The sequence below is a fragment of the Mugil cephalus genome, chromosome 19, assembly GCF_022458985.1.
Source record: "Mugil cephalus isolate CIBA_MC_2020 chromosome 19, CIBA_Mcephalus_1.1, whole genome shotgun sequence".
Taxonomy (NCBI): Eukaryota; Metazoa; Chordata; class Actinopteri; order Mugiliformes; family Mugilidae; genus Mugil; species Mugil cephalus.
The window spans coordinates 8,452,904-8,524,992 of NC_061788.1; the positions used below are offsets into that span (position 1 = coordinate 8,452,904).

General features: G+C 43.2%; 1 protein-coding gene across 3 annotated transcripts; it reads right to left on the minus strand.

Moving 5' to 3' along the window:
* Positions 1-11,645: 11,645 nt before the first annotated feature.
* On the minus strand, positions 11,646-59,320 carry ctif (CBP80/20-dependent translation initiation factor). 3 transcript variants are annotated; one of them, XM_047569711.1, is made up of 14 exons: positions 59,150-59,320; positions 48,878-49,118; positions 48,533-48,604; positions 46,661-46,783; positions 46,219-46,292; positions 44,195-44,299; positions 44,025-44,103; positions 31,337-31,413; positions 27,598-27,678; positions 23,147-23,726; positions 21,604-21,903; positions 18,570-18,725; positions 13,896-13,949; positions 11,646-12,597 (listed from the first exon to the last, which is right to left on the minus strand). In XM_047569711.1, the coding sequence occupies exons 2-14, from the start codon at positions 49,052-49,054 to the stop codon at positions 12,376-12,378; spliced, it is 2,100 nt and encodes a 699-aa protein (XP_047425667.1). In that variant the 5' UTR covers positions 49,055-49,118; positions 59,150-59,320; the 3' UTR covers positions 11,646-12,375. The 3 variants fall into 3 exon arrangements, with proteins under 3 accessions (XP_047425667.1, XP_047425668.1, XP_047425669.1); XM_047569712.1 differs by lacking the exon at positions 59,150-59,320 and adding an exon at positions 49,236-50,153; XM_047569713.1 differs by lacking the exon at positions 27,598-27,678.
* Between the last annotated feature and the right edge of the window lie 12,769 nt (positions 59,321-72,089).

Sequence of the window (72,089 nt, forward strand, 5' to 3'; positions counted from 1 at the left end):
TTCTTCAAGTGTCTGACACTCTGCTGGAGGCAGGAAACCTCAGTCTGTTAAAAGATATCCCACTTCCACTGCTGAGTAACTCAGTGCAACCACTCTTTGAGCATTTCTTTAATGTGTCTCTCTGAAAAAAAATGAAATATCTTTCTAGATGTTGAAGCCTCAAGGTTATAATAGTTTGTCTATTTAGCATAGAACATCATTATAAATGCTTAGAAATGCTTCCTGTGCATCCTTACCTCAGTGTCAGTTCACTCCTGACATGATATCCATCTTTCTTTCTTAATTTTAAACCGAAGCTTTAAAACCCCACTGCATATTTTATGGGGTGAGGTGTTGTTTGGGAAACAACCGACTTGTACAACTTGTACTGTTACAAGTGTCCTTCTGTCTCTCACTGCTCGTCACTGCTTGTGACAGGTTAGTCTGAAAATGAAACAATTACATGTAAGTTTATAGCTGCGTTTCAATTACACTTTTTCGTAAAATAAAAACGATATTTCTGAAATTTCAACAATTGTGCTTTGTATGTGGTTCCATTAAAAGGTGTTTTGCAAGTGAGCTGTAACTGAATTCTTGCGAGATTTCACTTTAAGAAAGATGGACTAAAAAAATTAACTGGTCACATGACCCCCAGCGTCAACTCCAGTGACATTTTACATCGATACGTCTGAAAACCACCTCATGAGAGCGTAAGTTTTTTTCTAGCGATATTTAAGAGGTTTATTAAAATGTAGCCATTTCCTTTACCATTTTTCTTATTGCAATATTTAGGTTTTGAGCATTTCTAAGAATAATAGACATGCAGTAACTGGGAAAATACAAGAAAACACATCTCTTTCATTGTTGGTTCCACTTTCAGATAAAAGGCTTTAGATGAATTAACCTGCTGGAATGGAAGCAGACAAAAATAATGAAGACGCTCTAAATAATTTAAATTCTGGCCAGTTGTTTTGTGTTTATTAATTCACTTTTAACTGTTCGTTTGTTGGCAAACTTCAAAGCCTGGCTATGGCAAGTAAAACCAAAAGTGTTACAGTGAACTGATACACTTGCAACAATACTTTTTAATTAGGTGAACTAACAGAGCTCGAGTCTCAGTGTAATTATGCTGTCTATTCTCTTTCTGCTTGCCACAGCACATTCATTAACAGCCTCTGTGTTGCTGGATATTAGTACCATGCTTTACAAAGTCTCAGGCCGATAGTATAAATCAATCAGATCTTAAATGAGTGTGCAGGTCAGGCAGTGTGCCGGGGTTCATCTCTGAGTTTCCTCTATAAACTCAAATACAAACTCACTTAGATTAGGAGACGGACCCTCTGAGCACACACGTCAAACTCAAGGCCCACGGACCAGATGTAGCCAATAACTCATTAGAGTTGTCATGATTGCCTCTCCGACTTAGATTATTATTATTACAGAGTTAAATTCATATTTCAGTATGAATGATTTCAGATAATACATCTCACAAGACAAATTGTGTCTCATTTTAAATAAATATCCATTCAGTTTGAATGTTAATTAATTTTGGCCCCTCTCTGCTCTAGAGGCTGAATTATTGATACAGTGAAAGTGTTGAAAACCTTCATCACACCAGCATTCAAAACACAACAGATGAACCAATACCAGTGCAAAAGGCATTACAGATTTTGGTGCCATTGAATTTTTAATTGGCGCCCCCTTAGCTCTATTGCTGTGCTGATGCTACACGTGACATCACGTTAGTTTTTCACCTGCATGGATGGAAGTGAACCTTCAAAATGCCTAAGAAGAAACGGTCAAACTTTTGGCTGGACTTCAACAAAGATGCAGACTGTGCAACTCACGCGCCATCATGTTGAAAACAGCACCATCACACATTTAAGCACACCGAATCTGCTCTTTTCCTCGGACGCATAGCAGCTCACGGATCTCACGGTCTTGCCAGTGTGCTGCAATGATCGATAAAAAAGTGTGCCATGTTGCTGTACACAAACACAGCCGCGCAGTTCGCATCAAGATTTTCTGAACATGACGTTGGGCTAATTCACCTATGGGCTTCCATTAACGATTGTGTGACAACACATTTGATTTGTTTGATTGAAAAAATGGAGAAAAGACCTCTGCCTATCAGAAATTGGTTTCTTATGGGAGTAGACCAAAACTTTGCTCTGTTTTTGAGCTGCTCACAGCCCTGGAGCTTCTACAATTACAGTTGGACAGGCTGTCCAGTGACAAAATCCGAATGTGACAGGCAGGTACATCAACGTCATCGTGTAAATGATGCTATGGTCCTCGAGGCCCTGTAGTGGTCAAGGTTTGAGTCTAGTCTTTGTCTTTTGCTCTCTCGTTCCATTACTTTCAGTTTCTCTCCACTCGATGATTATCTAATTAAGGCACAAAAAGCCCCCCTCCCCCTCAGTAAAAAATATATTTTTAAATCTTTTACAGTGTTAAGTAAATGAAAACTCAGAGAAAGAAAAGGAGGTAAGCATCATAACTCATTAGCTCACGAGCTGTCCCAGCTCAGGCTATTTTCAGCCTATATTTTTTATAAATCTGATCAACTTATATGGAGGTTGACATTAATTTTGACAATTAAAATCCAGAGAACGCACATATGACAAACATTTATTCCCATGGGGGCTTAGTGTATCCTCATAGATGTGTGTAGGCTGTGTGTGGGCTGTGCGAATGAGCTGAATAAAGGCCGTTTAGTCAGTTCTAACACGGAAAAGGGGATGTATTTAAAAAGACTGTGATTCAACTTTCACTAACTTGATCACTCGCCCTCAAAAAAAGAAGAAATGAAGTACAACCCCGTGAAACGGAGCATCATTTAGAAACAGCTGGACCTTGTGGGTGTGTGACACTCACCAGCCAAATTCACTCTGACTCACACATCACAAATGTTTGCACACTGCCAATACTGAAAGACTTTGGCCCCTAACAGTTATATTTAGTGGAGTAACATGTCCGCTGCCTGACCTTTTGAATCATCCACAGCCTTTATTAGACACATCAGGTTTACTGACTTTTTTAACTCCTGAATTGTCAGTGACCACATTCACAACTCCCAGTATGATGCAAACTAGATATTAAGAAAGAACAGCTTGGCTGTAGCAAGACAGTTTCAAGAAGTGTTACCTGCAGAAGTTATCGTCTCGTATGTGGACAGGCTATAAATAACAACTTTTGAGTGTGCTCGAGATTCTCAAGAACCATTTGGGAACTTGGCAAAAGAATAAAAGCCAGGGTAGGGCTGTTGTTTTAGTGAATTTGCTGAACTGTTTTGGACCTCCGTCAGGTTATTGGTGTAGACGTGGTTGGACTGAGTAAAGGTGTACTCAGCTGTTGGGGAGCTTCTTTTGGAAGTAATGGCTAAACTCAAGAAGTAGCTCATGGGGGATTTATGGGGTGCTCTTGGGTTGATAACATGTGGCATATTTTAATTTGTGGTCAAACAGCTTCAAGGTTTGAACTGATTTTGACAAAGATGGTCCCTTAAAGAGGATATGAAACACCAAAGGAGGTTATGATAAATTAAAGAAGGTCTCTCATACTGAAAAAGGTTATTTAAGTTTTAACACTGATGGTGAAAGAAATTTCAAAATCTTGCCATTTAGGTTTCATTGTTCAACATGTAGACTGAAAATGATCTGGAAAGAAGAGCAGATTACAAAATGAATTAAGAGAGGCACATTTTGCATTGTTCCTGGATGTTCAGACAAGTTTTCTAAAGTTAAAGTCTGGGAGAAACCTGTTAATTTCCATCATTTACCACTAACATAACCTCTGACGCTGGCTGGCTGCACTCAAAGGAAGAAACTTGAACTGGAATTTGCATTTTGCACCGTTGGAACTTCAGCAGGTTCTAAGTAGAGCTTCAAAATGCAAAAAGAAGAAATGGGAGCAACAGACCAAAAATTTTGAGCGGATCAAAAGTCTAAGAATGGGTTAGGGTTAAAGAAGGGTGGAGCTACTCGTTACGCTACGGTCTTAAACTTTTGATCATCTGACCAGTCACCATGAAGTCTTGCTGATCCTCTCCATCTTGTCAATAGCTTGTTAAACGCGTAGGCCACTGGGTTAGCTGACAGAAAAATCACCCTTTCTGCCTCGTCCTCTGAAATAATTTCTCCTAAACTGTTTCTTCTTCAACAGGGATATCCGATGATCTAGCCAGTAACGTAAATGCATTTAAAAAGCTGATTTTCTTTTTAAAAAAACGGCAGATTTTTACAATGTTTTATTTTGGTATCATTCGGTATTAAAATATGCACACATATACTATGTTGGTGCATGTACCATTAGTTCCATGTCCTCTTTAAGGCCTGGACTCAAAGAAATACCATCAAGGAAGGCCAACCGTGGCCCCATTCAGACCCGGCATTATTATTATCAGTAGTCGACTAATGGATAAATTGATTGACAGAAAACTAAGAGGCAATTTTAGGGAAAGGTTGAGTGATTCTATAGTATAAGAATTTTCCTTTTTTCCAGGCCTTATAGAATATTAAATTAAATATTACGAGGGTTTGGAGTGTGGGTTGTACAAAGGTCACTTTAGACTCAAGAATATATTGATTGATTGATGATGCTATAAAATTCAACACAACACCTTGTCATTCGAATCAGTGAGAAAGTGTGTCCAAACTTTTGACTGCTGGTGTAAGTATACGTAGGATACTTGTGTGAATGAGGCTTATTCTGTTTCTTCCTCATTTTTTTCTGTTAAGGGCCTTTTAGGGGAGTTTTCTTCATGTGAATCAAAGGTTTAACCACAGAGAGTGTTGTGTACAGTGTAAAGTCCCTTAAGGCAAATTTGTGATTTTTTTTTTTTTTTTTGACTTACCCTGGGTTTGTGTGTAATCAGTACCAGAAGAGGCTGAGGGTGAGTGTGCGTGTCCACAGACAGAGCGGTACCTTGTACGAGAGTTCATGTGATCCCCTGGCCGTGCGCTGAGCTCTTTTATGTGCATGTTTACACACACGGTACACTAGGAACACGCCTCGCACAGCATGCCACCTCACAAATCAAAGGACTGCTGGCACGCAGGGGAGTAGGTCTGTAAAAGTGGAGAAGGCCAACAGCTGCAGCCTTTTTGATGAAGACACAGTCAGGTTGGAATGTCAGTCCTGGGCTTCGATAAACCGTCCGCAGACCTTCACAGACGTCTTTAGTGTTTTTTTTTTTTATTATTATTATTTTTATTTTTTTATTCCTTTTTGTCCAAGAAGAAATGTACTTTTCATGTTCGCTCTCCGCGAAAAGAACTTTCCCACTATCTGTCATAGAAGTTTGGGTTGCCTAGCAACAGGGTCGTGCTTGTCGCTGCAGGTTGCCACATTGACGGTCTCTAGGCGGGAGCCTGGCAACAAAGACATCAGGTGTTACTTCCCACTGCTCGTCTGCGGACACTTCCATCGACCTCCAGTGGCTGCAGTGTGTGTGTGTTTGTGTGTGCGTGCGTGTGTGTGTGTACAGTATGTGTGCGTTCACTTCTGCTCCAGTGAACAGCAGAGGCTCTGCGGATGCTACCCGTGTCCCTTTACCATCTCTAATTATCGTGTGTGTGTGTGTGTGTGTGTTTCTGCTTGAGTGAACGGTCACCGAGTGCAGCTCACAGCGGAAGCTTCGCTCACGCCGGCTTGTCATCCGCAAAGAAAGACACACTTCTGGGTGGCTGGTCTGGTCAGGCTAGGAAATGACACGCACGCACACACACAGATGCCACCGCTAATAAATTACAGCATTTAGCTGAGGTGGACCTTGTAAGCGAGATAAAGACGGAGCGCGGAGTTACCTAATGATTCCCCTCCGTGTGTTTGCTCTGCTTCATTTCTTCCCTGTGAATCTCTTCCTTGTTCAGCTGAGGTGTTGAAAGTTTGCTCCAGTTTTCAAAACGCCCCCCCCCCCCCCCGCCCCCCTCCACCTCCGCCTCACCTTCGCTCTCTCCTCCTTCCACCGTACGAAGGTCCGTCTGTTGACATTGGCGGCGTGTGCTGCTGCTGCTGCTGCTGCTGCTGGCAGCGACTCAGTGAGAATAGCCTACTGCAGCACACTTCTCAGCCAGGCCGCTGCAAGGGCACACATGCTCCTGGACGACGGAGACGTCATGCCTCCTCCTCAGCCTAGAAACAAGCTGTTTTAAGACCGGTAAACGCTGTGCATTGAAGTGTGCAGTGCTTAACGGTGTGTTATTGTTGTGCTCGCTTTGAGGTCACATGGAACATTCGCATAGAGAAATCACTAAATTGCACTTCGTGTTTCACTTCACTGTGACTTCATAATGAAATTGCAAAGGGGTATGTTTTTTTCATACGCATTGTTATGGTGGGGTTTTGAGGTTGTTGGGTCTTTTGTGCCACCTCCAGACATTCGTAGATCCCAGAGGATAAACGTCTTGGGTTACCTTGAGGTTTGCAGGTTGACTTTACGAGTCCAACTTCTTTCACGACTGTTTGTTATAATTGAATACCTGCGAGCGTGGAGTTTGTGTGTAAGCTGCCGGCTCATTATCATGCTGCTTATGTTGGTTTATGATACAGCTGAATGGACTTTTTCACTCAGCCTACTTACCCGCAATATAATGAGCACACTGTGTACCTACTGAGCTTTTCTAGTATTAATACTTTGAATGCTGGCTCTATCCGTCCTTTTTATCCTTTCTCAGCCTACCGTGCATCCGGCACCACCTAGTCTCATGCACTTTTGTTTGTGTCATGTTTAAATGCTGCCTGTATACGTCTCCTCTCTTGTTTCCGTCTGTCTGCTCGGCCGGGCCTGAAGCAGACGGAGGCCTCCACACACACGAGCTGCTCAAGGTCTCTTCCTGGTAAGGTTCAAGCTCTGGGTTCTGCAAAGCATCAATTATTAATCATTTTTTAGGCCAAATGAATGCACCGGCTCAGTGCGCGAAGGCGGAATTGAGTTGCGGACGCCACGGAGACCGGTTATTTGGTCGATTCGCTTCACCTTCACCAAAAAGTACGAGTGAACTGAAACAGTTCATTCAGGAAGTGAGCAGGTCATGACATCATTTCCTTCACCGCCTGTCCAGGAAGCAGCAAAACGGCTTTTCAGTTTCCGTTCTGGTTTGCTTTTCTTAGAAATTCTACATTTCTTTATAACACACACATACGTAACATTTAGTATGTGTTGAAGTCTATGCGTGTCACAGCTGACTGTCCCTGCTTCCCCTTATTCTAAAGAGAAGATCATTCAGACCAAATGTGGCAAATGTTTATTCAGCCGCAGCCATAAGATGATGACGGATAAATGTTTCCCTACATTAGACGAAAGAGTCTCAGAATCCACATATAGTTGGGATATAATCAGTTTTTTAGGAGGGAGGAGAATAAACTAAAGCTCTGGAGCTGCTGCTGCTACTGAGATGGAAAGGTCAAGAGGGCGAGCTAAAACCACTTCGTAGCCCACAGTTATTGATTTCTCCCACAGCAAAGCGTACTGTACAAAAAAAAAAAAAAAAACATCTGGGGATGCTTCTGTGTGTTTTAACTCCACTTTGTTTTACACAATATCTGGCCTCTGCACCCCTCGGCCTAAACAGAACATTTTTTTTTTTTTTGCCGGTGCCTTCCTCCGGGTTGGCTTGGTGTGCTCATCATAAGATTCACAACGCTTGTGAACAGACGGGGAGGGCACACAGAAAAAAAATAGAGGTCTTAAAAAAAAAATAAAAAAAACAAACACATGCGTGCGCCATCAGACAACTAAAGAATACGAGACACTTGAACACAAGATCCGCTGGCGCTTGTGTTGTTTAAGTTTGTGGGAGAGTGCGTCTGAGCGCTTATCTCAACGCGAGTGTCCTCCCTCCTCGTCTTTGGTTCGTCATCAAGGCCGGCAGAGATGCAGCCTGCTTTTGTCTGGCTCGAACAATGGACGATACTGGCGTGAGTCACCCCACGCGCACACACGCACACGCACACACACACACAGATCCATTCATCCATCAGTGCCAGCAGAGAACGCAGGCAAAGCTGGAGTCATGATATGGCGCCCAGAGGCCTGCCTGATTAGATTTACTCCTGCAGTCCATATGAGGGCTGCTACTAATGATTGCTTACATAATGGATTAATCTGCCAATTAAGTTCTCAATGAAGTGGTTTGATTGTTTAGTCTATGAAATGTCAAAAGGGATATCCACAGTAAAACACGTGAATATATTAGAAAAAATATCTGGTTCTTTGATGAAAAGTAAAAAAAAAAAACATCTGACTCTTAAGATTTTTGGCGAGAATAAAGAAAACAGAAGCTGGTAGCGGTTACTCCATTATCAAAATACTTGTTTGTGCCTGTTGTTTGGATCGATATCTCCATTAATTGGTTCCAGCCTATCAAGCCCGGCTTTTTTTTTTTTTTTTTTTTTTATTTTTAAAAACCTTCCTCCTGAAAGCAGCATAAATTGAGCGTTTTGGCCTGCAGCCCTTTTCTTTCACTCATCAGTTTATAAGTCTCTTAATTTGTCTCCCGTTGTGTCACTCTCGCTCCGAGACAAATGACCGTATTGTTGTAATGTGATCTGATTGTGAATTGTAGACAGTAGCTTAGCAGCGTAGCCTCAAACATTATCCCTTAAGGCTAACGCGCCTGTCTGTTTTCACTGCACCCGGCTAAATTAAATTTGATGCTAATTGTCAGCCGGGGCTGGCTCTGTCTTTCTTCCACTGTGCAATTATTCCTCAATAGGCTCCCATATGATGTGAAGATTCAGCTGTAGCTATATATATATACATATATATATGTATATCTATATACGTGCACGTTTCCTCCCTTCCCACATTTACTGTCACCATTTCTCACCCTTTCCTCTGCTGTAAATCTTCCCTTTTGTAGACGTTTCTGGATCAGTAAGTCCATAACTGCATATCTTCCTCATTGTCCCCATCCATATTGTGTTAAAGGAGCTTACGCGTGTTGTGATTCTGAATGAAAACCACTCTCGTGAATCAAGGGCACGACGGAGAAAAAGGAAAACAAAGCTCCTCGGCGTATTGATGGCACAATTCCGCTCCTGTCAATTGCGTTTGAATTTTTTTTTTTTTTCGAGGATTACGTCGATCGATGTGGACGAAGCGCTTGAAGGACGTCCTGTCGGGTTCTGGGGGGGGACGGGGGTTCCTCAGCGGGGCGCCAACCCCCGGCACTGAGAGCTCCCGTCGGGACGCCCACAGTGGTGGAGGCCTCCAGGCATGTGTTGGGGGCAAATCACCGGTCAAGGACGTGCACAGTGTTGTCGAGACGGTGAAGTGTGGTCGGCCTAATGCGTGACCGTGTAGAGGAGAAGGCATGTAAATGAGGAGTTCCAGTGTGCACATGTATGAGTTGTTGGCATAATGACCCACTGTGGAGCCGCGATTAGTTACGCAGTCTATCTGGTGGAGGCAGAGGAGACTGTGCGTGTGTGTGCGTCACCGAGTTTCTTTTATGATGTCTGAATGCCTTTATGATACCACTGACTCCCGTGTGACTGTGTTGATAATGGAGCAGACAGAAAGCACACCACAGTTTTGTTCTATCACGTCTTTTTTTTCGCTTCCCGTTAGTTTATTTTTTCAGTCGCTTAGAAAAACAAAACAAACAAGAACTCGCTCGCAGATGACCCGCTATTGTCGTCTGCGCTTCCGACCTGCGCCTGGCTTTTTTTTTTTTTTTTTGTTTGTTTCTCTTCCTCTTTTTAATATTCATGAGAATATGCAAATGAAAGGCGCGTGTCATTCAATCGTCGGGTGAGTCACGTGACCCGAGCAGAGGGGTCTAAGGGCACGCGGGGCGGGGAGGCTCCGGTGCCACAGACGAAGGGGGCGATCCCCACCTGCCCCGATCTGCTGTGAGAGCCGGCCGCTCTTTGCATAATGGACACCGACCGATGGGCTTTTCTTTTCTTTTTTTGTTTTTTGTTTTTTTTCCTCTTTTCACAAAGTAAAACACGGTAATACCACACTTACACACTTGCCAGCAAGCTAGGTATCACTGCTTTAGATGTCTCGAGAAAAAAACCCACCAGAAGAAAAAAAAAAAAAAATTATTCATATATAAATGAGCTAAATATAATTTAAATAGGAACCTAGAAATAAAGGACAACGAAAAGGAAACAATTAAATCACTTCATAAACAGACGCGCACACGCACACACATACAGATGATTAGGATGCTCTTCCCAAAAACATTTGTGAGCTCTGAATCCCATCTAACTAATATTCTGGGCTGTGTTTCTACCACACAGGATCGTAATTCTTGATGCAAGACATGGAAAATAATGTAAAAAAAAAAAAAAAAAAAAAAACAGAAAACGCAAACACTTGAAACTGCCCACAGAGATTCAGTGGGTCACTAAATAAATGTATGACTACTCCCAAGCAAAGAGCCAGTCCCTGACGGAAACACATGGGAAGGCTGACGTGTAGCCACAGTCTTCCTATGTGTAACATCTCTGTTGCACTATCCCCCTCTAGTTCACTGGGTAATTAAATACTTGTAAATATACTGTACGCAGATTATATAGAGCCCATTTACAAATGGTACGTGATTGGCTTGGTACGTCAATATCATAGTACACACGTTAGCTGGAATAAGGGTCACATGACTAGCTAATATGAGGTCAAACGATAAGATTTTTGTCATCATTGTCATCTTCAAATACACAGGTTAATAGCAAGATCAGATACAGTCGATATTAAACACTTGCAAAATGTCCACCACAAAGAATGGCTTGGGTAGGAGAAAACCGTAAAGAAGCCTTTTGCCTCTGTTCCTCTGTTTGCCATGCTTTTTTTTTCCCCCCTCCCACTTCGCTTCACTTTTTTTTTTGCTCTTTAAATGTTTTTTTTTTCTTCCTTCAGCAACAGAACGATGTGATAAAGTCCAACTGTTTAGTCCACAGCACGCTCTCCACGCCACAAGCCCCGAAATAAAGAGAGCCTCTATAAAAAAAAAAAAAAAAAAAAAAAAAAGGATAACCAACAAGGCCACTAGTCCATTAAAACGTCCTAAAAATCCTTCCCTATGCTCAACTGATCCCTCTACTGAGATGTCCATTTACAAGCACTGGTTTAAATTCAAACTTTTTTTTTTTTTCTTCTTCTTCTTCTTCTTCTTTCTGGTTGAACTTTCAAAGCAAATCGCCTCAAAAAACAGTGCAAAACAAATCAAACCTGTGCAATAAGGCCTACTGCTATAATATCTCATACGTACATCTTATCATAAAAACTTCAAAATGAAACGTCAATACGAAAAACGACAAATGATTAAAAAAATAGAATAATAATAATAATAATATTAATACAAATGATGCAGTTAACAAAGCGTGGACATGCACGACTCAACAGAGAAGAGGAGACATTCCTCTGCAAGACAAAAACAAAGGAATTATCAGACAGAGGCGTCTGATTTAATTTTCTAATGCTGACGCCCCCCCCCCACCCGATATTTCTACTGCTTGTATTGAGGGAGGTGGGGGTGCCAGTGGGGTGTGTTAGGAGTGTGTCGTCTCACAGGGGCTCAAGAGGCCATCTGCCACCCTACTCTAGCCAGCCTGATCCTTATCCTCGGCCCAGCCCGGCCCAGCAGGCCTGCTGTCTCATCCTCTCCAAAAGGCCTCCTGCTGGGGGGGTGGTGGGGTGGGGTGGTGGTGGGGGGGGGGGGGGGGGGGGGGGGGGGGGGGGGGGGAAACAAAGGCGAGGAGGAGCTGTGGGAGCTGGGGAGCTCCACGGCGAGGCCCCTTTGACCCGGTCCCCGGCCTCGGCGCGGCAGCAGACGGCCCAGACAGACAGCGCCGTCTCCCCCCTCCTCTCTTTTATCAGCCACGCAGACCCCAGGGGCTGACGGGGAGACAGAGGAGGGGGGGGGGAGACAGAGGCCGAGAGAGAGAGAGGGGAGAGGGGAGAGGGCGGTGTGGCAAATGAACACAATGAAGAGACTGACAGAGACCACCCTGACCCCCCCCCACCCCTTCCCTCCTCCATTCATCTCTGGGTACAGATCTCTCTATTCCCCACGGACAGGCTGCTGCCCTCTCCTCCCCTCTCCTCCATGACCCCTCTCTTTTTATCCCCCCCCCCCCCCCTTCATCTCTCAGCCAGACGAGCTCCCAGACTCTGTGTGGCCGAGCACGCCCCCACCGGTCACGCATCTGTTAGTGTTTTCCCATTTGTGTCAAATACGCCACATGTAGTGTTGCCTTCGTTTTTTCGGCTCGGGGGAGAACTCTCGTGTGGGGTTCCGTTCGCGGGCAGTGGTCACGCGTCTTGGAGTAATTACGGAATTTCGAGTTACAAGCATCTATTCGTTTACTTTATTTTCGCCGCGTCGGGGGCCGTCGATGGGGGGGGGCTCGTCTCGTCTCCTCTCCTCGCGCGGAGCCTTGCTCCTAGGCAGTGGTGGTGAGCTTTTGGATGGTGCGGTTGTAGTACTGGGTGGTGAGAGCCTCCAGGGGGCTCCAGCGGTGTGCGTGGAGCTCGATGACCTCCATGAGCAGGGAGCGGGTCAGGGGGGATTCGGTCGGACAGAGCATCTTGTCCCTCACGGCCGCCAGAAGCTCCGTCATCATCTCGGGGACCTGCTCCTCCAGGAGACGCCCCGTGCTCTGCAACTGGCGGAGGGAGAAGGAGAGAGAGGTTAGAAGGAGGGAGGAAGTAAAGAGGCAGGAGGTCGGACGGAGCGTGCGTCCTTTTGCCGAGAGCAAGACACAATGTCTGGCACCTTGTTGCCGTGGATAGAGTCAGACAGCAGAGGCTCACACACCCCGTGGCCATAGCGCCGTGTGTGTGTGTGTGTGTGTGTCAGAAAGTAATCAAGACCGCAAAGGTTGTGTTTGTGAGCGACTCGGAACTCTTCTCCAATCAGAGCCCAGCTGTGTTTGTGCTGCCTGTGGCTTCACCTCTAGGTCTTATTTAAAGGTTTATAGATATTTCAATCCAATAAATGTCTGTCGACGCCCAAAAATAGTGATTCTGCACAACCACCCAGCAGTTATCTTCCTACCAGAGAGGGGACTAAAAGGAGATTTTATTGTTATTTTTTGTTTATGACTTGATTCGACTTGATTTATTTCAACTTCAATCCACCAATTAATCAATCAATCAAATGTTATTGATATAGAACCTTTCAAGACAAATGAACTCCATTCAAAGTGCTTGATTGACAAAAATACATAGTGTATAAACAGTGAAACAAGAAAAAGGACAGGGAGACTAATGCACACTGAAAAGGATAAGTTAAAATAATATCAATATCAGAAAAATAAATAAAATATAAAAATGTAGCAAAATATAAAAGATATTAAAAATAGAATGAAGTGAAATGAAGGATAAAAATGTTGAATCAAACCTAGTAACACTCTAAATAAAGGTAACAATACCAGAGATAAAAAGTGATAAAGAATAGAAGAATAAAACTGTGGAATAAAAGAACTATAAGACGATGACATGAAAGCCAGACTGAAGAGACGCGGTTTTAACCTACGTTTAAACTATTATTGCTTTTAACTCCTCTAAACTTCTCAAGTTATTCATTAATGGGTGTCAGCAGACAAGTATCTGCTGATAATGGTCTGGTTTACTTTCTAGCAGACTGGAAAGAGAAATACTGACAATAATTCATATATATATATATGTTTTTTGAATCTGGAAGAAACTTTCAATATCTGAAATATACAATGTACATATAACACTATGTGCCACACACAGTGTTATAAAGTTTCAATGTAATAAATGGGTTAACTAGACTGTACATAATTTCAAACCAGCTCCTAGCTTCATTTAAAGATACAAGTATTAGTAGTTTAGCTCTGTGAGGCTTAATGTTATAAACATTTTTCCAAAGTTGGGGCTTTTTCCACAGCAGTCAAAGCAAAGCATTGATTTTAAGGTCTGTGTGTGTGATCCATACCTCCATGGAGCAGCACAGAACGGCGTCTTCCTTGACATCTGTCGACTCCAGCAGCTATAAAGGACAAGAAACGACAATATATGATTACAGTAGAAAAACAAAGCTGCACAGGATAACATGAAACGGATGAAAAGAAAAACGCAGAGAAGTCGAGCGTGACGAGCGAGGAAAACCCTGGAAGGCCAGAAGATATTTTTATACATGTATGTTTGGATCTAGACCACATGGGGAGATTAGGCAAATGCAAGTGTTTGTATGTGTTAATCAGTTCACAAGGAAAAGGGGGGGGGGGGGGGAGAAAACCTAATCCAAAATCCTGTAAATATTTTCGACATTAACATTTTAAATCTTGGACCATGGCCCTCAGTTTGGCAAGCGAGGGAACGTCGCACATTGAGGCTCGCTTTATGCACACTGTACATAAACACACACACACACACACACACTGTAAACAGGCAGTGCAGCCAGAGACAAACAGTGGAGCTGGTAAACATGCTAGCTGGCTTTTCCCCCCACGCTGGCCCCATGCACAGATGGGCACACAACTGGCACTTTCAAACAATGCAGGGAGGGACGGTGACAAAGAGAGACTATTAGAAGGTAGCGTTAGGTTACAGCACAAATTCATTTGGTTAAACTTTTCTACCTTTAAACTTTACGCCCCTTCAGTCTGTTTAAAACTGCTGCGATTAAACCGAGGGAGGGAAAGAAGGAACAGGGAGGTGTTTTAAAGGGGAGAGGTATGAATGCAGGGTGCAACGTGAAAACCCAGGAAACTGTTGCCTTTCAGACAAGGATCATTACTAAGTCGATATTCTTTATTAGAGTGAACCAAATGATGAAAGACTCGCACCCGTTAGAGAACTATCACCATTAATCTGCAGCTTCACCTCGGTTTAAATCAACCACATTAAACTGAATCACAGCAAAGGCATTTTGTGTTTCCATGATACAGATGTGATATGCGTTCATATGCCACAAGACATCAATCAGAAGAAAAAAAAAAGCTTTTTCGACATGTGCTAAGTGGTTCTGTAAGATGTGAAATGTTGCAGAAATGCGACAGAAGACGAGAACACCGACGCATAGACTGCAACAGAACGAGTCTCTCTCGGTTATTAATATTTTCCCCATTGAGCCGATCACCACAAGCTTTACACCACCACTCCCAATCCGGGCGAAAATTCCTTCCATTTGGGCCCATCTCTTCTAATTAAGTAGGTCACATGATTCTGACTATTAGCTGTTATGGTAGCCGCTGAGTAGGCAAACCGATGTTTAAATATATGCTTTAAGACGGGGCTCTAATAAAACTCTCATATAAATCTTCATAAAAAAAAAAAAAAAGAAAAGAAAAGAAAGAGGAAGCCCCACTCGTCTGCCTCTGTAGTCCAGACTGAAAATGAGCCGCTGCCTGTTTCCACACTGTAAGCTTAATGGTATTCCACCTATCATTCAGGCCCTGCCGCTGCGCCGACGTCAGCTCCTCAGTATGCCGAGACGGGCGTGGTGACAGTGCGGCCGTTTGATGTGGGAACTCGAGTCGCGTCGCTTCCAGAGCGGGACAACTACGCGACGGGCGGGATTAGCCCGTAATGAGTTCTCGGGGGAGCCCGGAGTGAAGTTTTGCTCAATACGTGTAAAACGGCCTAATCTATACTCATCTATCATCAGCTCTACTATCCGTTGCAGTAGCCTTTTCTTCCCTGGCTTCCCTCCAACCCATTCGCTCTCCTGTGCGGCTGCTGCGCCACAACATGCATTCCATCGCTCCACGTTACCTTCGCTTGTAAGTGGAAATAGGAGCATCTGCAGGAAAAAATAGTTTCGGGGAGAATGCTTAACGCAACGTCTCTCCTGCCGTCTGGTTCCTTAGATCATTAAGAAACGCATTTTGCTGCACGGGGAAACCTTGGAATTACCATTTATAGTGTTTCAAAAGGTGTTTGATAAGGAGCGTTAACAATAAGCGTGACAGCTGTGAGCCTCTTGTAGCAGCGAGCAGAAAAGCATCCAGCATCAACACCTCGAGAGACTAAAAGAACTCAATAAAAGACGCACTCATTTGAATTTCCTGCGGAGGCTTCAGACTTCGTTACTCTAACACATTCATGTTCGAATATGCTAAAAACACATTGTTGATAACAACACAAAGAGGACGGAAACCAGCCCTGAGAGAAAAACAGTTTTCACGGGGATGCTAATGATCAGTGCTCAAAGTTAAAATTCAACTTTTTTTCCCCAGTAGTTGCATAGCAACAGCAGGTCCAGCTCTTACTGTAGTTTCATTACATAATATTACAATATTCCTGCTGCGTCAGTGCTCTTCTTCACCAAACAAACAGGGGCATAAACAAGAGAAAATCAAACACATTTGAGCAGGAGACCCGTGAAGCCTTTCAATACCAAGACGCCATATAAATAGCTCCTGATGTCACCACCACCACATGGCGTACGTGCAGGCTTTTTGCAGCGAGCAACTGCAAACCAATATCCTGGTGATGGGTTCTGTGGGCAGCGCGCTTTAATGAAAGGTGGTATCTGTTTTTTTTGAACTGCCGGTCTGATCTGTGTTTAACGTTTCTGCTTCACTTTTGCTATTTGAGGTAACGCACTGTAATAATCTATCTTTTCCATCTTCTCTGTGCAAGAATACTACAATTTGCACCGTACGTGAATGCGTAAAGGCGAATGCTGTTTGACTCGATCTCGGTTCTAAATTTACACACTTGTTGTTTCTTAACAACCTGTGTAACCACAGTAACGTTGCCGAAACAGTAGCAAACCCAATAAACAAACAAAAGGAAGGAGAAGTTTCACTTCGCAAATTTCCTGCGAGCTCAAAACGTTCAAGGACGGAAGTTTGGGTTTAAATTGCACTTCACTGGGCGCAGAGTTAATGAATATCAAATCTATCGAATCTGTGCAAATGATTTAAAGTGTTTAATCGGCATCGCAACAAGGTGAACGGGTATCTGAAGCTCCTCCTGCGAAGCTTTATAAAAAAGTTTCAGCCCGTCATCTGGTCGTTGATGGCGCAGCATCATTTTCAGCTGCAGCAAAACAACTGTGTTAAACTCACTGTAAACAGCCTGTTCAATATTAAACAGCAGTCAGAGCGTTTAGCGGCTGGACGGGAGCCATTTCTTATTTCTTTCTTTTCGGTCCAGCCCAACAGTAAAGAGGAAAATATTTGCAGCACATTTGTCCTTACGTCTTAAAATCTGTTTATGTGTGTGTTTATAGCATGTAGAGTCCCCCCCCCCAAGCTACCGCACGCACAAAAAAAATCTATAAATGTGGGTTTAACATTTTATGTAAATGTAAGTGAGGATTATCTAGTTAAAAAAACAACAACAACAAAAAAAAAAACAACGGGCGGTGTGAGCATCATAGACTGTGACAGCCTGTAATAGGCATTTGCGGGTGAGATCACCTCTCATTTACTTGCGCCGTCTATACATACAGCTGTCATTTATAACCACACACACCTCTGGTGTTACCTAATCCTGCGCTGCAGGCTGCAGCTACAGAAGGCTGCCGCACACACATGCGCAGACGCATATGCTCGCGTATGCTAATGCAACAGCGAACGCAGGGACGTGCGCCCGTCGCGGCGCGTAGCTCGCAGCTGGAATCTGACAACCGCATGTTACAGCAGGATTGTCAAAACAGCAGAGAGATCAAAGTCGGCAACAATGGCTGTGGGGGAAACGGAGACGGCGGAACAAGTGCACCGGTTTTGGCGACTCGCGCACATGTGAAACCCTGCAAATGTTTTGACGTGGTTGACGGGTGTGTGTGCTCTGACCTCAGGTGTCTCCGGGATACGTGTAGCGTAACAGCGCTGATGCTGGAATATGGAGGCGTGTTTACGTGTATCTCTTGAGCGCTTGCTCCACACCCATGGTCATGCTGCTGGGCCTTTTAACAAGCTGAGATAATGCCCTGGGAATACCCACAGACAGGGTGTGGATGGCATTAGCTGCTGTGTGTGATTGTTGTCGACGAGACGCCGGGTGTCTGCCGAGCGCCAGACTTGCGGAGGTGTGGACATGGGCGGTAAAAACGAGCCGGCACGTGCCTCGACACCTGCCGTCGTTTCTCCTCCTCCACCTGAACTATACATTAAAATTGATTTTCGCTCTCAGGTCCCCCCCCCCCCCTCTTTGCCTCCGTTCTTCTACCTGTCACACCGAGAGTAAAAATGTCATCAACCAACTGTCAACCTGACCGCAGTCTCCTGTGCTTCCTCTGCAACCCCCTCCCTCGCCCTGCCTGCTTCCCCTTTCAATATTCCATCTGTCGTTAACCACTTCTGTATCGTGACGCGTCTGCTGTGGCTACCCTATATGGTTTCCATGGTTACAGGGGGAAAGTGTGCTAAGAGAGCGTGACCAGCTGATGAGAAGTGAACCCGGGGTCACGTATTTTCCTGGAACCCGTGGTGTCCTGACTGTTTGCACCATGAACCAAACGCTCTTGCGGTGTCTGGAGTCTAGACTGCGTCTGGCCAAAAACAGGAAACTGTGGCCCGTTCAACATATTGACCTGAAGACACGGGATGGACACACACCTGGCAGGAAGTTTTCCTCTTGGAACTTGCAGATGAGGCACATCGATTTGCTATCGACACGTTTTTTTTTTTTTTTATGTGTAATTGCGGATGCGTACCTCTCGTAGGCAGGTGTAGATGGGACACACCAGCACCCTGAAGGGTTCGCCGGAGCTGCTCCTCATGGTGCCAAACACCTCGCACAAGAAGGTGATGAAGCCCAGCCAGCGCTCCACATCCGCCTGCTGGAGCTCGTCACGCCGCGAGAAATCCCTCTGTGAAAAAAAAAACACGCATGGGTTTAGTAAATCTGTCATATAAGTAGGCAGTAGGTAGGTGGATATTTTTAAATGAATTCATAAGCAGTGGTGGTAAACTAGTTCTCCTGGTTGGGACCATTAATCACCATTAACATCTTTGCCATCCCTATAATGGGAGTTTCTGTAGGTGGGACACGTATTAACCTTGCGCCTTAAGGTACTTAAAGCCAAAAAGCAGCTGAAGAACACATTAAACAAATTCGCGAAATTTCTTTTATCCGCCAGAAGTGGAGGAGAGTACGTTAATTCAGTTTGACAGTGGAGGGCGGTGAACTGTGTCGGTGCTGTAAAAGTGTTGGGGTTAATATGGGTTAATGCTTAATGTGCACTTGTAAAGATGTTATTCGGCAGGTTAAACTGAAACTTTATTAACAGTCGGAGCCACTCGCTTCGCTTCTAGTTTTTTTTTTTTTTCCCTTTTCATTTTTCAGAGCGTACGGCCTGTTTGGGCTGGAGAGCACTGGAAACGTGAGCGGCTCACGTTCTCGCGGACGTGCACAACCGCGCCGAAGGTCTGAACGCACGCAGGCGCACACAAAATATGCAGCCTTGGAGACGTCCGAGAGAAAACTCACTCCGCTGTCAGCAACAAACGCAAACACGTGCTCCAATCACCGCACACCTTCAAGGACACCGGCACGATACGGCCCCATTAATAATTAGTCCACAAAAAGTATCATACGCCGCATTTACGTAACAATAAAGAAGAAGGCGTATGCAGCGTTAACAAAAATGGTTAAAAGAGCATCTTTAGCAGGTGAAAGGTCGCTCGATGTTTAAGCGGAGCAACAACAAACCTCAACGCCTCTCTTTTAATAAGCGGAGCAGTCACACGCTAATTGCCCCCATATTGAGATCCAGGGGTCTGGAAGCAACATAATTAACGGAGGCCTTCATGTGCCCACTTGTGACATTTAAAATGTTTTAAAGGGGAAAAAAAAAGCCAAAATGTCAAAGACGAGGAGGGGGTCCGTGCGAGCTTGGAAGTGGAAATTAAAGTGAGAAATAGAAGAAGGGAAAGGACCACACAGTGGCGATAAAGGGAGAAGGGGGGTAGAAGGATCAAGGGCGGGATTCACCGCTGCTGGAACTGGGATCAAAAAAATCTCAAAGAGGTGTTTAAAAAAAAATCACAAGAGAGGAGGAAAAAAAGAAAGAAAAAATGTAGGAGTCTAGTCAATAAGAGCATCTGCGGGAGGAGGAAACCAGGAGTAGGAGTCGAGGAAAAGAAGGAGACGCAGTGAGGCGAGCAGGTGGGTTAACGTTTAGACCTTGAGTGACGCCGGTGTTTGCCTGCTCCTAGACTGTCTGCCGCTCCGGCGAGGTTGTCTGGCTCTCTGGACGGAGCGAAACGGAGGGTGAAAGGGAGGAGCGCTGGTTAAAGAGAGAGGGAACCGTATCGGAGGGGGGAAGTAAGCGGAGCGCTGGCCCGTGTCGTTCCGGGTGAGGGGAGGCGATAAGTCCGAGGGAGCGCGGGAACGGGGAGCTCGCGTGGGACGGGGCCGAGGGTAGTGGCGGTGAAACGCGAAACGGCCGAGGGGATGTTTTCACGGCGGGTGCGAGGCTGTAAGTGTGCGGTTAAGTGAACGCATAGAGGGCGAAGGGGGGGAAAGGGTCTCCCCCTGGGGCGTTCGGATCAGCTACTTTGCCCACTGACATTCACGACATCTCGCACACGGTTGGCCTCCACCGGAGAACGTCCTCATGAAACGAGGTTTGAGTGGAACTCCTGAAACTGTGGAGAGGATTGTGTCCAAGCATAAAGTCTAAAAAATGGTTGATAACTCACATCTAAATGAGCTTCCAGCGGGTATTTTAAGAACATTTCGTTGACACTAAATCTTGCATTTGTGGAGATTTTAGGGCTGGTACACAGGCTGGGATTAAGACGTCATTATCGGGGTTGGTATCACTTAATCTTGCAGTATTTTGAATTAATCAAGGGATTATTTAGTATTTAAAATGTCATAAAAAATGGAGGAAAAAAAAAAAAATGAAATCCCCCAAGTATGAAAAAAGCAGAAGCAAAGAAGCTGTAATCACAAAATGTTCTTTTTAAGTCTTTCTGCTTTGAAAATTAAGATTCCAAGAATCACAGAACAATGTGTGTACTCAGTGCTTCCAGACTAATTGTGCGTGCCTTTAATGTAAACCGACTGCGGACGTCTTACGAGGAAAAACCGCCACCGAAGCAAATTCCAGAAAATTGTCGTGCATTTCAAGCATGCGCGAGAATGTGACAGAGATTAAAACGTCCGTGCGCATGAAAAACGTTTCATGCAAGACAACGCTGTTTCCAATTCAAAACTGTAACTAACAAGATCCACTGAGATTCTTGCTGCGCACACAGAAGCAGAGATTCAATTTTTAACCATGAAGCAGTTGCTCCGTCAGCTTATTATCAAGGCGGCAGCTTATTGCACAATTCAGGAGACAGTCTTCTGTGGCAACGGAGCAGCCAAGAAGAATATTACACCACAGTCTCTTTTTTTTTCCTGTGCACGAGTTAGTCTTTTATTATTCTCTGTCTTCCATTTATTTCATTTTATTTTAAATTTTAAATTTTATTTTTGTGTTGTTGTGTGAGTTGCTGTTTGTTCTTAATTGTTGCAACTTTCCCAGGCTGCTGATCTCAACGGGATCGACCTGGTTAAATAAACGGCTAATAAAAAAAGAAAATAATAATAATTCTCGAAGGAAAAGTCCTCTAGCGCAAATAAATATATAAAAAGCCTTTATTGAAATGGCTACTTCAGACTTGTTATTGAAGTCCGAGAAGAAAACACGGAAAAGCGGCAGCGTGGGGCTCGAAGCCGAAATCCGCCGCTCTTACCTGCAGCATGTTGAGCAGCAGCGACCTGAACTTGGTCCCCTCCACCATGAACAGCGCCATCTTGTCGCAGAGCTTGGCGGCCGTGGCGGCGAAGCTCCTGTCCGACACCGCCTTGGAGTAGATGGTGCTGACCACCTGGGCCAGGGTCTCCTCGGACTGCGCCGAGCACTGCGCCTCCTCCATGAAGGAGGCCAGCTGCTGCTCCACGCCGCTGCTGTTGCTCCTCATGTTGTTGAGGAGGTCCACCAGCCGGTCCATCCTCTGAGACCCGGGGCCGGACTTCTCCACGCGCGACTCTTCCTGCGGCGACAGAGGGGATGAGACACGTGAGCGGAGTTTCACCGTGCGGGAAATTAAGCTTTTACTAGGTATTTTACACTTTTTTGGGACTTTTTTTCTCGCTGTAGTTAAAACTAAACTGATTAAATCTTTATATTTGAATGTAGCACTGACAATTTGGCAGCTATTATAACCTTTATTCAACCAGTTCATGCTTCACAAGTGGCCTATATGAAAAATATACCATTTGACATTTTGACAACAGATAGGTTAGCTAGCCAAATTAGGCCATGTTTACACGAATCTGGTTTTTGGGTGAAACCACACAGGTCTTGCACAGTTCATGTGAACAGCCTGATATGAACACTTTTGACCCCAACCAGAAGGTTTTTTACACATTTTTCTGTTTTTGTACAAATTGAACTACCCTACAGTCTCTCCAGGTAGCTCGTAGTGTACTAGAACTCCTGATTGGGAGTCACTGCGCCAATATGTGCACAAGCATAACAAATGACACAGCTTTCTGTCTGCGTGGAGTTTCCAGTCACAACACGACGCGGAAGCCAGTCAGTGTTTTGTTATGTGTTCCCAACGTGCTACAGTTGAGTGACTAGTTAAAAAGGAAGAACATTGTGTTAAGCGGTGACCTCATTTACGTTAGTTCAGTAGTTTTGTGCGTTATGTCTGGAAAGTTGAAGCTGAAAGCCGTTCGCTAACTTCGCAAACTATCGAACTTTGTAACAAATATGATGCAGAGATTAAAAACAATCATCCCAGTCGAGCAGGAGCCGGTTCGAAGATCACTGATTCGCTGGCGTTACTTGGGATTTGTTTATTAATTCCTGCCTTGCTGCCTGTTGGGGAGTCGTGTGCTGTCGAATCAATCCTCTCCTGGTGGTAACGAGTTAGCGGTAAAGAGAGGAAGCTGAGAGCGGCGACGCGGTCGGGCCAGCTCATCAGTTTAGCGCACAGTGGAAAACATCAGAAACTGTTAGAACTAATGCCGCTTCAGTTTCTTCACCTCCTCGGCGAGAACGCGTACTCCACTCCCTGCCAGTCTGGGTGTGTGTCAAAATACACGCTAAATAAATCAGCAGGCAAATGATTCAAGCGAGGCAGAGTGAGGAGAGTGTGTCCATAATGTTTGTGAACATAATGAAAGTAATTAGCGGACTAAACGGCGGCGGGTGTGTGTGTGCACACACACACTTCAGTCCTGGTTTCTTTAATGCTGACTGACAGGCACTAAGCAGCTTTTCAGTACCTTGTCCTTTAGTCTCCTCCTCAGCCTCTCCTTCGACGACTGCAGGAGGCTGACTTTGGGTTGCTCCGACTGGCCCTCGCGCGTCCTCGCGCTTCGCGGCGGGTTGGGAGACTCCTTATGAACCGTCAGGTCGTTTGAATTGGGCGTCGAGTCAGATTTGGGGGATTCATTGGGGCTCCTACTGCCGCAGTCTTGAGGTGGCCTGATGTGCTCGTCGCCCAGCCTCACATTCTCAGTCTCTTTGGTTGATCTCGGAGGTACTCCTTTATCTCCTGCGGCGTTCGTCTGTCCGTGCCCCTGACCTTTCTGATTGTGGTGCCAACGCCGGTTCTGGCTGTATCCGTGGTGCGCGGGCCCTCCTTGGCGCTGCCCATGTCCTCCTTGGTACTGGCGAGGTGGCCGACCGGCGCTGTGGTTCCTGTTGTCTCCCACGTCTGTGAAGTTGGGCTGCTGCTGGTTTGGAGATTGGGTTTGATCCCTCTGCTGCTGTGGTGATTGTATCTGCTGGGGCTGGTTCTTCCCTCCTCCACCTCCACCTCCTCCACCTCCACCTCCTCCTCCCTGAGGCCGCTGCTGTTTCCTGGAATGAGAGTTTCACAAGTTAGCTTCACTGGGAAGTGGCAGCCCTTATCTTAAACTTCCGTGGCCCTTACCCACCTTGTCACAAAGACTAACTGTGACTCCATACTGCGGCCATCTTCAGCCACCAACCTATCATCCACTGAACTGTAAAGTCAAAAGTCTAGCGCCTGCTTGCATGTGGATGCACGGTGTGTCCGTGTTTTCCTGTCCTGCATCGTTGTGTCCTTTTGCCGCACCGTCTCCGGGGCTTGACAAGCCTCTGACATATGGTCCAGGAGATTAGTCACCCTGGCACCGAAGAGGCACCATATTATCTGCTTCAGCATGTGAACTAGCTAGAATTCAACTAGTCGCAGTTAGCACGCCTTTGGCCGTGGTTTGATCATTAAAAAATATTGAAAGCATGTTACTGAAAAGGGTACTTGGATGAGCATCGACACATCTTCAGGAAAACCCAACACACTTTTGTTTTGGCTTTGTTTTTGGATACATATAAGACCTGGATGACTGAGATTCTTCCTGCGGATGAAAAAGAAGCTAGCTAGAAGAATTAAAGTAATGATGTAAAACCAAAAACTCACGAAAAGACTGCACCCGGCTACAAATAATACCAGTTTCTGTCTGACATAAGGGTGCAGGGCATGTTGACACACAGGAAACTTGCTATTGCTACTAAAAAAAAAAAAAACAGAAGATGAACCATCAAAAAAATCCAACCACTGAAATGGATAGATGGCTACTGCACTCATGTCTGTCTCTAACCAATTGTGGTGCAGTTTGCAGAAGATACTGCAAAGATCGTTCAGGCCTGAGAAGGTTGGAGTACTTTAAGGCCATTTACGTGCGTGCGCACACGTACGAATGCACACAAAGCCACAGGTTGCAGACAGACAGATTTAAGCCCTTATGAATATAACAGACAAAGTTTTTTCAGTCAGTCACCAACAACGTAGACAGGCTGTTTTAGCCTCATGGGAGGCTGGACTGATGAGCACAGAAATGACAACTTTTCTAAAAGTTTTGAAAGGTGATCAATGCCAAGATCGCGAAGTGGGTTTCTCCATTCATCACCAACCATTTTCCTTTCATTTTTTTTTTTTTTTTTTAATTTAGCAAACTTTCAATAGCTTGGTTTTTAGACCAAAGTATGAAAAGTGACGGAACAGGTCAGACATTTTTGCGCCTGCAGAACAAAAACCCAAACTATTCCACCTTGTGAAAGAGAACTGAGGGGCACAATCATGTTCCAAAAATCGATTTCTTTTTTTTTTGTGAAAAGTGTCATTCAACCCCAAACAGATTAATGTAACCCAACCTTGGAAATGTTCTTTGAATAAAAAGTAAGCCTGCAAGATATATATCGTTAATCTAATAGCATAATTGCCGAAGTCGTTTTTTTTACTTACTTACTTACAAACTTTCAATACCAATAAAAATACAAATGGGTTTGCTAGAAATGTTCCTGTTTTCCAAAAACGTTCAAATATGACTTTTAGGTTAATGATATATATGTACATAAACTAGGTCTGCCAGTAGATCTAAATATGTACAATTGCGATTAGTTGCATTATTTCTACGGTTTATGGGTGTGGAGATGAACATTCACAATTTCTTTATCCATTTCTGCTGCTTGTTTGTTTGTGTTGGCTGCTGCATTGAACGCTTCCTGACTTTCCTAACTACAGTCAGGCCAAGGTAATAAAAAAACAAAGAAGTGTCTGCATTAATCAGAGGTTTAAAGAACATGGTGGACATTATTTTGCATTAATGTGCTACACAGCGTACAGCATTTAAGCCATTCCTTCGTACACACAGCTATGGATGTACAGGCGGTTTGAATTGGTGGCCAAAGCTTTCACCACCAGTCCACAAATATAAGCTCCTTCATTGATCAGTTTGACAATTATTACACCATCACGTAGATACCATCTACAAAATGTCAGTGAATATTAAAAAAAAATGTCAGTTTCCTGAAATCCAAGGCAAATAGCTTATTTATCCAACTGCAGCTAAAACCATTCTGATTGATGAAATATGGCAAAGTTCTCGCAAATGAAAACCCGAAACTAGAAGAAAAGGAACTGAGAGAAGGTGAACGCGTACCGGAGTATTTATCGTCGTACTTCTGTGTGTGTGTTCGTGTGCTTTATGTCTCGCCCGGCCCCTACGCTCCACTCTCTTGGGGAGTTTGCGAGACAGTTCATCTTCTGATTCTCCTCCACCAAACAGCCTGCCTCCATCAATTTATAAATACTCCCTCTCAGCCAGACCTGCACCGGCCTGACACATTTTCACTCACGTGGCTAATCTGAGCTGTTCCACAGTGCAGTTGCTTTCGCATCAAACAGCTACTAGATTGCTGCTGGTCAGGGCTTTTTATTTGAACCTGAATCATTAGATTCTGCAGTTTAAGGTCATTCTTCCACCAACTATATCGGATGTTTTCACTGCAGTTCCTATGCTTGATTCAAAGTGTGTATTTCAAACGAGTCCACTTTGTCAGAGCAGTCAGACCAGTATCAACCACTATGGCCGTATTAAAACACTGCCCACTTCACAATAAAAGCATCTCACTGGCAGAAGACCGGGTGGCTTTAATTGTGGAGCAGTTACAGGAAGCACATGGAAAATTTGGAAGAAATATCGAATTGTTTTATGTTGTTCCAACACATATTTCACCAAATACAACCCCACTTCAGACAACGGGCTAAATAACAATATAAATTATCATGTAGCTGAGGTACCACTTCTCTTACACTGTTTCAACCATGAACATGAGACCTTTATACGAGAATGCATTTGTTTTCACTGGTGAACATAATGTTTTGGCGTGCGAGCGTATTATTTTGTTCTCGACAGGCGCCGTCTGGAGATCTTGTGCGTACAATGTGCAGAGTCTTGGAGCATCTGGATGTGATGACGCCACTTTTCTCCTATTCACGTTATACGGGGGAATTAGCTTCGCTGTGTGCGGCACGAAAACAATGTAAAAAGATACACCTGGTGCTCCTTGACAAAGCGGACGCTACGACGAGCGTTCGCAGCGGTAATAGGCCGCTCTCGGCGTTGCCACGGTAACCCCAGGTGTAGCCGACCTCGAGCAGGACTGAAACCTGGAGGATTAGAACTTTGACGTTGACTGACAGAAACGCTGAGATCTCATTTAATTTGACGTATAGAGATTTCTTAATCTTTTCCTGGGCTACAGACGGCTCTGAGACTCTTCTCCGTAACGCACACACACACACACACACACACACACAGACGGCGGTGTGACGATTCATTGCATCCTCACAGCAGCTGTTTAGTTTAGGCTCAGCTCAGATAAGCCGCTCTCCTGATCTACCGGTGATGTGCAGAGGCGAAAGTGAGACAGTAATAAAATGTTAATCGCATTTAATGACCGCGGGCTCTGCGGTAGCTTGAGTGTTGCTCAGATTGACCATCCATCAGTCACATTAATGCCAGAGAAATGTTTGCATTAAGGATGCATGATGGGCCCGCTGATGAAATTTCATCTCGCAATATCTTGTTACTTAGAAACAGGCTTGACTCTGGCTTGATCAAGCGTCTAACGAAATGAAAAATGACTTTTTTTGTTGTCGGAATGAAGAGAGTGGTAATTTTAAGGCATTAATCAGGTTTAAATTAGCGCTTGATGTTGCGTGGCTCGGGTCCAGCGCTATAAATCTCTTTTCATCTCCTCTACTCCTTCTTATTTTAAGCTACTTCAGTATTTGAAGCAGCGCTTTTATCAGCTGACCTTTGGATGTTCTGTTGAGTAGAATGAATCAAATGCAATTTCCACAGTTTTCTCAAAGGTCAAAAATGTGCCCGGGTCCCCGTTTCGCCCTGATGTTGTCACTGACCTGGCTGAGACTTGTCGCTTCCCCCCCGGGCCAGTGGGCAGGAGTACGGTTAACTGGTCTCGGATGAACTGATCAAACAATCTACAAAGCAGGAGAGGAGGGCGTGCCACAATGCAGATGATTGGAAGGATGGAGAGTTGAAGGATAGATAAAGAGTGGAATGGCAGAGCAAGTTGGAGGAAATTACAGGGTATTTTCATAGATGGTGTCAAGTAGAAAAAGGGGGAGATTATAGGGGGAGAAAGCCAGCAAGCAAAAAGGAAACAAAAAAAAAACAACAACTACAGGTTGATAACTATGTCACACACAAAAAAAAAACATCATGCACAGAACTAAGGGAGGAGAACGCTATGAAAAGGGGAAATGGATTGGCAGATATGATCGTGGGAGGAGGCATGACACTGATGATCAGTCACGGCTGCTGCTGCGTATGTGGACGGAGACCTGGTGGAATCATTGGTTGACCCAGACTGGAGAATCGATCGGCCCAGGGGAAGAGAAGCCTGCAGGCCAGACAGTCAATAACATGGCCAAAGCTTCATACAGGACACGGCGCACGGGCTTAATGGACTGTGGGGAGACGGGTTTCGACTGGCTGACTGAACATTTGCATTAGGTCTTAAGATTCTCTTATTGATCGCACTCAATAACTTTGAGTCACCGTGGCCGGGAGTTATTTGCAGGAAGTTCATGGTAGGTGCAGAAAAAGGAGTCGATGCCCTGTGGATGAATAATCGATCATCGTTCTGATGTTAAATAACAATCAGCAGCGACTCTGGTGCTGCCTAAGAACAAAATTAATTTACATGACAGGTCCGGGGAGTGAAGAAAAGTGGTCTGGGGTGAGTCTGTGACCAACTGTGGATGTGGAAACGAGCTCTTATACAGATGCACCTTCTTCCACTGTGATTGGGATGTAACGGACACACATGATTCTTCATGAATCTTCTTGAAACAGTCATATGCATCCTGAGTACGTGAAATCAGGCAACGCACACAGACGACATCAGTTTGACCATATGATGATTCTATAGGAGAATCTGCACTAATTGCGGCGACATTTAGTTAAAAGTTAAACTTAAAACTTCAACGAAGCCCCGGTTGAACATCTAAAAGCTTCAACTGGTGCGTGTTAAAATAGTTTCTCTTCAGTTGTGAGCGCCGTGGAAACAATGCGGTGGAGTCTGCAGAAGAAAAGAAAGTCTCTTTGTGTAAAAGCTCCTCGACAATTAACACATTTTTTAGAAAGGCCAAACTGTACGTAGAAGGAGCTGACGTGCTCCTTCTTTGCCCCTTTTCTGTTTTGAAGCAGAAAGCGGTAAGCAGCACATTCCAGTAAATCACAACTAATTTCAGCCCTGCTTGACGTGCCTACTAAAGTAGAAACACATGCACTACCTCCCCTTTCTTTTCCTTCCTGCCACGGCCAGCCTACACTTTTCCTTTGCTCAATCTCACAGTCCCACTCTGTTTCTTTCTTGTGCTTTGTTCGGTGCAACCCCCGTGCTTTGTACATACGGTCCACTGATCAATATTCATTTCCATATTTCACCTTCTGGATACAGAAAGTTTACTTTTTTTACTTTGCCTCTTTGTTGCGCTGCGTTGATGCACACTAAAACACGACGTACAACACACAACTAACATGGTCTGTGCTGTAAGAGTATGAGCAGGGTTTGTGAACAAAAATGTTAAATGCTAAATGAGCCCGAGCCGTTCAGCAGAAATACCACACAAACTACCAGTTTTGATGGGTTTTCTGTTTCCTCTTTCCTTTGTAATTGTTATGTATTGTAAAAAAAAAAATCCCACAGAGATCTTTGACGACACATTCGCAGTCGCAGCTTTCCCTTTCCAGTCCAGTCGGTGTCTGGTTATAGACTTGTACTGATCCCTACTTCCTGCCTGTCCAGTCCTCTTATCCTCTGCCTCATCCCTTCTTTGATATATATATATATATATATTTTATCCTTGGCTTCATCCTGCTTTCTCCTCTTCTGCAGCTTAAATGCATCAGGCCGACCTGTGCGATGGGTTGGCGTAAGGAGACAGGAGGCCGAATGTTGTCCTGAAATATTACCACGAAAAAGACGCGCTGCACCGGCTATAATTACGGGGACAGTAATGTTCCATTAATAATCAGAAATATCAGGCCTGACTCAGATTAAGAGAGAGGGGTGTGTGTGTGTGTGTGCGCAACCAAATGATAAACTGCTGGACAGAAAAATATTAGGGCCTCATAATCATGTAAATGCTCGATGCGGTTTTCTCTCACAGTGGAGTAGATAAATTCATCTTGTGCTTGTTAGCCCCATGTGGGGCAGACGTCAGGTGAGGAAACAGAAACCAAACATGGCAGAGGCACAACAACGAGTTTTTCAAGGAACTTGGTGGTTTATCAATATAATAAATGTTAATTAATGGTTAAGCCATGATGTCATTGTAAAGGTAGCCGCTGTTGATGAGGAGTTACTGAAATTTCACAATGTTCACCATCAAAGACTGACTGTGCAGAGATGTTACACATTCTTTGTTACATGACGTTGCAGCTCTTGTACCAGAGAGTAATTAACTGAACTGTTTGTTTTCTTTGGTCTGTTTCCAAGTTTAAAATGCTGTGACTTTTTTTTTTTTTTTTTTTTGAAGAACGGTCATAAAATGGTTTGGCATTGGGTGACAATGCAAAACAGATCCAGCAAGTCGCCGACTCTGACATAAAAGCAGTGCGTGAGTATTTCCGTCACCCTGTTTGGTGTTGGACAACAATCAGTCAAGTGTTGCTTCATGGCCATTGTTGAAAAGAAGCGATTCTTTGTGGCACATTTATATTTTTTGGGGTCCCGGACTGTGGCGTCAAGTGCTGCCAAGCTGCTGCATTTTACAGTACACACAGGCGTTTACAGCAGACACAGACACACACATATGTAAAACAGGCCGTAAAGTACGGAGAAAGCGTGCATGAAGACAATGGGACGGTCTCTTGTTAATATTTCCAGCAAGCCGCTGTTGGTCTAAGATCATATTTTTCGTTCTTTTCTTTCTACCAGGCCATCGCACATAAATACAACGGCTCTGGACAGCAGTAATTATTCTCCGTATTTAAAAACAACGATGAAAGTGCTTTTGTCCATTTGGTCGAGATACAATTTCCTCTTTTTAAACCATAAATACAACCAAAATATTTTCTCTGTGTCCGTCTCTTAGCAACTGAAGAACAGTTTTCCAGTGACATCAGGGCAGGGAGCGAGGGAACCGGAGAGAGATTATTTTTTCTTCTCTCTTAAAGACCGAGTTTCAATGAAGTCAGACTTGGGTGAAATTCGATTTCAGAGTGTGCACAATTAAAGTGTGTGCCAGTAGAAAAATTTACTTTGGACTGACTTTAAACCGGTGGGACAGAACAACAGGATAAATATAACAAGTAAATCAATAACCAGAAAACATGGCTTGATTGTTGCGGGCAAAAAAAAAAAAAAGAAAAAGTGACAAGATAGTTGTCAAAAATGTTGTTGTGGGAGTTATTCAAATTCTTTTTTTTTTCTTTTTTTCCACTGTCTGGAGTGAAGTGTGGAGCCTGCATTCCTGTCTTGACACAGCTTTGGATGTGGAGATTTGTTAAAGCTATGGGGCTGGCTGTGCAATGAAAACATTCCCTCTCACTGAGGTAGGTGTGTGTGTGTGTGTGTGTGTGTGTGTGTGGGTGTGTGTGTGTGTGTGCGGGCTCGAGATGCATCATTACCGTCGGTCATTCCTCCTGCGTCGGAAGAGCTTTTTGGTGTGCGCGATCTCAGCCTCATTAGGAAGGGGTGGGAAGACCTGTTGGAGACAAATCATAGAGTAAGAGACGCCGGCCGTCAAGATCCCAGATTTATGCGACTGTGGAAAGTAAGAGACGCACGAGGTAAAAATGTAAAGGATGTTAAACATCTTGACTTAAATGTCCAACTCTTATTCGGCAGATGGTCACTGACCGTTAGTAACTGCTGCACAATAACAAGATAAAACTAAACGCAGCTGTGGTCGAAACCATTTACTCATAAATTACACAAAAACAAATAAAATAAAGAAATAACTTTTTAAGAATGATGCAATGGTGAAAATAAAGAGAGAAGCACAAGCACCGCGTAGGAATGAGTAAAAGTAAAAGATTCAAGTAAAAGCATTCAATTTTGCCTGTTAGTTGGCAGGTGGTTGTGGTTTGGATGTATTGTGTGTACATCTTTAAAGATATACAGAGGAAGGCTTCAAGTTCTCGTATTTTGAGCGACCGAACCAGTAAATCACCACCTTTTACGCGCGATAGTCACAATTATCAACATAATTTCATGTTGCTGTGAAGACGTTTGGGCTCTGATAGAAAGATAATTTGACAGACACGCGGAGGAGGACGGGGAGGCGGCCTGTGTGTACGACAGAGTAATATTCCAGAGCTCTTCTGTTCTCTGATTTATTCAAAAGTTCTGATTTAACACAGCTTAGGATTTAAAAAAAAAAAAAAAAAATAGCTGTTAAATTCTTCCAGCTTAATGACGGTGGATGTTGCCTCCTGATGCATGCGGCAGAAACAGAAACAGAAAACTATATATAAAAGGTATTAAAATGTGACTGCCTGCTGGCAGGTGCTTGTGCTTGTGGATGTATGTGTGTGTACAATTTGTTGGATGCTGCCCCCTTACTTATACGGCTCGCTTGCTGTGAAAAAGGACCGTCTGTCATCCATTAAACATCACCCGTCAATCAAACCGCCACCATGCCCCTTTGCACAACATCACTACCATGCTGTTACCATGGTTACGGGTTGCCTAGGACTAACACCGTTGTGCACACACTGACAGAGGGCGTCGTTAAAAGGGCGGAGGGCATTTCGGCGTTGCATGACTGCGGGCTGCTGCACACGCGGCGTAAAATGCCCAAACTGCTATAACGTGATGTGCGAGTGTCGGCCTGACACGAAGTCGGTTTGTGTCAAAATCAGCCTCCGGTCAGGATGTTCTGCGCAGACGGTTGCAGGCTGATGCAAATCAAAAAGTCCCGAACTCTCGACTTTGTTCGTTGTGCAAGAAAGGAGACCACAGTGTGTGAGCAGGAAGCACCGCCGTGTGTGTGTGCGCGCGGCGTCTGCTCGATGGTATCTTCCTTTTTCTCGATGAAACAATAACAAAAAGGCAGAAAACGACGGTGCGTAATTACATTCATGTGACGGATTATCATCAATGAGCAATCACAGTGCATATTCGGATGATTACAACATTTTTTTGTTCCTGCTCGTTTGCCCTCCAATGCCACTCAGAGACCGTTTTGCTTTTTCTATTTCATACTTACATAGATATTAAAGTGGCACAAGGCTCTTATGGACTTTCTAAAGCTGCAAGACAGAAGGAGAAAATAAATCCCTGTCCATGTGTAAAGCAGTCACTGACCACCTCTTTGTACCTAACAGGTGGTGACTAGTTGACTTAGCGAGATCTGGTTGCCGAGGTAACCATCTCATATTTTTTTTTCCCACCCTAAATGTTTCCGAGTCAAACGAGCAGACCATGAAAATAATAATGCTGGCGTTCAGACTGAGCTCCATCTGGGTTCCCCAGAGCTCTACGCCCAGTGTGAACATCGTGAATTTGGTGTTAGAAAGCAACGTTTCCTTGCGGTAACTGTTTGGGGAACTCTTCGCTTTGTTTACTTCATATGTCAGGGGACTGTATCAGTCACTTCCATTGGTTGTCGCCTGAGAGTTGAGATGAGTTCAACTTTGCCAACTTCGCTTGGCAATAGTTGTTTTTTTTTTGCCCTTTTATTGCCGCAACTCACTGAATTTCATTGCCATTGCGTTCTTGTCACGTCCCTGCTAGCGTCTTCTTGTGGGTGTTACTTTTATAATGCTGTAACGGCTCAAGGCAGCAATTTACAAATCTTCACGAGCAGCGCGTGCATACGCGCAGCACGCTACACACTGTGCACGGTGTCTGCACGGCATCGGAGCAGTTTGGTGTAAGCGCAAACCAACAGTGAACTCGATTCAAATCCAGACGTCAGAAAACACGTTCTGTGTTCAGATGAGTTTGAGCGAGAGCATGATATCTGACACTACTGTTCTAACCCACTGCCGTCTGGAACAAAAAAAAAAAAAAAAAGAAAGACTGCTGCTGGGGGAGGGTTAGATTCTGATCCAGATGTGAGCAGCAGAAAACATATTACATATAAATCCAAAGCATTGATAGTATTAAGTGTCCGTCAAAGTCTGCTTCTCTTCCCCTCAGACTGCTACTTCTGGTCTGAAAGGCAGGAAAAAGTAGGTGGAGAGGCAAACGAGAAAGAACCCGAGGAGCTGTTGCATGTTGAGCTACTGTAGTTTTCCTCTAGGATATCATTAGCTGTAATTCGGCCTTCAAATGGTAACCAGATGACAGCGAACACACACACACACACACACAAGCAAGCGTAAACGATGTGCCGCACATTTTTTCTCAAACTCTTTAACTTGTTGTATTTTCCATTCTTGGTTCAGATTGCAGTAAAAAAACTTCAGAGGTTAGTTGAAAAAAAAAAAAAAAAAAAAAAAAGCTTTAGTGTGCACAGTTTATAATCCGCCTGACGGGAACAGAGAGGAAATGAGAACTGTAGAATTGTCTCTGCGGCTCTGAGAGGGATTTCTGTATGTGTGTGTGTGTGTGTGTGTGTGAATATGCTATCTGCAGGTAGCAGCCAGTGCCGGGTAGATCAAAGGGAACCATGCGCTGTCCTGGTCCCCAGCCAGAGGACCTCTCACCCCAAGGCAGGCAGCGCTGGCCCTGTGGACGTGACAAGGATAGCGAAGGGGGGGCGGCCATGTCAGCGGTGTGAGGGAGCTGATAGAAACAGAAACAGTGGGTTTGCTTAAAGAGCAGGAGTAAAGATAAGAGACTGAAGATGGTATGAAAAACAAGCCTTCATCTAATTAAGTCTGGTTGGAACTTAGAGGCTCTTGTAATAGAGGAATGATATAATTAATATAGGCACTAAGGCGGGATATTACTAATGATTGTTTTTAGATTCTTCAGCACTTCGGTCGTCACCAAGCAAGAGATTGTTGCAGCAGTTGAGTGTTGGGAGAGCAAAATGAGATGAATGGTGCAGGAGTAGAAGAAGAAAGGGTGTGATGGGTGTACCGTAGAGGCTTTTAAACTAAAAAAAAAAAAAATAGACAGTTTTGACGATTTGATTCATGTAATGTTTCAAGAAGTAAGAATCAAAATGACGAGCGCCATCAACACAGAGGCAGATGTTTAGCAGCTTGAAGGATTTCAGGTTCGTGACAGCTGCATCTGAGAAACTGTGTTTTTTTCATCCAGGTTGTTTCCTAAAGGCAACTGTTGATGGAGCAGGCAGTGAAAATAACGCTGCAGTGTCTCACTAATCAAAAAGCGGATCTTCCTTTTAAAGCATCCGATTTAACCGAAGCTTTAACTTTTAGACATGGACAGGACCAACACGTGTGTTTAAATACCTAAAAAGAATCGTTCACGCTGCAGTTTTAGTCTGTGTCTGTCGTGGTATTTGCATGTAGTACAACATGATGGGTAGAAAAGCTGTGCGGGTTTAAGGCACGTCTCACCTGTCACAGTGCCAACAGTTTAAGGTTTCCTAACAACCAAAAAAACAAACTGCTTTGAATCTTACACGCCTGACTGAGGTGTGTCTTCGCATTGTGTCGTGGTCTTGGGTGTGCGGGTGCGTCTTGAGAGGAAGCTGACATACCCTGCTGCATTCCTGGGAAAATCACAGGTCAGAGGGAGCGGCTACCTGGGATGCTAGCTAAGGGGATGTGCCCTTTTTTAAGTCAACCTCACGTAGCCAACGAAGCTCCACCCCAATCATGTTTGTTGTGTCTTAAATGCAACGCAGGCTTTACCTTTAAAAGTGTAGAGCTAGCTAGCTAAAAAGCAAATATCATGGCCTCCATCTGGCCGTATCTTTTTATTTTTTATTTTTTTATGGGATTCTTTTTAAGGGTCATGGACCTGCATAGCCACTATTGTTAATCCATTCACAACAATGATGCTGCTTTGGAGTGGAAGGGAGTATAAGTAACAAGGAAGGAAAGAAAGGAAATGAGAAAAGCTAACCCGGGATGGAAACGTGAAGAATAGAAACTGAGAATAACGATTATAGAACTTTCTCCGCAATAGCGCAGAAAGTGAAGTGCATGCTTTCCTGTCCCTTCTAGTGTGCAACAATTCTGTTATGATGCTCATTCAGTCAAGTCCATTGTTTCGGCCGGCTTATTTATGTTGCGAGGGCGCTCGGCCAAAGGCAATAAATTTAAAAACTACCCCAGGGGTGGCATTACAGGATAGGTTGTTGAGAGCAGAGGGGTGAAAGAGCAAGAGTGACAAAAAGAGAGACTGTAAATATGAGATAGCGAGCACGTATGATATAAGAGAGGCAGCGGAAACGCATACGCTGACATTATTTTCTTTTTTTCCACGTTCCGAGTTCGGACAAACAGCGATTCTTCCTGTGACCAAAGAAATTAGACTTTGCTGTTTTGCCTGCTCGGAGCTTTGGAGTAGAGGTAAAATGAAGGGCGTGCACACAAAAAGCAAGGATGCGTATTAAGTTGAACTAATGTCACCTTTGACGCGGCACAATTGAGGTGACAACCGATGGGATCATCTGGTTGACGTTCTCTGTACGGACTTGTTGCGTTGGGTGGAGTGATGCACTTGTTGACAGTATTTTAGAAGGTGGTGACAGTTTAGAGGGCTGATGTGCCCATGGTGTATGGCTTTGATCTGCTGTACTGGGACTGAACTGAAAGGAGCGCTCACTAGAAATATTATTTTTATGTTGTGCTTGTTTCATTTGGAAACAATTGGTTTGGTTGGTTACCTAGGAATGTCCACTAGCAACCAACTATCGGCTACAAGGCGACGAGTGAATCACTTCATACGTGAAAGTGAGTTTATTGTAGCTGCTTCAGAGAGTTTAAATACCTAAAAACCTTGTCACCGTGTCTACATTGGTAAAAGATCAACCAAATATTTTTTAATTGGTGAGTCGAACCCAATTTTCTGGCAAATATTATCGTAGAATTTACCTTCAAGATCTGCCATTTGTATTTCATCTGAGCTAATTTCTCTAATTCAAGTTAATATCTGATGATCTGTGAGTCAAGCTGAGAATATTACATTGTTAATATTTGGTTATAATACTTAATATAAACTGATCAAAGTAATTGTGATTCCCACTAACTGGCAGTGGCATATATCCTGATCACGTCGAGCTCTGATCGTGTCACGAATCAAGATAAGCTTTAAAATTTTCAGATTTCTGTTTCGTAATATTACTCCAGTACAGGATTTGCTCCATGTCTCACATTTTGGGCCTTTCATGTAAGTTAGTCTGCCGCTGATCCCTGCCAACAGCACAGAAAGAAGAGATTTGGAGCTGCCACAATCACGTATAGCTGGTGATCTGTGATAAGAGGCAAAGATGTGAGGTCCTGACATCCCTGTCTCATTTAATATGTGATCTGAGGCCAGGGCCACGGACAGAAAGACAGGTACATCAAAGAACTCGGTGGTCTAGCTACAGGAGGAGATGGAGCCATTGCGGGATCAAAGTGTCAGGAAAAAAAAAAAAAGGAAAAAACTAGAGTACCCTATGGAGATGCAACCAATGCAGCAGGTTTCATGTGTATATAGCTCTGTTCCAGGCATCTCTCACTGTATGATGAAAAAGACTTCAATCATGCCTCCTCTCTGTGTTACATTATACTAAAAGTCACCTCATCTTCTAACATGGATTGAACCTGATGCTTGGTGCGTGTGATCTGGTTTGTATTATATTTGTCAAGACCAACTATCAAAGACTCTTGTTCTCGGGAGGACGTTTGGATGCTTCTAAAGGGGCGTTCACACAGGAACAGACTGGCAGCCACGAGGCCTTGAAACCTTAATGAAATTCAGCGAGTTGTAGTGATGATGGCCGAAAAAAAAAAAAAAACTTTGGCAATGGTGGGTGGGAAAGTTCCTAGTTGAATTTAACTCGGCTTTGAGAAAATTACCGATGTGGGTGAATCGAGGCACAAACACAGCAAAGGTCGAATGTAGGGAAACATGGTGCATGACTATGGTTCTGACCACCACATTCATCATGCTAATAACAGGCAATATTTTTATGTTCTGTATATTGTATGTAAGAGGGTTATCTATCAAGTGGTTTCCCAGTCCAAAGACAATGCTATTTTATTTGGATGTTATTTAGAACACCAGTTTAACTAAGGATAGATTAGGAAATTTACCATGTTTGTCAGAACAAATATTGGAATCTTTTAAGTCTGTGACAAGAGAACAGTCAATATTTCTACCCTCCTCACTGATCCCGATGGCCCCAGAACTACAGTGGAATACATTAAAGGACAACAGCTCTTCTTCCTTGCTGAAACACAGGCCAAAGATTCTTTGATTGTTATCTGAACTCAATCAATACCTTTCATAGCTACTCTCAATTCTCTGCGTTTCTCCGGAGACTAATTCCACGTAGAGTTGCGCAGTCAAACGTCAGATCAAGCCAGCGTGAAGTGTTTTGAAGCTCACATACAAGTAAATCAATACAGAAGAAAATCTCTTCAGAAAAAAACAGTAATTTATGTCACATTTAAATAAATTGATGAATTCCTAAATTTAGTAGTGCATTTAATAACATAATATCATGTTTATATCTTCTCATGCAGTGTTTCCCGCAAAATTTCATGAGACCCTGGCATTCTTTTTTATTAGTAGCAGTATTTTGGGGGGTGTTATTAAAAATATATAACGATATTGAATTTAGCAACAAATAGCAGCAGCCTGTACAGTTTATACCAAGAAATGTAAACATGAGCTCTTGGTACGACAGTTTTTTGTAAGATTAAATAAAGTCTGCAAATGAATCTAATTTATAGCAAAACAGTTAACTTTCAATCCAACTTTGCTAGCTAGTTTTTCATCTATACGTTAAAAAATCTCCATGGTCTAAAAAAATCAAGAGATTTTTTTTCCGTCAGGTTAAAATCAGAACGGGGCAGGTGAGTGGCCAGTGTTTGTGGAGGGTCTGGGGGAAGGCGGCTTTGGGGAGGGAGTGATAGGAAAAATAATGCAAGCACAGCTTAGTTTGAGACGTGCAAAAATACTTCCGATTTGTTATGAGACCGCGGCGGCGCAAATTAAACCCTGGCTGGCCGCCATAGCCTTCACATTGTATGGGAAACACTGCAAATGTTCACTGTATATCGCTCACATGTGACAAACACACCAGTCATTGATGCATTATTCAATACCTTTGTGAGACTGGTCGGACATTTCCTAATATATCCTGCAGTCATGCATGTACTCAGGTCTCCCGTGTTTCTCCCATGATAGAGTCCAGATCAGGACAGTGCACAATGGTGATTAATCCACTATGTGTGTGGTTAATAGAGTGTAGGAACCAATCAGGAGTGGGACCAGAGACAATAGCGGGAAGTGACCACAGGGAGGGGGCCGCCGGTCACCGTGACCCCCTGGATATTGTTCTGCTGCCTACCAACATTTGAAGGATGGGGGGGAGGAGCTAAGGACGACGTGAGGAGAGAAGGGAGGAGGGACGAGGATAATGATGATGGTCAGAATAGGAAAAGGGAAATGGCAAATAGGAAGATGTGAAGGGAGAGGAGGTAAAAGATGGTAGGAAACACGTGATTGAGACACTTTAAGGTGAACAGAAACATAATAGGTGTGAGTAGCAACAGTGGACGTATCGCAGGTCTCGGACAAACTGACAGCTGACAGATAGACCACCAAAAAAAAAAACAATGTACTCCGCCCCCAGTGTCCCTTCACAACCAGAGTCCTGCTCCGCGGCACGTACACTTCCAGACAGAAGGGGCCAACCAGTCTGTAATGTTTCTGCTCCAGACTCCTGCTTTGTTCCCTTGTTGGACGGCTTTGTTCACAGACCAGAGACCGGATGTCTCCTCGGTGACTAGGCGCTTTCTCCTTCTCTCCTCGCATTAACCTGTCCCTCTGTGCCTTCTCTGGTGCCCTCCGTTATTAAAGAAATGTTCAGTTCTGTTACTGTGAAGAGCCACAAACTGGACATCAGACAGACAGATAGACAGATAGATAGATAGATAGACAGATAGACAGATAGACAGATAGATAGATAGATAGATAGATAGATAGATAGATAGACAGAATTTATATGTTCAGATGAGAAGTAGATGGAAAAAAGAAAAGCTGTCTGTGTGTGTGTCCTCTTGACTTTGTAATTTGCTTACTTAAATTGAACTGCCAATCAAAGTGATGTCTCCGCTGCCAATTCAACATGCTGAACTGGCTGAAAAGCGTCCGTCAGCGCTCTTTCTAGTCCAGGACACACACTGCCAAAACCAGGGTCACAAATGAATATGGACTATCCAATACCGGCAAATGGCTAGCTGTGGTCTCTGTGTATCACGGCCCTAAGACAAGGCTCTGAGATGCAGAGACTGTAACTAATGTGCTTTAACTTGTAGTCACATAAGTTTTAGATTTAAGCTAAAAAAAAAATACATTTTAAAATGGTAAAACGTTACATTACTTTATGTTCTATGTATGCACTTTTATACTTTTTCTCCGACTGTGTCTTTAAATTGAGGACTTAACACTCATTAAACTGGATCATGCCCATGTCTAATACTGTAGCTTAAGCACAAATAATTTGGCAGCTACTAATATGTGTGTGTGTGTGTGTGTGCGCGTTCCAACAAAAGACAGTAAAACCGCCTCCTGCCTCCTGTAAAACCTGTACTGCCATGAGAGTGGTATCCATCTTTTCATCTACATTTAACACACACACACACACAGATGTGGATGTGTGAACCTTTGCTGGCATCATTTCAGGTGCAGTAAGTGTTGAGAACACCTACGTGAACCCACACACACGCACACGAGTCGTTTCTGCCAGGATCATGATCGCGCTGATGAGTCCAACAGTATGTGTGTGATGACTCACAGTACTCGTGTAGCCTGGGGTCTTCAAAACATTCGCTTTAAATTGCTCCATAAAAATTAATTTTGATTGACTGGCTTGGAAACGTGTCAGATTTCCTCTATACGTCGACGACTTGTGCCTTTTCCCCTGGCCTGTTTTATTTATTCATCTTTAATTTGCTCATTTTGCGGGAAGCAGTTTGTAAGAACCTAGTCTTATTTTTCGTATGAAGCGCTCTATGGTTTGGTATTTTCCGTGATCCGTGCGATACGTGGCGCGATGATCGAAATACTTGCTCCCTGACCCCTGAATGCTTCTGTCGTTACAACCTGACACTGGACGCGAAGTCCGGGTTATTGAGTGTGCAGGTTGACATTCCAGAGAGGAGGCCGGCAGAGGAGCAGCCGAATCTGAGGGGAAAAGGAGGAAGCTCTTTCTCGGCGAGCTGCTCGCACACACGCACACACACATATTTGGAAGTCTCCTGGAAAGGGGAAGCGAATGTTTGCAGGAAGAGCGCGGAACGTAGACGGAGATCTTTGGATGATGTGGTCCTGCAAAGCACAGTAGCTGGAAGTGATGACTTCGGAGTAGAGACCTGCTCGGGGGTTCATTGTGATAAATGCTTGATGGTATTTTCGTCTTTGCTTACAAACAGTAAACAATACGCAGGTGACGCTTTGACCACGAGCCAAATGTGGAAGTGGTGTAGACTAGTCGGCCGTTTGCTGGCGTCCGACTGTGAGCAACCGTGACCTGAGTTGGTGTGTCACCCACCATTAGGCAACACCCAGGTTTTTTTTTTTTTTTAGCTAATTCAGCAAACGCAGCTTTTCTCTGAGTATTAAAATCCCCAATTATGTTCACAACAACATGATAATCAGCAGCTTTCTAGCCTCTATGCTAATAGCTTTTCGGATAACGACCGCAGATTACTGCCACCTGTTGGCATAAAGGGTTATTTCCTTTCACGCAGATACAGAACATCAGTTTGTCTTTGTGGTCTTTGCGGCATCTTGAAGTGCAACTTTTTGGTCCCAGCAAAAGAACAGAAAGGTGACAGGCCACAACATCTGATTGGTCCTAAATGCATTTCCTAAACCAGGTCTCTCAATGCCCGGAGAAAGATACAAAAATTCACCCACACACCGTTTACTCTGGTGCCTTTTCTCTTTTCCGTGAGCCTCTCAGTTCCAGCCCCATTGTTTGGAGAACACACAGAGAAAATATAAATGCTCACAGTGCTGTAGTGGATGTGGTGTAGGTTCTGTGAATATGCATGCCTCTGCTAGGTAACACTCTGTGATAATAGAGGTTAAATAATTTGACAAATGTCTCAAGTGTCTTATTTTATTTCACACATTTACGCTGAAATGAAACCTCCTGGGAAGCTGAGAAGAGAAATGTGTCTTTGGTGAATCATAATGAGGAACCCTGTCTACCCATAACTGCCTTTTTTTTTCTTTTATAAGGGGTCACAAGTCGTAATAGTTGAGAGTCTCTGGTTTCATTTTTAAAGCGCTAAACCTCAACTTCTCATTGAGGTTGCAAAAAGGATAAGTATGAAGTTACACATTTAACTATAGCATGTAGTAAACTGTTTAAATGTACACTCTCGCTTTGACCTGCGCTACAAGCAGACAGCAATACTTTTCCTGTTGCAGTAACGACACTGACCTGTAACAAAAGTGAAAGTGCCAGCAGAAAGGAGGATGCTCATATTCAAATATTGAGAGCTAGGACACTCAGAACACAACCAGAAATATCACAAAATGTATAATGTACTCTGTGTTACTCACTATCTGCATTATCTGCACTATCTGCTATGTAGCAAACCTTCACTACACACCTTTAATAAAGGACCAGCCACAAAAAAATCCCCATTACATGGTGAAAATAAGTCAGTAAGTTAAAACTATTTGCCTCTGATATTGATGCTAGTAAACAAATGACTGGTTTATGCTTATCTGCTGCACACTGGAGTCTCTGGTGCAAAACGCATATAAGTCTTAATCAGTCAGTGGAGGTCCTCATTTGAATCAGGCACATCAGGGCAGCAGTGGCCCAGGCATCGCGGCTGCATGACTCCACATGGCAGCGCTTTTAAGATAAACTGGCCAGGGCACAGAAACAGCTGAGGAATGTCACGGGATGAACTCGGTCCTCGGCTCCGTGTCGCTGACCTTACTGTGTCCCAGTGCCAGCGCACATTTCCGATCCCAAAAGCACACCAGACAAACGCGGTTGACCCCCGTCTTTCTTTTGGCCCTGACTGAATGAACGGAAACGGCAATCTTGGCTCAGGAACTATACAATGAGGAAGCCATGTTGGTAGCTGAAGCGCCACGAGAGGCTGGAGGCAGCTCGGCTCAAAGGCCAAGAGGGGAAGGAAAGAGGAAGACACTGTAGCTGAAACACTATGAAAGATGGAAGACATTTTGGCTCACAGGGCTGGGAAGGAAGAGCGGAGGGTAACCTAAAGTGAACTCTGCCACCTCAATGAATCAGAAATCACCTTGGAAAACACAATGCTTAATGCCGCGCAATATCAGAGCGCAGATATTACACAGCTGTAATATTCATTTTATGCTGTTCATGGCAGACACATCATATTCAGAAAGATTTCATGCTGAAATCAGGACGCTGTTATTGTGTATGTCTTTTAGTCTGTGTGAGATGTGAACAGAAAGGACGTATAGTTTATCTTCACTCAGCCAATATTCAATACTTTAGCCAGTTGCAAGCATTGATTTTCCTTGATTAGCTTTGGTAGTAGCCTCACATGCAGTAAAGCACACATCACCACACAAAGAGAAAGCTGGGAAATTTGTATTTTGAGAAGTCATGTTATGGAAAGATTCCTAAAATCTTTGGAGTTGGAGAAAATATCAAGCATTAAATTGAGCTCAAAGCTGTAGAAGAGGTTTGAAACGGACTCTTCTCTGTGGATATTATTTGCTAAATCTTAAATGTTATGAACACATTTAACCACCAGAGGGCGGTATAACACTTTATTAAATCTTTTTATATCAGGTTTAGCTCGTTTCAGCATCTGACCACTAGATGTCACCAAATGTTTATAGTTGACCATTTTCAGTTCTATTTTAATGTGAAATACACAGATTGATTTTTATTTTTTCATGTTGCATTTGTGGCTTAAAGGATAATTAAAAAAATACCTACACTAATTTCCCTCTGAGGCAGGAACTGTGTTCTTTGCAGTAATGTTTAATATTTAAGTGGTTTTATTTCAGACTTGACTCTTGTGTACAGTATGTTATGTTCCCACTAGGGGTCACTCCATAACAACTTATAGATGCAACATGTTGAGATCCGTCAGCTGTAGTTGCTATAAGAACTGTAATGGTGCAAATGTGGTACAGAAATATTTACTGTAAGGTATCGTTCATATCTGAATAGGTTTTAGTTTTTTAAAAAGAGAAAATAAGACTTACAGAGCGCAGATGGGGTAGAAACCTCTCTATGTCATTCATGTCTATGCGGTCATCTTCCTCGAACATGTTCTTGTTCATCCTGAAAGATGGGAAACGTCAATTACTTCATTGTAGCTACACATAAATATCGTTGTCAAAATCTTTATCGAAATTGATATAGAGGATCTTACCCCTCTCTGTCAATGTGGGGCAGGTGCTTCGGCGTTCCTCTAAAATGTTTCCTGTGGAAATGGCTGAAGTCCAGCTTCTCTGGCTGCACGTCCCAACCTGCACCTCTACAATAATGAGACAATGTAACAGTCAGAGACACGCAGCGTCTTTGCATACACCCACATTTGCTTAAATAAACTAGGCTTTACTTGAACAGTGCAGAGGATACCTCAGTCATCTTATGTTACATCAGCGCGCAGGTATGTGGAACCGTCTATTCTTCAGTTACATCAAACGTATTTTTCTATTTAATGTTTCAGAATGCCTTTCTAGCATGACCTATTTAATATAAAAAGGAGAGGTTAATATACTGCACTCTTAGCTCAGTTCCTCTGTTTAAGGATAGTTTCATATCCTCAGAAATAGACAGAAAGGAGGAAGGATTTTGAAAAACGGTATTAACATAACTAACACCAGAGTGATGAGGTGTTACCATTAAATGCAACTAAATATCCCCAAATGAAAGAGGAATTTTCAATCAGAGACAAAAAAAAAGCAATTGTAAACTGATCAGCTACAACATTAAAAACCAACAGCCCGTGAAACTGAATGATTTTCTGAGGGAACCTGGGCTTTGGCATTCGTATGGATGTTCCTTGGACATGTACCACCACTTGAACATTGTTGCAGACCAAGCACAGCCCATGTGAAAACGATGTGCTCCTTACATCCTGGTGTCATGCTCCCAGATAAACGACACATAAGCATCTATCAATCCACATGATGCAAAAGAAAACATGATACATCAGAACAGGCCACTTTCTTCCATTGCTCCGTGGTCCAGTTCTATGCGCAGCGTCATCTCAGGTCACTGTTTATTTATATGAGAAAAAAAAGCAACAGTTGACCCCTTTACCTTCCTTCATAGATGCTCTGACCCGGCTGTTTGGCCATTATAAGGTTTCCTGCTGGTGCCATGGTAATGGAGTAAGCAGTGCTATTCACTAGACAGTGACTATGATCATATATAGTCACATAGGGTCATAATGTTCTGGCTGATTCATGCAAATAGGCCATTAATTTGGATAAAGACATGCCAAAGCAACACTGAGACGGATCTGTCTGAGAATAAATTTGTCATAAAACCATGAAACTAGTTTTGACCTCAATATTACAACTTTATATTGTTAACGGACACACACATATTTGCAGCAAAGCTCACACAAAAAGAATGTGTTTTTCCAAAGACTTAAAAAAATGAATAGTGCACAAAATATTCGAGTTTTCCCACACTTTTAGCTTTAACTCATCGGAACGATCAGTTTTTACATTTACTCCTATGAACCGTCTCTGCCTGTGTGCGTGGTTTGCGTCATCCTGCTGTGCCGACCGCATCACTCGCTGCGTACTCAGACGTGCCAACGTGGCCGGTACGCCGCTAGGTCAAGCTGCTGCTGCTGCTGCTGCTGCTGCTGTGCAGACGTTACCGTGGCAACACTCTGCTGTAACTGATTTATGTCTCGCTCATTTCCTCTTTTTGCTGTTATTTTTTTTTTCCCACACCACGGATCCAGATTTATCTCCTGTTGTTGAAATAATAAAGTGGACATGCCGAACGACTTTTTCCACAGACGCCTCACTGGGAGCGTAAGAAGATATCAAGTAAAAAAATAAATGTTCTCAGAGGGGGTAGATTAGATGTAAATATGCTGGAAAATTTTATTTAAATACGTATTTTCTCCTGGATAAATGTTGGGTGAAGAGACGTGTTGGATTAAACTTCTAAAGGGTATTTGGTTTGTATACGAAGTTCATTGCACTGCATTTCATTTTATTATCCCAGAAAAAAAAAAAAGAAAATGCATGAAGGCAACAGCAGACCTGAAATTACAAACTGATAAGACAAGCAGAGGCAGCTTAAGAAGAAATCCACTCGTCCAGAGTGAGGAAAGCAGAAGAGCTGAATTACAGCCTGTGAGAGCAACAGGAAAAAGCTATAAATTCAGGCCAACGCATTAGGACTGTAAAACGGTAAAGCACCTACCCACGAGAATCCATCGTGTTCGCGGCCCATATGTCCGTCCCTAGGATGTCAAAGGAGCCGTCTCTGTTCCCGTTCTGGAAATCACAAAAGGAAAAGCACATTTTCAGCTCTACTACAAAACAGTTCTCACCTAACAAGCCCACACTCTGACTGGATGCTTGTCACATATCTATGCCTCTATTCCCTCTTTTCATTTAAGTGTGAGCCCTACTACTGCTGATATTATTCATCTAGATTAAAGCAAAAATAGCATTTTACCTACTAATGTTGACTTGTAAGAGATTTAATTAAAAAAAAGTCAAAATAAAAGGAATGCATAACATATCCTGACTTTTATTTCCTTAAATGGATGAACTATGTGTTGGATGCTACAGTTTCCATAAAACAATTCATTATAAGACCCTAAGGAGGAGACAGCAGACGAATACAGATGCTCCTGTACCTTGGAGGGACCTTTGAACTGGTTGTTCCGGCCTCTGCTGCCGGAGCGGGAGCCAGATCCGGGTCTGGAGCCTGAACTGGGCCGGGAACCTGTGCTGCCATTACTACTGTGTTCCCACTCATCCTGCGGAGACAGAAACTGATTCTCAGCTGATGCTCAGATTTAAACACTACTCATCTCTCTGGTTGGACACCATGTCCCGACTAGTTAGGAGTAGAGTAACAACCTGTGCTGCGTCCTAATGCTGACTACAGGGCGATAATTCAAAGTACACTAAGTTCGAGAATCCAGTTTGTTCATAATGTGTATCAGTTTTACATTTCACTTCTGTTATTGATAAATTGCTGCATGTTGTTGAGTTTTTCTGCTTTCTGCGAGAGAAGACACGCTACACGAATCACTCTAGTTTCATATGCTAAGTATCAAAACAAACTGAAAGGCCGTGATCTCTCCCGCTCTCTGTTTCTGCTGCAAAATATGAAAACACAGAGTAGAGTTCTTTCTTTTCCTCCATTTACCCCCTGTTCTTGTTTATCGCAGTTAATCTCTGGGGCAACGGTACTAAACACGAAATCAGCCCTCGCTCAGCGAGCTGATAAACACAAACAGTGATATTCAGCGGCCTAATTGACTGATAATTCATTCAGGATTATTCACCGGCTCACAGTGAATCCCATGTGAGCCATTAAGAGCACACTTCGTCTGCGGCGACCACAAGCAAGTGGACGAGCTGTGAAATGCTTGAGGCTGGTTGGATGGATGTCAGTCAACACGGAGGTGGTGAGAGAACCGAAGCAGCCGCGGAGGGTAAACCTCTCCAATTCTAACGTAATATTTGCTGCTGCTCGCAGGGTAAAACTATGACAGCTCTCTGACTATAACCTGCCATTTTTACGAGGCTGACGGTGCCGCGCAGATTGGAGCTACTTTCACGGGTCGTAAGAGCGAATTCAAAGGATGGCCGCCATTATCTGGAGCAACTGTCTAAGGTGTCGTGGTTGTTTGGGTTTAACAGCTTTATGGTACACGTTCCACCGTTTATAATCTAAATTCCCACAGCATAATGACACGCTCTGCAACTGCTATAATTGCCCCAGCCATGTTTAAAGTACTGCCATGTGTGCTGCCAGGTTTTTTTTTTTTTTTAAAGCGCATTTCCAGAAAAGGCCGGGGTGGGTTGGAGACTTAAGGAGAAAAGCATAATGCCGGTTGTAAAGAGGAATACTGAGAAAGTAAAGATTAATATTAAAAGAAAATTAGCAAACCTGCTAAAAAAAAAAAAAAAAAATGGAGACATATTTTACATACAAGGACTTCTAAACAAGGGCTAATACTACCTAATACTTTCTGGAGCAATCTAATAGCAGCTTAGAACAATAATATATCAGTTTTATGTTATCTGATATACGTTATCTAAATCTCACGTGGCACTACTTAACATTTAAACTAATAAATTCCACAGACTGTGGACTCATTTGTCAGGTGGTAAACATAAAGTTTGATCTGACCAACACACTCAAGCCTGATGAATGAGGCGATGAAACGCCTCAAATTAGAAGAGTAAAAAGAAGAAGGGAGACTCTGCATGATGTAGACTTTAGCTGAGGCGTTTTGACAGTGAGGCACTGAGCAGGAAAAGCGGCGATAGATAACGGATGGATTTAAAATTGCTTTTGAGGTGGCGACTGATCGGTCTGGTTCTTAATGACGTTACGGATGCGTAGCAAAGGTAAGATGAGGTTTGCTTGATTTTTCTTTTTCGCCATTAAAGCCCTCACAAGATTCATGGGTTGTTCATAACCAGGCTGTGACTGATTATTTAATTAACTAAGAACAATCACACTGTGAGGTGAGCTGAATTCTGACACTCACAGGTTTAGATGAGCCTCTTCCTTGTGATGACGTCCAGCTACCATCCTTCTTGTTGTTGCAGTCATCAGTCCACTGGAGGAGACAAATGAGAGAAGAAGGCGTTAAGTTTCTCTTGTATTAATGACTCAATAAGGTGTATTTAATCTCTTGGGACATTCTTGGTTATTTATGAATGTGGACAGACTAGTTCTAGTTGCATGTAGTAAACAGGAGAGCTGCAGCTGAAGTGCACGTGAATGCACCTCAGTCTATGTTTATATATTCTGTTCTGACGCAGGCCTTCACTAAACGTCACCTCTGCTGCTAATGAAAGAATGTCATTCATTTGAATGAGAAGCCTCTGACCTGTGGCACCTTGCCACCATTGTCCAAGTCCAAGTCTCCGTCTGCCTTGTCTCCCAGAAGCCCCTGCACCTGGTACTCCAGGACGTAGCTGTCGATGAAGCGCTCCAGCTCCTCTATCTCCTGCGAGCGCGTGCTCCCAGCCTCGGACGACGCGGACGCCACCGAAGAGTTCTCCATGGCAACTGGCCGGGTTGTGACGGGCAGAGGGGCGGGAGGGGGGAGGAGGGGGGGGGAAAGTGACCTGTGCAGGGAGACAAATCATGATGCAGACGGCTAAAAAAAAAAAAAAAGAGCACGACCAGACGCCTCCATGTTAGAAGATTCCTTCAGAAAGTACTAGAAAACGCTTTACTCTCACCTCAACTTCCCAACATTCAAAGAAGATACACAACCTTGTCGCTGTCAGCAAACATCCATGAATGCGCTGCTCGCTTCCAACGGCAACACCCGCCTTGGCCCCCGGAGCAACAGCTTATTTCATATCCATCATTTGAAACACTTCTGACTCATCTCCGCACGACCTCCTCCCGGTCGCCATTCACACACCTCTCTCCGTTTGTTTTTCTACCTCGCTGTCTCTCTCTGCTGTCAGCGCCGTGTGTGATCACCTGACCCGAGGCCGACGGGGAAGCGGCTTCCTGCCTGCCTGCCCGCCTGCCCATTGCTGCTAAGCTCCTTTACATCATGGCTTGATCACCAGCCATGCAAAGAGGATTTATGGCTGGAGCGCGCAGAATGGTATCTGCTGAGCCCTGGGGACTCACTGGGGAACCCTGCGTGTTTGCAGCCAACAAGTCAGCTACACAAGGTCTAAAGCCTTTGAAACCTTTGTTTTGGGTTTTGGCTGCGGGGCTGTGTAATGCAGTGTAAATGCAGGGAGGCGCGTCCTAAAGATTGTCAGCTATCTGTTCGTTTACACAGGTTTGATTTTACTAACTCGTGCACTGTGCAAAGCAGCAACGTTTCAAATGGCAGCGCAGCAAAGTAAAAAGTCAACTCAAACGGTTCTGTCCTTAAGAACAACAATACTAAAAAACTGTGTTTACAGCTATTGTGAGTTAATAACACAGAGAAGAAAACACACGCTGAATTGGAAGCTCACGCCTCGGGTTCAGTCACAGGACAGTGCCTCTGCTAAACAGGAGACTGGAGCAGTCTACAGCTCAAGGTCATGTTAGCACTGCAGAATCTCCCCACTCATCACCTCACCGCTGCTCCTCTTTATGTACATCCAATGCTTTAATCTCTCCGCACTACGGAGCAGGTCAACATGTCCTAACCTGACCAGCACCGTAATCCATACATGTCAATATGTAATCTAGCCATACATTAATGCCGGGGCTCAGATTAGCCCGGTGATTTGCAGTGAGTAGGACGCAGGAGATTCCACACTAAGCGCCTGAGTGGACAGGAAAAAGGGAAGTGCACAGCATTGAGCCACTGCAAATATAATATGTGCAGACTGGAATATACCGATGCAAATTTAACGTGACGCCACCAATTTATTTGCATGGGACTAACGTGTCCCGTAGTTTGGAAATCAAAAAGTGATGCAGCACTGATGTTGCGGACGCCGAGCAGAGACAAACCGACTCGATCAGAAATGGATGAAGAAAGGGGCTTTTGAATGACAAGCTTAAAAGCCAAATGCTTCCCTCGACAAGAACAACGTTATATGGATTTAGCGTCGATGTGAACCGAGTCACCGGCGGAGCACACTCAAACTGTAACTTGGCCAAGCACACAGCTGATACAGAGACCACACCTCCCTGTGTCCCTCACCACACCAGATAGCTTAGGAATGTGGAGGCAGCGTGATTTCTGAACGAGCAGAACCTTTTGAGGCTATTCTGGTGAGCATTTGTCAATATGTCGGATTGACGGAATAACAAAGACATTTGTCAACACATGTATCCACTCTTCGCTGTGGGCAATTGTGATTAATCATGACAGTCATTTAAATCAATCGAGCCCTAGAATATACATGTTTACACTTAAATTCTCCCTAGTCTCGTCTTTCTATGCAGGTTTGGAGCCTTTTACTTGTCCTGTAGTAGCGTTTATAACTCAGAGACACTGATGTTTTGATAGTCATTAACTTGAATGAATTCCAAGACAAATTAAAATGAGATGAGTCGTAAATGTACGTTACGTTACCGTCCTTTCCACCTCAGCGCAAATAAAGACAGGTCTGAACCTACCAATGATAGTAGTTTGAATGATTGTGGTTAATGGATGGGTGTTGGTAGTGGCTGCAGTCCAGTTAGATATCCTACCGTTGTCCTTGACACATAATATAGAATTACTGCCTGAGGGGAAACAGCTGCCAATAGTTATAGATCCAATCATTGACACGACTTCCATCTAGGTCTCTGTCTTTTTTTTCCCCGTCTACTTTAATCTCTCCATGTAGAGACTTTATGCACTTACTCTACCAGAGCTGTCCAAGTTTCATCAACATAAACATCCAAAGTAAACACTGGGTTTCCATTATCACCAAGCAGACCTGCCGTCCAAGAGAATGTGACTCAAAGTCCACTCAGTCCTGCAGTGTTTCACAACACTGGACTCCAAACCTGCAGTCATCTGCTCTGAGTCGTTGGGCTGCCGCATTCACTTTGCTTTTACAGTGGCAAAAATGAAACCCATGTTCTTCTAGCGGAGGAGAAAGGTTTTCTTTTGTGTAACATTCGGGACGGCACTCATTCGCCCATGTGAGAATCAACAAGCGCAACTCCCATCATGCCTTGAGGGTGCAGCAGGAGACAGGACGAGGCTAGGAGGAGATTAAAGCGAGGATTTCATCTGACCCAGACAAAGAAAAGGCCACTGTATCAGGCGTGCATGAGGAAAGCAAACCACGGAGAAAGACTGTAGGCTGCAGCCCCCTCTGCACTGAACAGAGAAACCGACTCTGCAAGGTCAGGAACACAAATAGCATCGCAAGGCATCTCAGCTTTACCGAAACGCACGTCTCGTTTTTCCAGCGCACTCTCTCTAACTTGAATCTACAATACGGGCTCCGCAGATGAAGCCGGTGAGGCTAATTAAACAGAAAATCCACTTGCATTATTAAATTAGCAGCAATGACCTTTCAGCCTTTAGAGACCACACAAAAAAAAAGAGAATACGAGCTTGACGATGACTAGACAGAAAAAAACGAGTCTGCGAAAATGACTTGCTGATGTTAATTCACAAATTAACTTCGTAACGGTGAAGTGCTGACCAAAAAAAGAACAACTGGACAGTGAAAGGTTACCACACTGAAACACCACCTCCTCCTTTCTCTTTTCCTTTCTCGGTCTGCCCCGCACTCCTACATTTTTCAGTCCCACAATGCCCCGACTCCTCCCCTCGGTCCTTCCTGTCTCCACCCTTTTACTCTCCTTCAGTTCCACCAGCTGTTCCAACAAAGGCCGGCCTGCCATCCTGCCGGCCATGCTTTTAGCTTTCCTGCTCTTCTTTAACAACTGGCACACAAGTATGCAACGCATGCAAACATCAAAACGTTCTGGTAGTCCCCCTCTGAAATATCTATATCAGGCAGCAGAACCTGTGGTGAGCATTTTAGTAAGTTGTTGTTAGCGGTTAGCCAGTTTAATGACTGATTCTACATCAAGTTTCCAGGTTATTAGGTACAGATAGGGCTGGGTTTTAAAAAAAAAATCAGTTTTCTGATTGAAACTGAGCTTCAGTCGACAAAATCCTTGGATCTTTTTTTTTTTATATATATATAACATTTCCTGCTCCCTCTTATTAGAAATCTTGCTGCGGTTTCACATGACTAGTCTTGCAAGAATGTCCCATGAGATAAGTCCACGTGAAGGAGATCCAACACGACAGAAGCTGCTGTCATCTCTAAGAGCACCATCAGGCATCAGGTACGATGAAGAAGCAACATATGTCAACTAGAGGTAAAATATTGAGCAAATAACACAATAACAACAGTAGTTTTGTGAACAAGTATTTCACAAACCGACCTAAAGATCTCTGAGCTGAATCGGCCCATTGTAAATCGGAATCAAATGGGTTCAGGAGAAGTAACAATACCCAGCTTTACAAACAAAGCTTCTACACTAGTAGTATTATAGTGGCTGAGTAAATCAAAGACATAACCGGTGACCACAGCTTTCAACCAGCCACTAACATCAAACACATAATTACTAAAGCCTTCAGAAGACGCAGGGGCTGAATGGGTGCACTGACAATGTGGCTCCACGGAACCGGCAGAGAAAGATGAACAGTGTGCAACGTGAAACAGCCTCTGCTAAAGCTGACCGCGCTGACGATTGTGCCCGAAGGCCAGCGCCATTCAGACAGACACTGAACTGTCCAGACAGACACAGCATGGCACTGGACAGCACACGGTTTCTTTGTGTGGGAGGCAGAGGTGGACGCCGATCCATACTGCTGCACACCTACTACCATAGGATGAAGCACCAAAACGCAGACAGAAAAAAATACTCATGATATATTTCTTTACTTCTCTTGGGATATTTATTTTTCATTCATTGTACTGAATGATGCATGTTTACGCTTTTTTCTGTGCTCTGAATAGAAGGCGTGTTCCTTCACATAAAGACTAGTTAGAAGTAAGATGTGGATGGTTGAAGACATTTTATGTCTGGAAAGTCAGTCAAGTTACTTCATATTTGTTATTCATGTGAGAAGCACAGATGTCGCTGCAATTTAGCACTTTAATAAAGAAACCAAAGCAGAGAAACTTTAAACTTCTGGAGAAACCAAACTATGAAGTAGTTGGGACAGTATCTACTGGGAATATTGAGACATTTTCACCACATGTTAGGATATTTTTTTAGACTACAACTTAATTTATACTTCTACATCAACCATGTGCTGTAGGTACATCGTAGCTGCCTATTCTACGATGTTGCCTGATGATATATCACTACACTGTTGTTGCACCGGCTTCTGTACCAACTGTGGTTGATCAGAAACGTCCCATAATTTCGCACCTCTCGTAATAGAAACATTTATTAGTTCTAATTACAACACGCTCAATTACACTCAGTGGCACAGAAATCAAAACACGGACTGGCGTGTTGGTGGTGTAATTACGGAGCACCAGTGTGCAAGTAGAAATTCTTACAATGCTGTAGACCACTTGTGTCGCCTAAGGAATGCTGAACGCAACACAACTCGTATTCTGAATACGGTAAGATCAGCTCAAGCCATCCGTGACTTGAAGTCTTACTATTACGCAATGGTCACACAGTAGGAAGCGTAATCCTTACAACCCAAACAGAGTAGAACATGGGACCATGTCTCCTCAGTGGGAGTCCGAGTCAATGTTCTCACCCCATGCAGCGAGAGCTGGTAATAGTCCTAATCTGGTCTACTACTGACTGGCTGGCTTAACAAACTCACACTAGGTCTTAAATATATTGAGGAGTAGTCGACTATTAAAAGATGCCTGGCTACATCATTCAGTGGAGATATTTGAGAACAAGTTAAATGGGTTTTGCATCAGTTGCTGCGTGTCCATTACTCCCAGAAATGCATGAAAACTTAATATTGCAATAAAAAACTGGTCGCCTTCATTTTGAAAGACCTCTCAAATATCACTAAAACACTTTTACGCTCTCATGAGGTAGTTTTTTAGACGTATGGGAAAAGGGCAATGGAAACACTTCATTCACAAATCCCTATCACATGATGCAGGGTGTCATGTGACCAGTTAATTTTAAGTCCCATTTCCTCAAAGTGAAGTCTCATGTGACGAGAATTTAAGAGAATTATGGGACATCGCGAGACGAGACCTTACTAGAGTCACGGCTCATTCGCAAAGCACCTTTCAATGGAAACACGTAGGAAGCCCAATTGTACTTTATTGCAGTTTCAGAGATATCACTTTTACTTTACGAAAAACTGTAATGGAACCGCAGCTACTGTGTATGTAATATCCAGTGTTGTGTGTACATGCATCTCAGCTACGTGAACAATTAAGTTGCGCTTAACTTCCAATCTATTGCAAAGTTTTTCCACATTCTCATTGGAAAATTTCTATCACAATAAGCATAACACGCTAAACATTGTGTAAAGAATGTCTGCCTGCGTCTTAATCCACTTCTGTATGAGTAGTGGAAAGTGTACTTCATACATTTTAAATAACGCACCTACAAAATGTGTACAGCGTAGTAGCTTCATCACCATTGTTCCCACAACCTCTGAGCTTCACTCTCTTACAATGTTGTGGGAAAAAAATACTTTATGAATCATGCACCAATCAATCAAAAAAAGTCCTTAATTTCCCCTCGACAATGGAAATTTACATTAAATGTCTTTTAGATGCATGTGGAAAATCAGCCACTAACCCTGAGCAAAACACACGTCCCAGCTAGCAGAGCAACAGGTGCCAGTGATCTAAATATATGTACAAAGTAGGTTAAGATCTATACTGACACCTAAAGGAGTCTCACATCATTTGTTCTGACAAGCTGTTGTCGGTAAACATATTTATGTGTACAGTGTGTGAGAGGAGTGACCTTAATCTATGAGAGCAGAGCAGTAGAAGACTCCACACGCCCCACAGGGGGTCGAACGATGTGTGTACATTTAAAACAATGGCCTCTTTGTCCCCTTGTGTCCATGAAGTGACCTAATGGGAGAGGATTGGGGATGTGCAGGACTGTAGGCCCACAGTGCCTTTCTGTGCGGACACACACACAAACACAACGAGAGCATGTAAAGGTGCTCACATGCTTTATGACATGTGTTGGGGGGTAGCTAGAAGCTCTGAGACCTCAAAGCTGGTCAGAAACAAAAGTGAAAAGAGAGTTAACAAAGCTTAGTCTGCAGCAGAGCTGTGGCCATTATTTGTCAGGGCAGAAGGGCAGAACAGAGATGATGACAAAACTCTGGTGACAAAGGTTTAGCCACAGAAGGACAGAACACAACTATGACAATAGCTAAAACGACTTGGTGCTGAGACATACAATTCTATAAAGGCCATCTATCTATCCATCTATCTATCTATCTAGAAAACTACTGTATATTTAAGTTTTATATCATTCTTCATTTCCACCTGGCTTGCCCACTAGGGAGTCGCCATTTTGAAGTGACGTAATCGAATACGTCACAGGGCTGGTTGGATCCCTCTGAACGCCACTGGAAATGGACGAGGATGAGATGAGAAAGAAATCTTGAGCCCGGTATGAATCCTATTGGATACGCAACAGATACAATGTGTAAACCGAGCAGTGGCGCCACTAAGAGTGGAAGACGCAATGAAACCAGTGGTTTGGAGAGAAGAGCATGTCGGCAACACCACCTGGTGTCAGCGTGGCTATAGTTCACCGATGCCACTCAGTGTGTTTACACGCACAGCTTAATCGAGCTATGCTCGAAATGAATGTGGTCCTTGTCCTAATTTACATGCAGTGGAGAAAATCGAATAACTAACGGGAACATGTCCTCCTCCTCCTCCACACTAGGTGGCGATATGTGTCTTATCAGCAGGTTAATACGGCCCCCTTTCCAGCTGACTCACTACGTCACATAATAAACGACTGGAGTCTTTCATGGGGCAAACAGGACAACAAGATGGATAATAGTACTGATTTTTTCTTGTACGTAATGTGCGCGCTACTTATGGAGCACATAAAATCTGCGCTACCCCTCAGGTTGTTCTTCTACTGGCTCTGTTTACGTTCTTCTTCTGCGACTGGCTTTCTTGGATGTTTTTGTTCCGGGGTCACACGCTAGCGCAGTGGTCGTGGAGCATGTGCACACGCGTTGTCCAGTTTAACTCTGATTAAGGTGTATACATGCCGGTGAAAATCGATTTCCAATCACATCATCTGGGTGTCTTAACTGGATAAGGAGAACTCTGATATTAGTCCGAGTAACCTGTATACATGCGCTTAAGTTGTCCAGTTAAAGTCGGATTAAGGCAATAATTCGTTTTTTGCTGTTTTTTCTCCTTATATGCTAACATTTGTCAATATCGTTATATACTGTTGATAAGAACAGAACTCCATCTATAAAATGTGGTTTACTTGATTGAGCGCTTCATTTCCCCTTTAAGCCACCACCTGATCATCTCTCCTGTTACAGAGCTGCTGCTGTATGTTTTTCTGAATCATGAGCCATGTAATCTGTCTCTCCTCATTTTCCCCTTTCCCACTCACTCATCCATGCAATGCAGGCAACATAATGAGCAGCAGTTCCCACTGAATCGAAGCTATATCTCTGCTCCGCAGCCTGACTCAGGCGGCTCCAGTTTTTTTGCAGGCTACTCCCACTCTTTCCACAACATGCAGCTAGGGTTGCTCCTCCTCCACATTCTTCAAAAACGCCTCATGCAAGTGAACTGGGTGTGCGTCACAACGCTGAGCGCTACCTCATCGTCGCTATTTGCTGCTGGTGCTGTCAGTCTTTGGTTTCGTGGCACAGTCTGAGGGGCAGAGTTCACAGCTACTATCATTCATCAGGGAGTCTTCTTGAATTGTCCGCGCAGACACATTTTATGACCGCTCGAAGGCAACAATTTAACCGAGGGTGTAAAAATTGTGGCGCTAATGGAGATCTCAAACATCAACATGCATGTGTCGAAATTTTTTCGGTAACAGCCTGTGCACTGGTTTATTGTTGAGATTTCCTACAATTTCCTCCAACTGTAAGCTCACATTCAAGCATGGTCATTATCCATATTATTTTGACCAAATACATCTACACCCATGTACAATCAAAACAAAACAAAAACTAAACAACGAGGCCAGCTTCTGTATGCTTTAGTTAAATGTAATGTAATGTAATGAATAGAGCTACAGTATGAAATACTGGCTGAACCCGACGTACCACTTAGCAGACTGATGAGATATGCAAACCAAAACTAAAAGAAAGGCAGCTGGACTTCAGTCTAGGTTTGTATTCAGAACATCTGTGGGGGGTGCTCACCTGAAACTCCCAGTGACTAGGGTCTGTTAACACCCAGATACTCACCTGTGTGTTCTGATACCCCAACGAATTGTACTCTAACGAGCCGAGAAAGGCCGGAAAAATAAATTCCTTAAAGAAAACTCAAATAAGCCTAGCTGCCTTTGTTTTCCGCTTTGTTTTTTTTTTGGATATACCATGACCTGGATGACTGAGAATCTTTACAGGATACAAAAGAGACACATTTCAAATTTTGTCTGGCTTCTCTGCATCAAAGTGTGAGATATCCCACCATGCCAGTAGGGTCTGGGATTTGTGACTTGTGGCGGCACGCAAACATTCCTCCACCTCTCTAAAGTCACTCTGATCCAATCAGTCTCTGAGAGGCAGGAATCTCAGGAACGTTATGAGCAAACTGGACTTAATGTATAACCTCGAAACAAAACAGACAGGACTCCTGCTAACTTTGACAAGTCTGTAATCAAACTAGAAATTCTACAGACTGGAGGCCAAATATATATGCAATTCATGATACAAACAAAAAAAAACATGAGTCAGTCAACAAATGGCTAATAACAAACAAAGGGCCTTAAAAAAATGCCACCCCAAGTCAATTTCATGAAACATTATGCAAAACTTAACAAATGATGTGCTTCAACTGTTTAAAAGATAAAGGATTAAAATAGCCTGTAGATAAACTGCATCTGTACTTTCATTGATTAGCTCCTGTGCTGCTACAGTGGAGGCTGAGCAAGTCTTTGTTGTGAGAGTCAACAGCTGAGACATCCCGCTGGTCTGCAGCTAGCTCAGCTCAGCTCAGCTCCTTCCAGGTCCACGTTTCATTTCTTACCTTGCAAAAAATATAGCGTTACTGAAACCGGAGGTTCACAGGCCTTCAACTATTACCATAGCTACAGCTCTGTCCCTATTTTCATTTTGTAACCACGCCCATGCTCGTCTGTGAGATACTAGTCACTGGCGGTAACGAGTTATACCATGACAGGATGTTTAGAATCTTTAAAGCCGCCGTGTCAGAGCAACAAAGCCACATCTGGAGGCTCCTCTTCCACGCCCTGGTGCGTGTGCCCGCGTATCAACCGGTAACAATGGTGACGCAAGCTTTGCGGCTAACCAGCCGGCTAACGCTAGTTTATAAGTACAAGAGTAAACAACAGGCCACACATGACTAATTTTAAACCCCTCTACATCAACAGGTCCGTCAATGCACGTCAAAGCATAACCAGGTCACTCGCCGAGACCACTCGCCGCAAATCCAGCGCATTTTATAAAAACTGTTATTATCTGGTTACTACGTTGGGAGCAGAGCCACCCGCAAGACGCCGTCAACCGGCTTAAAATGAGATAAATCCGTACCCGAATTGAGATTCTGACTCGTGGAGAACCCGGGATCACCTCCTGGGATCAAACCCGCCGTGTCATGGGTGTGTTTCTCAAAAAAGAAGAGGGGGGAAAGAGGATTAGCCGCACCAGAGGTAACTCCGACGTCCCACACTGAGGGTGAAAAATGCAGGAATGTGACGTTGAGTCCGGTCTGTTGGCAGCGATGACACGTGCGCTCCATAGCGGAGCATTGTGGGAGATGGAGTTGAGTTAGGTGCACCACTGTTATTGCCTCATGCACTACAGATAATAAAATAAAAAGGACGTAATGAGTCGTTGTGCGGCAAATCCATCGTGGCAATTTATCCCTAAGATGTAAGATAATAAATAATAATAAAATAAAACGAAATGACTATTTGTGCGATATCATTTGTGCTAACTCATTGACTGCAAATAAGTACTTAATAAAATCAAAATAACAGAATATATCCATTATGGAAATTTATCCCTAAGATGTAAGTTAGAAAAGAAAAGAAAAGAAAAGAAAAGAAAAGAAAAGAAAAGAAAAGAAAAGAAAAGGAAATTATTATTTGTGATGCATCATGGCCATTTAAAGCCAATAAGTACTATGAAAAGGAGAGAATATATCTTTTTGCAGCAAATCCCATTGTAGCATTATTATCTATCAATGAGATGTAAGTTATAAAAGATTTTATGTTTTTTTTTAATATAAAATTGTCATGTTATATAAACATTAACTTGACACATCTTGCCGAACCAAACACTTTACATAGTCAAACAGCAAGGTAATCAATACTATTACCACTGCTGTTAATATGAATACAAATTTGTTTAACATTTGTGTCTGCATTTGTATGCTTGCTATAGCTACACATTGTAACACTGGATACTGGCATGAATGAACTATTTTGAGTCTCTTTCAGCTGAACGTATCTGACACTGCATCCAGAAACTTCAAGGTGGCAGTCCATATTATGTGAACTGTTTATTTTGGTTTATTCCAGTAGATGTATTAATAAATTAACAGCTGTATAGTTTTTGGTCCTCTGAGGACCTGTTGTAGTTTTTTGCATAATTAACTTGTGGTTGTTGGATCCAGGCCAACAAGTGAAATGTGTGCATGAGCTGCCAAAATAATTCAGCCATTACATTAGTTGCTAATGAAGTAATTTGCCAACAAACACAGCGGGAAGCAAAACATGTAGATGACTACATAAAAAAAAAATAAAAAATAAATAAATAAAATATCGGTCATCTGTTATTTATTTTCTCTCATGGAAATGCTTTATTTTCAAACTGGGTATAAATAAAAAATAAACCCTCAGAGTCTGAATCCAAACACAGATGACAACAGATCACTGCCTAAGTATCATAGAGTTTTTGGTATAAACACGACCCCTTGTGGAAAATAAGAATAGTGCAGTTACAGCATTTTTTTTTCTTTTTTTTTTTTTCTCGTTAGTGTGTGTTAAAATTGATGTAGACATGTGTACACTACGTGTACATAATATGAATAAGCTTCCACAGGGATTCATCAGGGTCTTTAACCAGTAAACAGCTGGAAGACAGAATCCAGACAGACTGACTGAGAAATAGATCTGCATTTAAAGAAGCTGCGCTTTAGTCAGACACAAAAAAACAGACTGATAAACAACACACATCTCTGTAATAACAGACAGATGTATGAATCTGAAATTGGGCAGGTAGTCATGCAACCAAGTAGAAAAAAGTTGCTGCGTGTTCCAGATGGCTACAGAATATGTCTCAGTCAGAGGCTAATTAACTACCATGGTGTGATGGAGACTCCGGTTTACTACACCCCCAGCTCACTTCTTCCTCTTCCTCCTCTCATTCTCCCTTTCACTTACTCTCCCACTTCTATATCTATCCTTAGTTGTCCCATAATTACTTTGTTGTCCTCTTCACATCACCCGCAGCACCGCAAGCACTCCAGCCCTCCATTTCCCCTCCCATGCCGCTGTGCATTTTCTCTCTGCAGATGCTCCATTTATATGGTCTCTTCTCACGTGTCCAAACCTATGGCTTTTTTTTTTTTGTTAGGAGCATCAGAAAAAAGACTAAAGCCCATGATGCGCCACCCTGTAATCTGCTCTCACAGTCTGCGCGCTGAGCACAAATGTCAGAAAACTCATACTGTTACAGAGTAATATAATTGTCTCGACATCTCACTAATCTGTTATTTGTTTTAAATCCCTGAGTCTACTGAACATCAGATTTTAGGCTTTCGCGAAGTCAAGCTGTAAACGGTAAAGAACTCATTTGCACCGTTGCCAAGGGAACCGTGCTGCTGAGCTGGTATATGAGTTTTATTGTTCTAAAAACGTTAATAAATTTTGCACTGCGCGCAGCAAAAGTTTATCGCAAAAAAAAAAAAACGTGAACTACATTATATTGACACAGAGAGCGTATATGAACACCATATGTATGTTAATTTAATTTTTCATTAATCGGAAAGGTAATGGATGTGAGCAGCTATGGAGATTAACATTATACAGTGTATTTCTTTTGCCTGTGCTGACAGTAGAAGTGTATATATTTACATAAAGGCTTACACAGCGGTGGGAGAAGTTCTTGCTTTATAGTAGTAGAAACGCTACAGTAAAAAATGCAAATAAAATTTCCCAGAATAATACTGGATGCACTGCATCATAATTATCTATAAGGCCACTTTAAAGCTTCTGTATTAAATTTATTAGAAAGTATTAGAAGTACAAAAGCAACCTAGTACCATACATGTTCCACTAGTGAACACACATATTTTCTTTTTTTTTTTTTACCTTGAACTTAAACCAAATTTTAAAGTTGGTGGAACAGAAGCCGTTCTGTGCAGCGAGGGAGAAGCTGGATCTGGCTTTGCTCCTCAGGTCGCCCTGCACATAGCTGAATCCCCACCAGAGGGATGGTACCAAGGCACCAATTAAGAGCAGAGAGGACGCATGATGATATTTCCGTGTGCTTGTGGCCTGGGCAGCTCCGTCTGTGTGTGTTATAAAAGGCAAAACCATAAACATGGAATTAGACAGTACAGGCCCCACAGCTCTTAAGGTCACAGACTCTCCCCTCCTGCGGCTTCTGAGCGCAACGGTGTGATATAAACAACACCGGCCAGCAAACTGTTATTACTGTACGTGCAGGTTTTATAGAGGGCGGCTGATTATTTGAGCTTGTGAGTATGTGAAGTTCATTAGGGCCGGCGGCCCCGGTGCAGCAGTGCACTGCAGCCCTGCTCTTTTGTTGTCGGGTTGAATGGCTGTAGGAGATAGGTGTGGGAGAAAGATCACTGTGAACTAGATGGAGAGAAACTAAGTGGGTGGAAGTGACTGAACATCTCTTTGTGTAAAATACACACACACACACACACACACACACAGCCTGGCACACACACGCACGCATTAACGCTCACACAAATAAACACACTGAAATTGGCCTCGGTTCAATTTGTTGAGTAACGAAAACACGATGGCTTTCTAACCAGCAGGTGGGGGCAGCAGACAGATCATTGGGCCGGAGCCGTGGCCGCGCCGTTACCTTCAGACCACAATGAGTGGAAAAAGAAAACGATCTGATTCAATCTAACACAATGCTTCTGCAAACACGCTGTGAAACCGATAATGTCATACTTATGTACATAGATTCGGTGGCAAAAATGTCCATGACAGTAACGGAACTGAAATCCACTGATAAGCAGCAGGTTTTCAGAAGTTAATCTGAAATACTGTATGAATGTAACAAAGACGTAAAATAATATTTAGATAAGTAAATATAATATGCCCTCTTTGTACCTCTTTAATTTGATTTACCTTTAAAAATAGAGCACATTCAGTTACTATTTTACATATGAACATCTAGTATGTTATATTTTAATAATAATAATATCTAAATAATAATTTAGACATATATTGCTGATGTAGGTAGGTTTTTTTTGCTGATTATTTTCCTCATTATACAATTATTTCTGTATTTTTGTGCATATAATGTCAGAAATAAATAAAACTTATTAAAAATAAAAGGTCTGCCACTATATATATTCAGGATTAGCTTTACTTTTTTTTCTGTCCAACAGATAGTTTGAATAAACACAATTTTTTTTTTAATGTAAGCTGAATTTTAAATGACTTTTCTTAAATAACACTTTAAACGATTTCTATAACATTTCTCTTCTTTTAAAATCAGTTAAGTGACTAATTGCTTCAACAGGGACTATACTTATTTTATTTTCGCTGGACAAAAGGACCTTTCTCAGAGAATAATCAGTGAACTCTGACTCAAAAAATTAAAACACAAATTATTGTATTAACTCTCGATGGATAGAAAAATATATTTGTTATGTGTTATTGCTATGTGTTTTGTCCGTCCCTCTCCAGGAGCTCAGGCTGCTCTTTTCCCCTCCCTCCCTCCCTCCCTCCGTCCATCCTGTCCTCGGCAGCCCAACACTCCCCCTGCTGCCGAGCGGCGGTAGAGCGCGGACCGTCCGAGGAGCCCGCTGACAGCTCTGGGGCCGTGTGCGCGCCTGCCTGCATGTATGGTGAGCACCCGTTGAGTAGGTGGGTCTGCTGGAAGGCAGTGGGAGAGGTGGGAAAAGGGCAGATGGAACACAGAAGGAAGTTCACCAGCAACACATAGAGTGTCAGAAAGTGGAGAGGGACGGAGAGGGAGGGGACCAGAGGGAGCCGCAGGGACGCGGGCGATAGGTAGAGGAAGGCATGGCTGAGAGGGTGATGAGGGGACGGTGCGTGGAGGAGCGTGGCGGGGTGGAGGATGGAGAGGTGGCGAGAGGTGCCAGGTACCAGAGGGAGAGGTGAGAGAGATGCGACAAGCTGCGGGGGGGTCGGAGGGGAGGGTGACAGGTAGAGGATGGAGGGAGGTGGGGGAGGAGGTGGGATTTGTGGGAGGGGGGGGGTGATAATGATAGCAGGTGCAAGAGGGTAGAAGGCTGTGGAAGATGGGAGGGAGACTTTTGACCTTCAGAAATAGTTTGATAGTTGGTGGTTGACATAAAAATAAATGAAATATTCTCCTGCATGAATGTCAACGTGTCAAATATTAGAGTAAAGGGTTTATGAATGATTTTAATCTAAACACCAGATATTGAGAAAATTTTTCAAGCAGATTATTTAGACAAACCTGGAGCCGAGATTAATTTATTACTTATTTCTGTAAGCACAGTCATTTCCACCGTGAGTTCTTGAGTAGTGCGGTGAAGTAATGCAGCAATTAAAAAAAGCCTATTTAAAAGGAAGCTGAATCATCATCAGTATATAAACAGTAAGTTTTCGTTGGTATTTAAATTTCAAGGCAAAACACTTAAATGTCAAACAAAAAAAAAATGTATAAATATATACATGTTGAAATAAACATGTGTTTGTTCTGCCTCCACCGACTAAACCACAAATAAGTTTAAATGCCAGAGCAGCAGATTAACGTGTCAGCCTCTGCACATGCATCATCCCCTGAAACATTAAATGAAGCAGCTCGCAAAGTCGACCCAGCCTCTACGACGCGCTGAGGAGAAAAAAAAACGAAATTAATTCAACCATAAAGTGATCCCAGGCCGTCATTTTAATGTAACCACGTTTCAAAAAACAGACACTACCCAATACGATGTCATGCGTTTGTTTAAATAAACCAACTTCTGAGCCTGAGCGTTCGTGACAGATGCCAATGACATGTTTCTTGCGTTACTGTCCATTTGCGTCAGGGATTTTCTTTTTTTATTATCGTACCATCTCTACCGTGTCAACGCGCTGGTCCTTTATTCTATTTGAGTTGTTCTCATTTATGGGTTATGCAGTGGCATTATGTTTGTCTGTCTGTCTGTCTGTCTGGACATGAGTAAGTGCTGGGGTAATTGAATCCATTTGAGGACAATAGGAAAGTTCAAAAAGAGGTGAGGATTCACATTTGCAGCCACGCTCTGTGATGCTTGTTTTTGAAAGCTTGATAATTTTGCTTCACTATTAACTGATCTGCAATAATTTCTTACGGATGTCAAATCTTCTCTCAGTGTGACATGAATGACTGTGTCTGTGTTAATGAATAAATAAAGCATGAAGCAACTAGTTGACATATTTCTTTACATGATGTGACGACATTGTTTGACACTTTTCCTCATATATACATATAGGCGTGAGTGTGTGAGTGTGTGTGTGTGTGTGAGTGTGTGTGAATGCGTGCTGAGCAGCAGGACTCCATCTAGGGGTGTTAAAACAGAAATCTCAGCCCACTAACTGACCTTGTCTGAACTGTACAGCGTGCGCAGAGATAGAGAGAGGTGCCTTCAGGTCAGAGACGGGTGTTAAAATTACGAAACACAACATCTGTGTGTGTGTGTGTGTGTGTGTGTGTGTGTATGCTTGTTTATGTCTTGTCTGGAAAGGGGAAAATGAAAGCAGTGTGTCTGGTTATGCTGCGTTCATGCCCAGCCAAACAACATCCCACACAAGGCTAAGAGACTGTGGGCTCCTCTGGACCTTTTTTTTAAATTATTATTTTAATTAAGACTCCTCTTTATCCTCTTTGTTTGTACGTGTCATGACTCAATCATATTTTTTATGCTTCGACTTTTCACAGATAAAATGTTTTTGTGACACAGACATTAGAATGTGACGGTCATTGTGGCTATTAAATGAGGCAGAATGTTAAATTTAATAAAAATAAAATGGTCAAAAAAGCACGTGATTATAATGAGTGCAATAAATACCGACTAAGATATGAAATGAGATTGTAATAAAGGAAAATTAATTTTGTATTTTTAAAAAATTCAACCAATGCATTAAATATTGCAAAGTGTAATTTATTTGCTTGCTGTTGCTGGCTTCGTACAAGCAGGTACAGTTTGACTTGATTCTTTTTCAGTTTGCAGTAGAAAAAAAAAAGGTATATGGCAAGCTGTGCCATCAGATGTTTCACTCGCGCCCTGAAGTCCCCCAGGTGAGCTGAGAGTTGCTATGGTATTCGTTTGCATGTCTTAAGTTACTGAAGACACGAGTTATTTTTAAAGCCGTCCCTGCGTCAGCGTACGAGATAGAAGCTTATATGTCTATTAAAAGGCAATTAAAATCAAATTTGAGTCTTGTGTTTTTGAGTGTTTTTTTTATCCCTTTTATGTGCGCAGATTCTCTGTAAATTAAACCTAGTGACACCGTGTAGCTGTCGTCTCACTGGAGCTAGCAAGCGCAACTAGATCCAACTTTAGCCTGTTGCCTTTTTTTATCCTCATTTTATCCAGAGCAATGTAATTCTGTCAGTAGTGAACAATTAAACCGACTATTTCTTACAGCTTTGGCGCAGTGCACGCCCAGTCTCTCAAAGCTAGCAATGCTATCTATCTAGCCGCATCAAAGTGAGGAGTCCATGTTAACGTTGTTAGCTAGCTTCTGCTGGCTTCAGCAAACTCAGGTAAAAACTGTTAAACATTGTCTTTTTTTCTTTCAGGGACATCTTCATGTTACATATATATATATGATGCCTTTACATTTCTTACATTAAGTCGCTAGCTAGTTAAACTGTTAGCCTCAGTCGCTTCTAGACACCAACAGTTTCCTAGAAGCAGTGTACCACCTCAGCGACAAGCATTTTGTGTACACTGCTTCCTATATTCTAACTACAAGGTTTATTAGAAGGCCGCGAGCAAACCAGATTCAAGCACCCACCAGTTAGCCTACAAGCTAGGTAGCATCTGTAGCCTTGTTAAGACACAAAATAAAAGGAAAGGCTGTAGCTAACATGTGTTACTATGATTGGCTAAATCTGCAAGCAGTGTTGGGACTAGCTAGCTAGCTAACAGGAATTGGGACGTGTTATGGCTGAACGATAAAATGCAACATGGAATATAAATGTTATTGGCTATTGGGAAAAGTCCACCATGAACACATGGAAAGAAGATTAAGTATTTAATATTGAACACTATACAGTTCACTATACAGGGACAGAAACCAGAACTAAGTACTAAAGCACCTGTAAGGCGTCACACCAACTCCAGACCCCTAATCACAGCCCTTGAGACACGTGTGTATGTGTGTGTATACGTGTGTGTGTGTGTGTGTGTGTAGTTGGCCTGTGGTAGTGGTAATGGTGAGGGTAGGTTTGGGGGTTTCACTGTATTCGTGGCTAAAGATGCGATATAATCAACAGCACAGGCTTTTGTTGTGTGTGTGTGTGTGTGTGCAGCGATGGCTTCAGCGAAAAACACCCCCATGCTGCAAGGCATGTGACCTTATGGGTCGTGTGTGCAGCAGGAGTGGGGTGTGGGTTTCTTTTCATCGTGAACAAACGCAGCAACGTGTGCCCAGGTTTCACATTCACGCTAAAAGAAGAGTTGCAGATACACCGAGGCAACGTGCAAGCAAGTTGATTGGTGTTTATTGCCAATAATCACCGGGTCCAATAACGTGGACAGTGTGTCAGTGTGTGTGTGTGTGTGTGTGTGTGTGTGTGTGTGTGTGTGTGTGTGTGTGATGGTGACTCATGCTGGAACATGCCTGTGTTTCATATTTCTGAGTTTTGTAGTCAGTCACGTTCTGTGTGCTGGCACAAGTTGCAGCATCACGAATACACACACGTACACAATCGTGCAAACACAGTAATCAGGTTTAAACAAAACCAAATCCTGTGTATACTTTTTTAATGTCCACATCATTCATAAAAACTACATTAAACTACACACTACCTTTGTCTGAAGATATATTTCCTATCAAAACAGATCCGTTATCATGAGCTCTGACCACTCAGCCCTCGGGTCGCATTTAAAATTTTGCGGATCCAAAAATCAGCGTTAAATCTCTTTCTCAAATGTTCAATCCCCAGACGTAACCTGGAGCTTTGTTTGCTCTCCCATCGTTACATTTCTGAGTCTCCCTTGAGTCCGGTCTTCAGCAGACTGGAGATATTTCACTTCTTCTCCCTAAAAGCCCTCGGGTGGTTGCTGTTATGTTTAGAGCCGTGGTCCAAATTATTGGTGAAATTTGGTTCCTGAATACCTCTGAACCTCTCCATCCATCAGCAGCGAAATCGTCCATAAATACCAGGTCCATTGGGAGGCGTGCACGCAACTCAACCATATCTGACTGATAAGGTGGTTTGTTTGGGGTCATGAGCAGTTTGTTATCATTTTCCTCAGTCCACAGAATTTCAGCTTGTTTTTGCAGGTGTCTCTGAACTGCAACCAGCGCCTTTCTGTTTGTGATGAATCACTGGATCTCCTGGTTATGAAGCCTTCTCCCCATACGAATGGGTTTCATCAGCTTCAGCTGGTTTGGGACGATCTCTGACAAATGCATGCGTTGCAAGCCTGCTATTGTCATTTGCGAGGTTAACCTGTTAACTCCCCACATCGACAAACTCTACAGTGTAAACTAACGCTGAAATAACACACCAAACTAATTTTACATTGTCAGCACTTTAACCTAATTATAACAATCAATGCCAAGAGTTTTTACAAGTAGCGTAGCGTTCATGCATCACGTCGTTGCTACTTTTACTAAACTCCTCTTCCGCCCTCGGACACGTAATCTCAAATCCTGGACAAACAACGTTTTAAGATACGAGCAAACATATACTGTAACCGATTCTGCTGGCAGGAGCGTCTCATAAAATTTGAGAAATGCTTTTAGATCGCAAGTGACGCACTGAAAATATTTCGCTCACTCTGGGTTTGTGGAGAGTGTTTTTAATAGCAGCTAACCGTGTGGCTGCAGGCCGAGTGGCTGCTGCGGTGAAAAAAGGCAGCAGTCAAGAGTCCCTTTTTCATGACCTGTTTGGGTGAGGATCTCTGCTGACACACCACCAGCGTTTTGCGCGCGTGCAAACACACTGGCGCGCCGGGCACGCCCATGCTTGCGCGTGCGCGAGCGGGACGCGCGGACCCGTGCTGACAAAACATGTGTGGACCGGAGCGTACAGAAAATTCAGCGTGCGCACAGATGTATATAGACACGCACGCACACACATGAGGTAGACACACAGTATTTATTCTAAGAGTGTATCCCTCCCTGATGACCGGTTAGGGTGAGGACTGCTGCTGGCAGAGCGGACCCATCCAAGTCATTCTACAGTTGATTTACTGTCCCACCACCAGTCCACTACTGTGTAATTACCCCAACACACACACACATACTGTAGGCACAGTATCACACACACACACATAATTACAAACGCAGTCACACAGCAGAGGCGCACGCTTACTGTACGCACACATGTACACACATGGAGAAGACGTGTAAAGGCGAAATAGAAAAATAAACAAAAAACAATGCATGGACAGACAGAGCTCATATTTATCTGTTGTTGTTTTTTTTATTGTATATAGAACTGAATAATCTCTGCTGTACATACACTGGAATAGGAGCATTATTTTAGGCTTTTTACTTTTATTTTAGTTTAAAATTTAAAATCTTATTTCGCTGTAGTATTTATCATCATTTCTCTATAGGTTTCTGTGTTCCCACAGCAAAAATATTATATGATAATTCAATTTATATATATTTTATAATACAAGAATAATGGAGGATGACAAAATAGGCAGAATAAAATTATTAAGCAAATTTGTGTGAAATTTTATCACTGAAATTCAATTCGTATCTCAATTTGAAAATATTCCGTTACTTCTCCAGGCTAAAATAAGCGGTGAAATTTTTGGAAAACTCATTTACTTGTTGTTTATGGAGGGGCTTTGCATATTTAAAGAAGCATGCATATTACATATTTGATGAAAAATAAAAAATACTGGATTAAATTTAGACTCTGTGTGATGCGCGTTGCTTCTAAGAACCAGGAAATAACAATAAAAGGGGATCAAAAGCTATCAGGAAAATTAAATATAATTCAAACAAATTATATGGAAAGTGAATCAGAATGGTTAAAGTGTAAAAATCACCCTGATCTCTTTTAATGCATTCCTTAACATTTTTATTATAAATTTTGTACTAGTCTGTTCCCCAGCCTTAAAATGCTAAACGCCACATTGAATGATTTTATAGAAAAAAAAAAACAAGATGGACAAAGGTTACTCATAATTCTGCAGCAGCTTCATGAACGACCTAAAATCCCAGCATATTTCTTATCTTTAATACGGCTGCAAAACAACCGCTCCACGGCAGCGGTTTCCCCTTCTCATCGTGTAATTTTGCCCTTGTCCTCAGCTGAGTCTGCCTGCCCCAGTCCGATTTGTCGCCCTCAAACCTGCAATTGTATTCAAGGCCAAATATAGGGGTGGGAATGTTAGGGTGGGCTGTCTATGTGTCACACAACAAAGCTTCGCATAAGGGTGTAGCCCTCTCCCTTACATCCTCCCACCTAACCGCCCGGCATGGCCAAGTTGTTTGCATGGAAACGCGTCTGTCTGTGTGTGTGTGTGTATGTGTGTGTGCGCGTGTGTGTGTGTGTGTGTGTGCGCAGTGAGGTCCAAGCTCTCCCCACCCTCCTCTCCTCTGGTGAGGCAGAGAGATTACTCCCTCCTCCCATCTCGCTGCTTTATTTGGAGAGTTTCTCAGAGGTTTGTCTCCTGTCACTCCTCCTGTCTATAACACTGACCTCCCCGGCCTCTCTGTCTTTCTCTATTTGTTACTCCCCCTTTTTGTTTCAATCCCTTCCTTCCCTTTAATGGGTCTCGGTTTCCACTCTTTTTTAGCCTGTTCTCGTTATCTGCGACGCATTTACACTTAAAAAACGAATTTATGGAGAGTGTTTTGGAATTCCTTTCGGCTAAATAAACTCCAAAAGGGAAGCACCAGCTCTGTTTGATGGGCATGTGATTTGTACAAAGTTACAAGCCGTTGTAAGACACGAATTGGAAGTTCCCTATTATTACATGGTAGAAAAAATGAGCAGCCTTTAATGTTGAGAGATGGAAACGAAGATGATTATGGTTTGCGCGCTCGGGTATCCCGATTATATGACCGCTAAAACCCATGCTGAGTCACATAGGTCAAGATAGGATGTGACTGAAGCAAACACACACACACACACACACAGTCAGAGGGCAGAACTTTTCTCAGTCATACTTTCATCAGAAGATGTCATATTTTTAGTTTCTCACATGGTTTACATAATTTAAGTTATAAAGAAGGTTCAATGTTTTTCCTCTTTGTGGGGAACAACATGTACATTTAAATGAATGCACTAACCTCTAGATGGGTACTAGTCATATTGAACAATTTGTCGACTTGAGCTTCACTGGACTCACATACAATATTTTCCTCAACGGATTTACAGATTTATTACAAATAAAATTATATATCTACACTTTGCATTTCAACATTTTAAAGTTGCACTTGTCGTCTACATACAAACAAAAAAATAAAGTTATCATGTGTTAAGCTTTTTAAACTTTTACTTTGCTCTTGTTTTAAGTACAAATCAAAGTTTTCAAGTTAATATGAAAAAACTACGTGATATGCCGAGATTATATTAAACAGCTAAACCAGAGGTTAATTGACTTATTATGATGCTGTCGCTGGGACAGCGCCCTCTATAGGCTGTAGTAGATCGGGAAGCAGCAAAGAACCAAGTGGCTGTATATAGACACAAAGTTAATATAAGGAAGAGGTCAAGGTGGCTGAACACATGAACAAAACATTGCATTTTAACGTGGGAGACTGCAATTACAAACAACGTTTTGTCTGTGTTTCCGTTGTCGGATCGTTGTGCCATTGTGTGCAGACGTTCACGGTCATCTCCAGACATTCAGATTTTTGTTGTTTTATCAAAATATTTCCGAGACGATGTGATTCAGCCGCATTCAGGTTAAACGACTTCCACTTTTCAACCAGCCGGTCAGGTTCCTTGTTCACTTTGTGTCGTTCTGATTAATTTCAGATGTACTTGAGTTTGGTGAATGAATTCCCTTGAGTGGGAACAACGACTCCAAATGAAAACGTTCACGTACACGTTTCGCTGAAGTAATGAGCTGCACCGTCCCCCTCAATCCAACTTG

Excerpts from the sequence above, each read along its gene's own strand:
- ctif (XM_047569711.1), bottom strand. The coding sequence starts at position 49,054 with ATGGAGAACTCTTCGGTGGCGTCCGCGTCGTCCGAGGCTGGGAGCACG. Across the intron at positions 46,293-46,660 it reads AGTTCAAAGGTCCCTCCAAG|AACGGGAACAGAGACGGCTC; the intron begins GTACAGGAGCAT and ends TGTGATTTCCAG. Across the intron at positions 31,414-44,024 it reads TTCTACCCCATCTGCGCTCT|GTCTTCCCACCCCTTCCTAA; the intron begins GTAAGTCTTATT and ends TGTCTCCAACAG.